This window comes from Pseudophryne corroboree, chromosome 10, assembly GCF_028390025.1.
Source record: "Pseudophryne corroboree isolate aPseCor3 chromosome 10, aPseCor3.hap2, whole genome shotgun sequence".
NCBI lineage: Eukaryota > Metazoa > Chordata > Amphibia > Anura > Myobatrachidae > Pseudophryne > Pseudophryne corroboree.
Window position 1 is genome coordinate 46674698 of NC_086453.1, and position 72089 is coordinate 46746786.

At 44.5% G+C, this 72089-nt stretch overlaps 1 long non-coding RNA gene across 1 annotated transcript; it reads right to left on the reverse strand.

The window, feature by feature from the left end:
• Window positions 1-33293: 33293 nt before the first annotated feature.
• Window positions 33294-50015, reverse strand: LOC134966994 (uncharacterized). Its single transcript, XR_010188759.1, has 5 exons — window positions 49880-50015; window positions 48859-48962; window positions 46905-47043; window positions 35880-35942; window positions 33294-33463 (listed from the first exon to the last, which is right to left on the reverse strand). It is a non-coding gene; the product is annotated as an uncharacterized LOC134966994 (long non-coding RNA).
• Window positions 50016-72089: the final 22074 nt, after the last annotated feature.

Here is a 72089-nt window from a genome sequence, read left to right on the forward strand (position 1 = left end):
TGATGTGAAAATAAAATACATCGAAACCATCGAAACGTTGCTGCTACATATGCCTGCACTATTGTGAGTTTATTGGTCCGGGTGCCGCTTGTGAAATGTTGCTATCTCTCTCTCTCTCTCTCTCTCTCTCTCTCTCTCTCTCTCTCTCTCTCTCTATATATATATATATATATATCATAAGGAGACAGGCGACACCCGGATAGTAGAAAGCTTCAAACGCAGGTAAGTGAAATCAACGTTTCGAAATTTAATTCGTCACCAGGATATACAAGAGTGCACAAAACATACCTTATAAATAGTGTTCCCCCAACACGTGTGGTCATCAGCAAACCTGGCTCAGGTGTGTAGTCGCCAAATAATGACGTCAGCACCTAATCGGTTGCCGTAGAGACCAAAACAACATACAATTATATTAAAAACCAACACCTGTAATCAGTGCCGTTTCTTGTGGCGGGCAAGCCGTGCAACCGCATGGGGCGCCCACCGCGGCACTTCTTCAGTACTAAATCCCCCCTCCCCTCTCCTCCCGAGTGCCCAGCTCGGGGGGCGGGGTTTCGCGGAATGACGCGTTTGCGTCATGATGTCACGACGCAAACGCGTCATTCTGCGAAACCCCGCCCCCCAAGCTGGGCGCTCGGGAGGAGGGAGAAGGGGGAGCTAAGCCGGCCGGCGCTGCCGCGCAGACGAGGGAGAGGCGGCTGAAGAGCGGGAAGAACCGCTACAAATGTAAGTCAGCCCCTCTCCCTCTCTCTCTCTCTCTCTCTCTCTCTCTCTCTCTCTCCCTCCCCCTCCCTCCCTCCCTCCTTACCACCTGCCATACTGTGTAAATTGGGGAAACCTGTCTTTGGAATGTGTAAATTGGGGACACTTGCCTGCCATAATATGTAAAATGGGGACGCAGTCTGCCAGAATGTGTAAATTGGGGACTCTTGCTTGCCACGATGTGTAAAATGGGGACACATGCCTGCCACAATGTTTAAAATGGGGACACTTTCCTGCCGCAATGTGTAAAATGGGGACACTTTCCTGCCGTACTGTGTAAAATGGGGACACTTTTCCTGCCGCAATGTGTAAAATGGGGACACGTGCCTGCCGCAATGTGTAAAATGGGGACACTTTTTCCTGCCGCAATGTGTAAAATGGGGACACTTTTTCCTGCCGCAATGTGTAAAATGCGGACACGTGCCTGCCGCAATGTGTAAAATGGGGACACTTTTTCCTGCCGCAATGTGTAAAATGGGGACACCTGCCTGCTGCAATGTGTAAAATGCGGACACGTGCCTGCCGCAATGTGTAAAATGGGGACACTTTTTCCTGCCGCAATGTGTAAAATGCGGACACGTGCCTGCCGTAATGTGTAAAATGGGGACACTTGCCTGCCGTGCTGTGTAAAATGGGGTCGCCTGCTTGCTGTAATGTGTAAAATGAGGCCTTTTTTTTTTTATCCTGTGGTGGCCGTGATGATGAGATATGCCCATTTAAACGAGGCCACTCCCCCTTTGCCGGGAGCACGCGCGCCTTAGGCGCGCGCATGGCTATCCTCTTTATAGCTATGGGAAGGGGGGCATTTTTTCTTATCGGTAAATATGGGGGGGGGGCGCATTTTTAAATCTCGCACTGGGAGCCAAATTGGCTAGAAACGGCCCTGCCTGTAATGGACATGGCTAAAAAAACATGCAAATAGACTTAATGAACAATAAAAGACAATGGTGTTCATTCCGAGTTGATCGCTAGCGGCTTTTGGTAGCAGCGCGGTGATCAGGCAAAAAAATCTGCGTTTTTGCGCATGGGCCGCAGTGCGCATGCGCAAAGTACTTTCACACAAAACTATGCAGTCTTACACATGGTCGAGCGGCGCTTTTCAGTCGCACTGCTGATCGGTGAGTGATTGACAGGAAAGAGGCGTTTCTGGATGGTAACTTGCCGTTTTCTGGGAGTGTGCTAAAAAATGCAGGCGTGTCAGGTAAAAACACAGGCATGCCTGGGGAAACGGGGGAGTGGCTGGCCAAACGCAGGGCTTGTTTGTGACGTCAAAGCAGGAACCAAACTGTCTGCAGTGATCGCAAGGTAGGAGTAGGTCTGGAGCTACTCAGAAACGGCATGAAATTATTTAACTGCAAAACTGCTATCTTTTAGATTGCACTTCTGCTAAGTTAAGATACACTCCCAAAGGGCGGCGGCTTAGCATTTGCATTGCTGCTAAAAGCAGCTAGCGAGCGATCAACTCGGAATGAGGGCCAATGTAGCAAACCCCATTTACTTAAGGTTGCAACATGTAGCGAAAATACCAAAGAGGTATCAGAAGTTGTGATACAATGAATCTAACCGCATGCGAGATGAATGACAAAAGTTAATAAGCAAGTCTGTATGACAAGGAGTAGGTACCTAAAGAAAGCAGTGTAAACCTGGGGATTCATTCGAGCCTCGAGGTGACAAAAGTACCCAAAGTATGTATCCACCTGGCTTCCTTCTTGAGCAGGCGCAAAGACCTATCGCCACACCTCAAAAATGCAGGTTCATTATCTATAATGATGTAACGAAGAGCTGAAATACTAAGGACAGCTTGCAAGAAGTGCCGTGCCACCAGCTGATCACTAGAGCCATTAGCCAGAGCTGCACGAATAGATGACTTATGATTAGCAATGCACTCTTTCAATGTCCTGTCGGTCTTTCCGACATAGGGGGTAATTCCAAGTTGATCGCAGCAGGATTTTTGTTAGCAATTGGGTGAAACCATGTGCACTGCAGGGGGACAGATATAACATGTGCAGATAGAGTTAGATTTGGGTGTGATGTGTTCATCTGCAATCTAATTTGCAGTGTAAAAAAAAAGCAGCCAGTATTTACCCTGCACAGAAATAAAATAACCCACCCAAATCTAACTCTTTCTGCACATGTTACATCTGCCTCCCCTGCACTGCACATGGTTTTGCCCAACTGCTAAAAAATTTCCTGCTGCGATCAACTTGGAATTACCCCCATAATGCAAGCCACAAGGGCATACCAATAAATACACAATGAACTTTGTCTTGCAAGTAACTCTGTGGTTAATGAAATAACATTTACCACTATGGGGGTGACAAAAAAAATTGCCAGTCATAAGTGACCGACAAGTTACGCATTTTAAGCCCCTAAAACAACCTTTCTCTAATGTAAGAAAATTTTGTTCACTTTGTGACGATTGTATCCCATTGATATCAGTGCGCATAACCCAGTCTTTGATGTTTTTTCCACGTGTAAAACATGGCATCAGTCTGGTCTCTAATCTAAGTAAGGATGAGTCTGATGCACTGCGCGATTTTGCCAATTATACCGTTATTGTAATACGTCCCACCGATAAGGGTGGGGCGATTGTAATTGAAGATCTTAATGCATATATAGCTGAATTGGAGCGACAGTTAAGTGACTCCCGGGTCTATCGACTCCTGAGTTTTGATCATTCTAAAGTTTTTTCTGATAAGACCCTTAACAGGTTATTGTTTGCAGTAAATTCTGGATTGATGACACAAGAACTAATGACAGCCCTAGTAGTTGAGCATCCGGTAACTCCAGTGCTGTATTCATTACCAAAGATACATAAGTCCCTTGATAGTCCACCTGGACGCCCCATTATTGCTGCCCGTAATATTTTATTACAACGTATCTCAGTATACCTTGATGCATGATTACAGCCTTATATTTGTGACCACCCACGCTATCTGCTGGACACTACAGCGTTTCTTAAAAATTTGGATAGTGTGGGTCAGTTACCTGAGAATGCATTTCTATGCAGTATAGACATTACTAGTCTTTATACTGTGAATCCCAACGAACAAGGACTGAGGGGGTCATTCTGACCCAATCGCATGCTGTGCTTCTTCGCAGCCGTGCGATCGGGTCGGAACTGCGCATGCACGGTGGACGCATTGCACAGGTGAAGAAAGCAGTCGCAGCGGCGACCGCAAGAAGATTGACAGGAGTAAGGTGGAACCGGTCGGCAACTCACCGTTTTCGGGGAGTTGTGAGTCCAATGCAGGCGTGTCCAGGTGTTTGGAGGGCGGATGCCTGACATCAATTCCAGGACCTGCATCGCTGGAACGATCGCACAGGGTAAGTAACTCTTACCCTGGTCTTCTTTTATAGGAAACTTTTTTTGCATAGCAGGGCTGCACAAGCGTTTGCAGCCCTGCTATGCAGAAATACACTCCCCCATAGGCGGCGTCTAGTTGATCGCATGGGCAGCAAAAAGTTGTATGTGCGATCATCTCGGAATGACCCCATGAATGCGGTACCTAGATTGGTAACCATGCACCCTGCTTACAATGGTCCTGATGTTGATTTTTTTATTGAATTACTGGAATTAGTCCTTACCTGTAACTATTTCCTGTTCAATGGAAAGTATTTTTTACAGACATCAGGGTGTGCGATGGGGCCGTCTGTGGCTCCATCGTATGCAAATTACTTCATGTTTATGGTTGAGCAGGAGATATTTTTTGATGAGCCACAATTTGCATACAATATTATTCTATTTGTTAGATATATAGATGACCTGTTTGTCATCTGGTCTGGCACTAGGGCACCGTTTGAGGAATTACTGACGGCCCACAATGCGTTGGAACATCCAGTGAAATTCATGCATCAGATTGATTCATTGAGTGCAAATTTTCTTGATGTGAAAGTGTCTATTGATGAAGTTATGATTGTTACCGATTTATATTGTAAACCCACTGATCGTGCAACACTGCTTCATGCGCAGAGTTTCCATCCTAAACCTATGAAATATAGGCCCTCATTCCGAGTTGATCGCTCGGTATTTTTCATCGCATCGCAGTGAAAATCCGCTTAGTACGCATGCGCAATATTCGCACTGCGACTGCGCCAAGTAATTTTACAATGAAGATAGTATTTTTACTCACGGCTTTTTCATCGCTCCGGCGATCGTAGTGTGATTGACAGGAAATGGGTGTTACTGGGCGGAAACACGGCGTTTTAGGGGCGTGTGGGAAAAAACGCTACCGTTTCCGGAAAAAACGCAGGAGTGGCCAGAGAAACGGGGGAGTGTCTGGGCGAACGCTGGGTGTGTTTGTGACGTCAAACCAGGAACGGCAAGCACTGAACTGATCGCACAGGCAGAGTAAGTGTGGAGCTACTCAGAAACTGCTAAGTAGTTTGTGATCGCAATATTGCGAATACTTCGGTCGCAATTTTAAGAAGCTAAGATACACTCCCAGTAGGCGTAGGCTTAGCGTGTGTAACTCTGCTAAATTCGCCTTGCGACCGATCAACTCGGAATGAGGGCCATAGTCTCCCTTATTCACAGTTCATTAGAGCTGTACGTACTGTATCTGTAACAATAAAAATAATACTGCTATACAGATTGATCGGGTAATTTCCAAATTTGTTTACAGGAGTTATGATTTGGCATTGTTAAATAAAGCCAAAAGTAAAGCATTGAGGGGTAGATTTATTAAGCTTGGTGAAGTGATAAATTGGAAAGTGATAAAGGACCAGCCAGTCAGCTCCTAACTGTCATTTTTCAAACCCAGCCTGTAACATGGAAGTTAGGAGCTGATTGGCTGGTGCGTTATCACCTTCCACTTTATCACTTCACCGAGCTTAATAAATCTGCCCCACAATTATATACGGGCTGATCTACTTAAGGGTACTAAGAAAACCTCTGATCTATCAAGACTTCCTTGGGTAAACCATTTCAATGAGATGAGCGGGTCAATTACTAGGTCAGCTAAACAATTGTGGCCAATTGTGACCAGTGATACTGATCTTAATTTGGATGAGACCACATTGATGCCGTGTTTAACACGCTGTCAGGAACTTGTGTAGAATCAGGAATTTGGGATCAGGTACCCAGTGGTTGACGTTACCCAGAACAGAGGCGCAGAGTCTAACACACAGGGAGGTTTTTACCAGGGAACCCCGCAAAGGGATATGGGCTTCGCGGCTCCCGCGTGCAGGTCGCGGCCCCCTGTCTGGGTCACTTGATACCTGAACTGGACTAGAGTTATGGTAGAGGTGTTGTATATGACCAACTGCAGGGATACACAGGAACAAACAGGAACTGGAGAAGGTGGCAGAGTGCACACGGCCAGATGGTACGCTGGGGCCGTTGGAGATGGAACAGCTGCAGGCACTCCAGGGGAGACACAGGAGGTAGCGGCACCCGGACGGACTGGGGTGCAGACACTTGGAGACAGGGTAACGGCAGTCGGCAGACTAAGGTCGTCAGCAAGATGTTGAAGCTGGAATTCAATACTGGAACAAGGCAATACCCACTGGACAGATGAACTGAGACCAGAGAGGAACCAGAGAGCAGAACACCACATGGAGTATCTATAACTGGCAAAGCCTCTTGGGATTGAGAGGCTTAAAAGAACAGGCTGGACCAATCAGCTGTGAGCACCAGACAGGCTCCCAGTAATTGATATAACATGCAGCTGTAGTGCAGACTGAGCAGGCTGACAAGCTGAATATTAGTTTTCAGGTAATGAGCTGTAATTACAGAATCCAGACACCTGTGTAGTAAGTTGCTGAGTGCAGGAGCTAAGGCACTGGGAGTCAATTATGCAGGAGCTAGCTGTGACCTGTAGTTCCACAAACTGAAGCAAAGGTAATTTATAACAATAACAAAAACATGAGTGCTCAGGATTGTAGCACACGCGGAAAAAACATCAAAGACTGGGTTATGCGCAATTATTTCACTGGGTTAGAATCATCACAAAGTGAACAAAATGTTCTTATATTACAGAAAGGTTGTTTTAGGAGCTTAAAATTCGTAACTTGTCGGTCACTTATGATCGGCACATTTTTTTGTTACCCCCATAGTGGTAAACGTTATTCATTAAACACAGAGTTACTTGCATGACAAAGTTCATTGTGTATTTATTGGTATGCCCTTGTGGCTTGCATTATGGCCCTCATTCCGAGTTGTTCGCTCGCAAGCTGCTTTTAGCAGCTTTGCACATGCTAAGCCGCCGCCTACTGGGAGTGAATCTTAGCTTCTTAGAATTGCCAACGACGGATTCGCAATATTGCGATTAGCACACTTCTTAGCAGTTTCTGAGTAGCTCGAGACTTACTCTGCCATTGCGATCAGTTCAGTCAGTATCGTTCCTGTTTGATGTCACAAATACGCCCAGCGTTCGCCCAGGCACTCCCCCGTTTCTCCAGCCACTCCCGCGTTTTTCCCAACTACGTCAGCGTTTTTTCACACACACCCATAAAACGGTCAGTTTCCGCCCAGAAACACCCACTTCCTGTCAATCACATTACGATCGCCAGAACGAAGAAAAATCCTCGTAAAGCCGTGAGTAAAATACCTAACTGCATAGCAAATTTACTTGGCGCAGTCGCACTGCGGACATTGCGCATGCGCGTTAGCGACTGATCGCTCCGTTGCGGAAAAAAACAACGAGCGAACAACTCGGAATGACCACCTATGTCGGGAAGACTGACAGGAAATTGAGAGAGTGCATTGCTAATCATAAGTCATCTATTCGCACAGCTGTGGCTAATGGCTCTATTGATCAGCTGGTGGCACGGCACTTCTTGCAAGCTGTCCTTAGTATTTCAGCGCTTCGTTACATCATTATAGATAATGAACCTGCATTTTTGAGGTGTGGCGATAGGTCTTTGCGCCTGCTCAAGAAGGAAGCCAGGTGGATACATACTTTGGGTACTTTTGTCACCTCGAGGCTTGAATGAATCCCCAGTATTACACTGCTTTCTTTAGGTACTTACTCCTTGTCATATAGACTTACTTATTAACTTTTATCATTCATCTTGCATGCGGTTAGATTCATTGTATCACAACTTCTGATACCTCTTTGGTATTTTCGCTACATGTTGCAACCTTAAGTAAATGGGGTTTGCTACATTGTCTTTTATTGTTCATTGAGTCTATTTGCATGTTATTTTAGCCATGTCCATTACAAGTGTTGGTTTTTATTATAATTGTATGTTGTTTTGGTCTTTACGGCAACCGGCTAGGTGCTGATGTCATTATTTGGCGACTACACACCTGAGCCAGGTTTGCTGATGACCACACGTGTTAGGGGAACACTATTTATTAGGTATGTTTTGTGTACTCTTGTATATCCTGATGACGTACTAAATTTCAAAATGTTGATTTCACTTACCTGCGTTTGAAGCTTTCTTCTATCCGAGTGCCGCCTGTCTCCCTATGCTATGTTGGACCTCGCTGAAGGTACCTAGGAGGGCACCGGAGCCATATGTACTAATCATCGTGAGTGCTGCTTATCCACTCAGTTATATATATATATATACATACTTTTTTTTTATTGGATATGACCAGGTTCGGTTCTCAGAGAACCAAACTTCCCTCGAACCTAGGGGATCCAGGGTGATCTGAGCCACAGCTTGGATCCCCCTGCCTGCCCCAGATCTCCAATTGAGACAAAACCTCAGGATCCAGCTGTCGGATCCTGAGGTTTTGCCTCCGGCGTCAGTCCCATTGTATTCAATGGGCTGACCACTGACTGGGACTGGCTGAGAGACCCGTCTGTCACGGCTCTCAGCCAATCAGCATGTCCCCATGAGTATAATGGGGCAAAATGGATGCCCCCGCCGCGGCCTGCATTGCCGACACTGCTGCCAGCACTGCTGACACCACCGCCCGCATCCCCACTTTGCCGACACCCCTACACTAAGGACACTGCCGGCACTCCTGTACTGAGGACACCTCTGGCATTGCCGACACTGCTGGCACCACCACACTGAGGACACCGCTGGCACCCCTGCACTGCCGACACTACTGCACTGAGGACACCACTGAAACCCCTGCACTGCTGACACTGCCAGCACCACAGCACTGAGGACACCGCTGACACTCTTGCACTGCCAACACTGTCGGCACCGCCACACTGAGGACACCGCTGGCACCCTTGCACTGCCAACAATGTTGTTGGCACCACTGCACTGCGGACAAAACTGACACCCCTGCACTGCCGACACTGTCGGCACCACCGCACTGAGGACACCGCTGGCACTCTTGCGCTGTCGGCACCACTGCACTGAGGACACCACTGATACCCCTGCACTGCCAAAACTGCCGACACCACTGCACTGAGGACACAGCTGAAACCCCTGCACTGCTGGCAACACCACACTGAGGACACCACTGGCACCCTGCACTGTCGACACTGTCGGCATCACCACACTGAGGACGCCGCTGGCAAACTTGCACTGCTGACACTGCCATCACCACCACACTGTTGACACCACTGGCACCCTTACACTGCAGACACTGCTAGCACCACCACACTGAGGACACTACTGGTACCCTTGCACTGCAGACACTGCCAGCACCACCTCACTGAGGACACCGCTGGCACCCCTGCATTGCTGACATTGCCGGCACCACTGCACTGAGGACACCGCTGGCACCTCTGCACTTCCGACACTACCGCTCTAAGTACACCGCTGGCACATATGCATTGCTGGCACCACCACACTGAAGACACCGCTGACAACCCCGTATTGAGGACCCTTTGTCACAGTAAGTGCACTATTGATGTAGATAACCTGCACTTTAACCTGTGCTGTATCTGACCTGCACTGTAACCTGTGCTGTATCTGACCTGCACTGAAACCCGCGCTGTATCTGACCCACACTGTATCCAACCCACACTTTATTTGACTTGCGCTGTATCCAACCCACACTGTATCCAAACTGCGGTGTATCCAACTGTTAAATATCTGAATGCATAAGGAATATAATTTATTCTTTTAATACAATATAGTCACATATTTCATAGGTACAGCATACAGCTATACCTATCATATACTGTAACTTACCCTTAATCCATTTTTTTTATAACGTGACCTTTATACAGACATTGGTTCACTTATCAGATACATGTACCTTTAACAGAGTTTAGCAGACTCATTGTGTGTAATAGAATTGGAATTAGCACCAAATAAGGCTAACCAGCTTCTAGTTAATATTTTGTCCTAATATGAGCTTAAAATTGCATTCCAAGATGCATGAAGTCAGGGGGAGTGTGATAAGAATGGGGTGTAACTGAATATTATAAAAACTAGTGCATCGCTATGTTTTTCTCTGTTGATTATTTGACCCGGGCTAAAAAAGGATGTTGCCTCTCAGTCTGTACATGGGCGGGGTCTTTTTCATAAATAATTAATTGTTTTTATAAATCTGACTTCAATTCAGTCTGTTACTTGACAACAACAACAAGATGGTTAAATTAGGATTAGACACAACCCACACTGTATTTGACCCACACTGTATCCTGCCCATAATGTATCTGACCCACAATATATACAACTCACAGTGTATGTGACCCGTAATGTGTCTGACCTGCACTGTATCTCGCACTGTATGCAGCATGCACTGTATCCAACCTGCACTGTATCCAACCCGCACTGTGACCTGCACTGTGTCCACCACAAACTGTATCCCGCACTGTATCCGACCTGCACTGTATCCGACCTGCACTGTATCTTGCACTGTATTCGACCTTGTACTGTAGACAACGCGCACTATGGGGGTCATTCCGAGTTGTTCGCTCGTTGATTTTTTTTCTCGCAACGGAGCGATCACTCGCTAACACGCATGCGCAATGTCCGCACTGCGACTGCGCCAAGTAAATTTGCTATGCAGTTAGGTATTTTACTCACGGCTTTACGAGGATTTTTCTTCGTTCTGGCGATCGTAATGTGATTGACAGGAAGTGGGTGTTTCTGGGCGGAAACTGACCGTTTTATGGGTGTGTTGGAAAAAACGCTGACGTAGTGTGGAAAAATGCGGGAGTGGCTGGAGAAACGGGGGAGTGCCTGGGCGAACGCTGGGCGTATTTGTGACGTCAAACAGGAACGATACTGACTGAACTGATCGCAATGGCAGAGTAAGTCTCGTGCAACTCAGAAACTGCTAAGAAGTGTGCTAATCGCAATATTGCGAATCCGTCGTTCGCAATGTTGAGAAGCTAAGATTCACTCCCAGTAGGCGGCGGCTTAGCGTGTACAAAGCTGCTAAAAGCAGCTAGCGAGCGAACAACTCGGAATGAGGGCCTATATCCAACCCGCACTCCAACCTGCACTGTATCCATCCTGCACTGTATCCAACCCACACTGTAACCTGCACTGTATTTGAGCCACACTGTTTCCGACCCACACTATATGTTATATGCACTATATACAATCTGCAATGAATTCCACCTGCCCTGTATCCACCTGCATTGTATCTGACCCACACTGTAACCTGGATTGTATCTGACCCGCTTTTTATCCAACCTGCACTTTAACCCCCACTGTGTCTGGCCCACAATGTATCCGACCAGCACTGTAATCTGGTCAATATTTAACTGTGTGTCCCAATGTATTTCGCACTGTACTACGCAGGTATGGAATGCTGTTTTTTCTGATTGGGGAGAATTTGGGTTGCTGCTCAACAAAATGGCTGATTGATCGGGGCTTTACATGGGCACAGAGTGCCAGTCATCAGTGACCCAGGTTCCCCAGGAGGGAGATACAGATTGGGCACTGAGAATAGGCATGTGCTGGGCGCAGGTGCACTTGTGTAGGGGGTATCAATGTCTGCTGTTGCTATTTTACACATGGTTTTTGTTTTTTTTTTCTTTGCTGTTTGGTAACTATTTTAGAGCAATGATATTGTACACACGATTCTCAGGAAATTTCTGTGTCGTATTGTTTTCTATTGATGGTACTTGTGAGTTGGTTTGATTGGTTATTGCCAATGCATTACTAATTTGTAAAACATTTTTAAACAGAAATAACTGCCGTGTGTTTGTGCCGCTACTCTGTTGCTTAGTTTAGCTAGCCAGACTTGGCCTATGTTGGTGAACAATATTGTGAGCAGTGAGGTGGTCAAAATTGACTGGAAATGAGTGGAAATGAATGTTATTGAGGTTAGTAGTACTGTAGGAACAAAAAAACAACAACAAATTCTGTGATTTTAGCTGCTTTTATGTTTTTTTCAAAAAAATACAGATCAAAAACCAAAACCTGAAAGGGTGGTTTTGGCAAAACCAATCCAGATCCAAAACACAAAAGGAAATCCAGATTCAAAACCAAACACTAAACCCAAAAAGTGTCCAGTGCACATATCTAATATATATATATATATATATATATATATATATATATATATATATTGGTCAGCATATTTAAGTAAAAGCTTGAATACCAAAATGTTGTACAGTATTTGTATTTAAAGCATCAGTGTAATTTTCTCCCGACACATCTGGTAAAATTAATCATTTAAAGCTGTGTCCAGCCTGGATGGTATTACATGCATTACAGTCTCTTTAACCTTACGGATTAGCAAGACATAGAGGATTGGATGGATGCCACTATTGAAGGTAAGCAGGTAGTACAACATTTCAAATATAGGAAATCTTTGTACTAAAGGACAAATGTGTAAAGGAAATGTACAGATAAAGAAACACACTATGACGGCAGTGATAATCCTGTGTGGACGCTGAGTTCTGTTTGGTCGTTTAACCTCTCTAAATTTAAAAAAAATGACAGAATAACACATTACAATGACAGTGAAAGGGATAACAAACAGGGTGACAAATCTGGTCATGTTCATTTCATTGTAAATACACATAGAAGAAGAATAATAAGAATAATAAGAAGAATAATAATCATTATTATAATAATAGTAGATATGAGGAAAACTTAAGATGAAACTCAACACCCAAACTATTGCAGATATGATAGAGACACATTTGTATGTTTTATGAGTTTTGGACCAAATTGGCCACATTATGGAGACACAGCGGTCAATACTCATGGTGGTTAAAAAATAGGCACTGGTAAACATGTTTATATAGCAAATAGCATTGATAAATGTAAATATACTGTTTTCAGGAATGTTTTTAAATGGTATAGTGGCACAACATATGAAGTCAGCTATGGCCAGGTTAAGGAACCACACAGCACTGACTGTTTTAAATTTGACTCCAGCCAACCAGATTACTAAACCATTACCGACAATTCCCACAACAAAACCTGTACGGTTAAAAAGTTCTAACAATCCATAAAGTATCAGCCAAAAAATGCGTAAGGAAATAAAGTCATCGTGGCGGCCATTGTACCCAGAAGTTGTTTCCCTGAAAGCAGATTAGAGCATAAACATTGTTAATATTACTTACATTCTGTGCTTTACTTAAATTTAAAAGATAATGGTGGTCATTCCGAGTTGTTCGCTCGTTATTTTTTTATCGCAACGGAGCGATTAGTCGCTAATACGCATGCGCAATGTCCGCAGTAAATTTGCTATGCAGTTAGGTATTTTACTCACGGCATTACGAGGTTTTTTCTTCGTTCTGGTGATCGTAATGTGATTGACAGGAAGTGGGTGTTTCTGGGCGGAAACTCGCAATTTTATGGGTGTGTGGGAAAAAACGCTACCGTTTCTGGGAAAAACGCGGGAGTGGCTGGAGAAACGGGGGAGTGTCTGGACGAACGCTGGGTGTGTTTGTGACGTCAAACCAGGAACGAAACTGACTGAACTGATCGCAATGGCAGAGTAAGTTTCGAGCTACTCAGAAAATGCTAAGAGAGGTCTATTTGCAATATTGCGAATCCGTCGTTCGCAATTTTGAGAAGCTAAGATTCACTCCCAGTAGGCGGCGGCTTAGCGTGTGCAAAGCTGCTAAAAGCAGCTTGCGAGCGAACAACTCGGAATGAGGGCCAATATGCTAGCAAAAGTGCTTACTTTCCATTATATCCATACTGCATATTATGTTACCCATCACTTTGCAGTGTATTACAGGCACATTTCCCTGCCACAATTGAGAAACAAACGCAATCTTCTTTTGTCCATTGCACACAGGGAAACAAGCTGGCATGTCCACAGTCACTATGCTTGACTATGCAGTGTTATTAGTAATTCTTATATAATCATCCACAACCACTGACATACTTCTATCTATTATTCTATGTATTATTTATTTTATTTTTAATTTCAGTTTCAATCTTATTTTAAAAAATAGAGAGAGGGAACAGACTGAGTAGGACTTCAAGCAGTTAGTAAGGAAATATCTGCAAGTGTAGCTTTGGGGAGAGACATCAAACCAATTTTAAATATTGTATCTTTTAAACTACCATAATAAAACAAATGAAATATGAGATTTTTATATCTCTGGGTGAATGATCCTCAATGGTACAGCACAATAGTAAGAGATGAAACTTACTGCTCAATAAACGCATATAATCCCACAACATTTAGAGGCCTTTTATGAGGGATGAGTGGGTTCGCCCCGAACTTTGAGATCCGAGCCCGGATCCAAGTCATGCTCGGTTTATCGCTCCTAACTCGGATCCGAAAATGAGTCAAAATGTCATCATCCTGCTGTCAGATCTCACAGGTTTTGGATTCTTTATACAGTATAGTCCCGGTGATCGGCGCCATCTTCACTCCGGACGTGTAAGGACGTGTATCTTCTGTGCTGTATTCTGTGCTGTATTCTGCGCTTTAATCTGATAGGCAGGTTAGGGAAGGGGGGCAGGAGAGAGCAAAGGGGTTGCGGCAAGAGAATTGAGTTAACCTAGTGTGCTGCTTGTGTAAGTGTGCTGTGACTGTCACTGTGTTAGGGCTCTGCATAGTAGACAGTGCACTGCACATAGCATACTGTGGCTGTGTATAGGACCAGTTGTTGTTCTCTGTCTATAATGGTCTGTGTACTGCCATACACTACTGCTATATATCTTCTATATGTGATCCAAAGCAAAATATATATATATATATATATATATATATATATATATATATATATATATTGGTGCATCACTTTGACTACTAGTACTGAGTCTGCCTTACACTACTGCTATATATCCTCTGTGTGTGATCCAGAGAAAAAAAAAATATTTCTATTGGTTCGTCATTCAGTGACGACTACCATTACTGCTGTACGCTACTGCTATATATCTGTGTGTAATCCACAGCAAAAAAAATATTTCTATTGGTGCGTCACTCTGACTACTAGTACAGTGGTTGCCATACACTACTGCTATATATCCTTTGTGTGTGATCCAAAGCAAAAAAATATTTATATTGGTGCATCACTCTGACTACTAGTACAGCAGCTGCCATACACTACTGCTATATATCCTCTGTGTGTGATTCAGAGCAAAAAAAATATTTCTATTAGTGTGTCACTCAGTGATGACTACCAGTACTGTCGTACACTACTGCTATATATCTGTTTGTGATCCAGAGCAAAAAAATATATTTCTATTGGTGAGTCACTCAGTGAAGACTACTAGTACTGCCATACACTACTGCAATATATCCTCTGTGTGTGATCCAAAGCAAAAAAAAAATCTATTGGTGCATCACTCTGACTACTAGTACAGCAGCTGACGTATGCTACTGCTATATATCCTGTGCATGATCCACAACAAAAACTGTATTCCTATTGGTGCGTCACTCAGTGACAACTACGAGTACTGCCATACATTACTGCTATATATCCTCTAGCACCTTCTGGAAGATAATAGCTAGAATCTGATTGGTTGTTTTGGCAACATCTCCAGTTGTAATAACCCGCTATTTAGTAAATATACCCTTAATAATGGAGACTGAACAAAGGCACATTTACATACTGTACATAATGCAACAAATGCACTTACAGAGATACATAAACCACTAATGGAATAATACTCATTCGTTACATGCAGAAGTCTAACAGTCTAAATTGGTGAATGTGTCTTCATGTTAGATAAGCTGAAGGCTGCATAAGCCTGAAGCCATATAAGAGTCCAATTTTTGTGATTGGTTGTTGGTGACTAAGCAGTTGCTAGGCAGATCAGTGTGTTCTTGGGTATTTTCCTATAGGATTATAGGGCTGTCCATCAAGGGTGTAGGGGTTGGTCTGGGAAGAATATATAAGCCATGATCATGTGAATCAGACTTCTTCTTGCCATATTGGAATGGCCCAGGAAGGCTGAGTACCCATTACATTTATTACTCTTGTTGTTTCAGCTTTTGGTATTCTGTTTCACTGTGAGTTGTGCTTGCCCCCCCCCCCTCCTCACCTTCCCACCGGCTTTAGCCTTTTCATTACCCCGTGCTCTCGTTCCCCATGCTGCTGTGCAGGCGGTCTGCTCCCCCCCCCTTGCCTCTTCGCGGGGTCTTGAGCTTCCGGGGCTCTCGTGCCCGGAGCTCGTCCTCCCCATGTCCCTGTCCCGGCGCCTGGCGTGGCGGGGCAAGCCGCTTCGGCCCGCGCTTCTCCCCCTGCTCGAGTTTGGTCGGGGGTCGTGTGCAGCCGCGGTCGCGGGGGTCACCCCCGGCGGCCGTGGGGCTGCGGGCGGCGCGGTCATTTTGGCCTGGCTTCTCTGGGCGCTCCCCCGTCATCCTCCCCATCACGTCCCAGCTAGATCTCAGGTGCCTGTGTCCCGGGGCGGACGGTGTGGGGGCGGGCCTGGGTAGTCCGGGACTGCAGCTGTTCCGGCGTGCCCACGGCTTCTGGTACGTGAGTGCTGTCCGGGTGCCCCCGCCCCCTCGTGGGGGGGACTGGTGTTTCATGATTTTTACTTTTCATTTTATTCATTTACATTTTTCAATTTTGGGGGTGGGGTACCTCACTGGGTGCGGGATAGTCCGTTGGCCGTGGCACCCTGGATTTTTCGGGCGGGTTCCGGCTGTTACCGCGGGTTCACAGGGCAGTCCCCCTTGCCGGCCCCGGCCGCTGGGCTCGCCGGTGTTTTTCCTGCGTGTTGCCCCCCCCCCGTTTCTCAGGTCAGGCTGTTCTGGCCCCCGCCCTCCCTGTTTCCCGGCTGGCAGGGACCCCCGTATGTAAAGGTTAGTACGGTGCGGGTGGTGCCGGCGCATGGTCCCCGGCGGCATCGTTCCACCATCTGGCCCCCTCCCACTGTTCCTCCTATGTTTTTTCCTGGGTGCGGGTTATAACCCCTCCCCATGGCCTTCGTCCTACACGATGGGGGACGCCCCATTGGTCATGGCTGCCCTCCTGCCACTATTTCCTCCATGCTGGGTGGGGGGTCCCATGCCTCGTCCCGCTGTCCCGCTTTCCTCCGGTTTGCGGCGTGCCACTTGCCCCCACCCCTCCCTTCCCCTCCCGACTGTGCCTCCTGTTGCGTGGCCGAAGCGTGGGCGTTTATGGCGCTTGTTGTCCCCTCTGTTTTGTCTGCGCAGGTGTCGACGGGTCCGTGGGAGTCAGGGTTTCGGCGTGGAGGATCCGGAAGACGAGGTGGGATGCAGCGGAAGACGCACTGTCGTGGTCGGTAGCGGTGGAGGCGGCTGATGGTGTTCCAGGTCCTTCAGGCATCGGTGAGCATGCGGTTGTTTTCCTTATTGTTATAGTATTCCTATTAACCTCTGTAGTGTTCCTCTGGTTCTCCTTGGCGCTCGCGTTGGTGGGCTCAGCTCATTGCGTGGCGCGGGGTGTTAGGCGTCTCAGAATGGGAAGGCGCCGATGGCTACTGTTCCCTCCGTCCCCCCCACCCCCCTGCACGTAGCGGAGAGGGCGGGGCATTTATGGTCTTTGGACTTTACGGCTGGTTGCACCGGGTCGCAACCTGCCAAATATCCCCGCATGGTGCAGTATTTGTGTCAGCGCACGCACTTTAAATCCGAGGTTTGCGCTTAGGGTGATTACGACGGGATGTCCATTGTGTCGGGGTGTAAAGTCAATTTCTTGGTGAATTGAATTTTTTAAAGGGTTGTGTTTACGGGTCACCCGGCAGGCTGTACCGCACAGTGGGGTTCCAGACCGCAGGCCGCTCGCAGTTGGCGTTCCTGTTTTGCGCTCCTTCGAAAAGGGGGGGGGGGTTTCGCTTATGGCAGGGGCCAGTACACCATAGGTCCACTCCCGTTTTCATCACTCCTGCAAATTTGGGAGGCCTGCCTCCCGTTAAGTGACGGTGCCCCAGCCACGAGCGGGTGTTGTAAGTCCGCTCACGCTTTCGCGCATCAGGTCCGGCGGAGGGTGGTCGCAGAACTGGTTTGGGGCCAGGATGGGCCCGGTGCCAATTTCTCTTCCCGGCTTGTGCCTTTTCCCAGTGGGGTTGGTGCCAGGGAACCCAGGCTAGTGCCGCCTTAGCCTACATTGTCGTATCTTTATGGGGATTTTCTTTTCATGCTCCATTTCCGAGACTGCGTGCGGGGTGAGTATCAGTCTTTTAGAGACTCTGCTTTTTGTCTCGTGAATATGGGCCGGGTACCTCCTTTTTGGTTAACTTATACGTTAGGTCGTGTTTTCGCCGCTTCCCCTGCGTCCCTATTACCTTCAATTTTTCGGGCCTCGATTAGGGACCTGTTTTATGCTGATGGGTTGGTGCCCCTGGGTTTTTTCTGGCTTTCAGTTTTCAATCCCATTATTCCATTGTCATTACCATTGCCGTTACCATTTCCATTTCCATTGCATTCGTTTGTTTTACTTTCTGCTGCATTATTATCTGGACTTTCTGTTATAATAAAACTACATTGTGCTCATGCGCAGAAATCCAATACTGCCTCCTCACTTCATTCCTCCTACCTCCACTGACCCACTAGCGCCCCCTCCGGGGACACAAACAAAACCGTCTCTGACAGTAAGTTCAGGACCGATGGACTCGGACGGTGGTCAGAGTGTGGGGTCAGGGGCCTTACAAAATCTGGTCTCCCGTTTGGATGGACAAGAGGTTGTGCAGCAGCAGATATTCCAGTTTCTGCAAGGGATGTCCTCCCGGATTGATACGTTACAACAATCTCTGCTAAGTGCGCCTGCACCTTCAGTTCCTGTTACCCCTGCACATGCCAGTGTTGGGGGTTCTTCTTCTTCTCCGGCTTCTTCTCCTGTATCTCATTTGCACTTGCCTGTGCCTAGCAGGTATGATGGCAGTCCGAAGTTATGCCGTGGGTTCCTCAACCAGTGTGAAGTCCAGTTTGAACTTTTACCTCACAATTTTCCCACGCCAAGGTCCAAGGTTGCTTATATCATCTCACTGCTCTCTGGATCAGCCCTGAGCTGGGTGTCTCCTCTGTGGGAACGTGCCGACCCGTTGATGAACAACTATGCCGAGTTTGTTTCCATCTTCAGACGCATCTTCGATGAACCGGGTCGTGCAACATCAGCCTCCGCAGATCTTCTCCAGCTCCGTCAAGGGACTCGCAGTATGGGCCAATACGTCATCCAGTTCCAGACGCTAGCCGCGGAGATCCAGTGGAATAACCAAGCCTTGGTAGCAGCCTTCTGGCATGGACTCTCGGAGAGGATAAAAGATGAACTGGCAACTCGTGATATTCCTGAGCAATTACCCGAGCTAATCTCCCTATGTATCAAGTTGGACTCTCGCATCCGCGAACGCAACAATGAGCGTGCTCGTGCTGAGTGTCGCAAACCAAGAATGGTACCTCCTGTACAGTTGCAGCCTCCACCTTCTGATGAGCCTATGCAAATTAATAGGTCCCGCTTAACTGCTGAGGAGCGGTCAAGGAGACTCCGTGAGAGACTGTGTCTTTACTGTGCGGCAGTAGGCCACCAAATAAGTTCTTGTCCAGTGCGTTCGGGAAACGCCAGATCCTGACTTGTAAGGGAGGAGTCAAGTTGGGATCTTTCAAGCAAGCTCATTCAACCCAAGATCTCATTCTTCCTGTGACCTTAGAGACGGCGGCTGGACTCCAATCTGCAACTGCGTTGGTAGACTGTGGTGCAGCGGGGAATTTCATCACTCAAGCTGCGGTAGACAAGTTTTATCTGCCGGTCTGTGAACTTTCATGTCCCGTCTACATTACGGCAGTAGATGGTAGCCGTATCTCTAAGGGGTATATCACTCAACAAACCAGGCCAGTGATACTGGGGGTTGGGTTCCTGCATTCTGAGTTAATAAAGTTTTTAGTTATTCCACGGGCAACTCAGGAGATTGTGTTAGGTATGCCCTGGCTCCAGCTACATAACCCACAGATTGACTGGTCTACATTACAACTAACTGCTTGGGGGTCACATTGCCGTCAGTCTTGTTTAGCCCAAGTTGTTCCTGTCAAAACCTCTGAAATCAAGACCCCGTCTACTCTTCCAATGGCCTACCAAGACTTCGCTGACGTCTTCAGCGAAAAGGCCGCTGATGTTCTACCGCCCCATAGAGAGTGGGATTGCCCCATCGACCTTGTTCCTGGCAAAAAACCACCTAGGGGGCGCACCTACCCGTTATCTGTTCCTGAAACCGAAGCGATGAGTAAATACATCCAAGAAAATCTACAGAAAGGATTCATCCGTCCCTCATCATCACCTGCTGGGGCAGGTTTCTTTTTTGTTAAAAAGAAAGATGGAGGACTACATCCATGTATTGACTACCGGGGACTTAATGACATTACCATTAAGAACAGCTACCCGTTACCTCTTATTACCGAGTTATTTGATAGGGTCAAAGGAGTCCGCATCTTCACCAAGTTAGATCTCCGCGGTGCCTATAATCTCATCAGAATCCGCAGCGGTGATGAATGGAAGACGGCTTTCAATACTCGGGATGGCCATTACGAGTACCTGGTAATGCCATTCGGGTTGAGCAATGCTCCAGCAGTGTTCCAGCACTTTGTTAATGAAATCTTCCGTGACGTTCTGTACAAATATCTCGTAGTTTACCTGGACGATAACCTCATCTTCTCTCAAGACCTCTCCTCTCATCGTCTCCAAGTCCGTGAAGTTCTCCGACGTCTTCGTGAGAATCGTCTCTACGGCAAGTTGTCCAAGTGCACCTTCGAAGTTGCCTCCATACCCTTCCTGGGGTATATAATTTCTGGATCGGATCTTCAGATGGACCCGGCAAAATTGGAAGCCATTGCCAATTGGTCCATTCCGAATACTCTCAAGTCAATTCAACGATTCCTGGGCTTCGCCAATTATTATAGGAAATTCATCCGAGGCTTTTCAACTCTCATTGCTCCTATTACCAGCTTAACTCGAAAAGGGGCAGATCATTCCAACTGGTCAGAAGATGCCCTGGCTGCGTTTCAGAAAATCAAGATGGCTTTTATGACCGCACCAGTCTTGCTACAACCTGATGTTAATAAGCCATTCGAGTTGGAGGTGGATGCTTCCACAGTAGGAGTGGGAGCTGTTCTCTCTCAGATAGGAGCTGACGAGAAGATCCATCCCTGTGGATTCTTTTCCCGCAAATTTCTTCCTGCTGAAGTTAATTATTCCATCGGAGATCAAGAGCTTCTGGCGATTAAACTGGCCCTTGAGGAATGGAGGTATCTCCTGGAAGGGGCGAAGTTTCCATTTAACATCTATACGGATCATAAAAACCTGCTCTATTTGAAGGCAGCTCAGTGCCTTAATCCTCGCCAGTCCCGATGGGCTATGTTCTTCTCCCGTTTTAATTTTAAGCTCCATTTCCGCCCAGGTTCTCAGAATACTAAAGCAGATGCCCTGTCTCGATCCATGGAATCCGAGGACGAGATGTCCGATCCAGTACCACGCTCCATCCTGGATCCTGTGGCATTTGCTCCATCACAAGTTTCTCCAGCTCCGCCTCCTGGTAAGATTTTTGTTGCTCCTGAACTCCGTTCTAAGTTGCTGTCTTGGGCCCATCAGTCTAAATTTACTGGGCATCCTGGTGTCCTAAAAACTTTTAAATTTCTCTCCGGGACATACTGGTGGCCGAAGATGAAAGTTGACATTAAAGACTTTGTAGCTTCTTGTCCTAAATGTGTGCAGCACAAGACTCCTCGTCAGTCTCCAGCAGGTCAGTTACAGCCATTATCCATTCCCAGCCGTCCTTGGTCACATCTGTCGATGGATTTCATCTCTGACCTTCCCTCCTCCCAAGGATTCAATACCATCTGGGTAGTGGTCGACAGATTTACCAAAATGGCTCATTTTGTTCCACTCCAAGGACTTCCTTCAGCTCCAACTGGCTCAAATCTTCCTGCGGGAGATTTTCCGTTTACATGGACTACCCACTGAAATAATATCTGATCGTGGAGTTCAGTTTGTGGCAAGGTTTTGGAGAGCTCTCTGTTCTGCCATGCAGGTCCATCTCAAGTTCTCGTCAGCATATCATCCTCAGACGAATGGGCAGACAGAGAGGGTAAACCAGGAGTTGGAAACTTTCCTGAGACTGTACGTATCATCTTCCCAAGATGACTGGGTGGATTTGCTCCCGTGGGCTGAATTCGCTCACAATTTCAGCTACCACACAGCTACTGAAACTACTCCGTTCTTCGCTGTTTATGGGCAACATCCACGTGTTCCTGACTTTCAAGATCTTCCTAGCATCGATGTTCCTGCTGCCACTACTGTCCTTAGTCAGTTTTCGACAATTTGGAGGAGGATTCATACTTCCCTCAAAAAGGCATCTGCCCGATACAAGTTCTTTGCCGACCGCAAGAGACGTGCAGTTCCCAGCTTGAAACCAGGGGATAAAGTCTGGCTGTCCACTCGGAATCTCCATCTTAAAGTGCCTTCGATGAAGTTTGCACCACGCTTCATCGGTCCTTTCTCCATCGAAAGAGTTCTTAACCCTGTGGCTTACAAGCTCAAGTTACCCTCTTCATTACGAATTCCTAATGCTTTCCATGTCTCTCTCCTCAGACCATTAGTCCTGAATCGCTTCCAAAGAGCTCTTCCAGCTGGCCCCAGCATTCCAACTCAGCGGGGCATAGAGTTCGAGATAGAGAAGATCCTGGACTCCCGTCACCGGTATGGTCGTTTGCAATATCTCATCGACTGGGCCGGCTGTGGTCCTGAGGAGAGGAGTTGGGTGAATTCTGCTGATGTCCACGCTCCCAGGTTGGTCCATGTTTTCCACAGGTCTCATCCTTCCAAGCCACGTGGGTGTTCGGTGCCCACCCATAAAGGAGGGGGTACTGTCAGGAATCGACTCACCTCTGTTATGTCGGTCCGCCGGAGCGGACTCCGTCCGGGGTCACTACATGTTGCTGTCACCTGTCGCCCTGTTCGTGGATGCACCCTTAGGCCTGGAAGCGCCCCTGGAGTCAACGGGCGTGTGAGCGTGCCGCATTCCTGCCGGGCCGCGGCATGGGCGCCGCCATGATAGTATTCCCCAGTGTAAGTGCGGCGGCCAATCCGGAGCTTGGCCGCACCCCCTTGTCTCACTCCAGCCAATGCCTGCCGGTCAGGGGGTATATCAGGAGCTGCTGGGTGAGTCAGAGGTTGTCCTGAACTTTGTGTCACTCCTGCGACCCGTGTGTTTGGACCTGTTATCCTGTTCCTCCGTGTTCCTGGATATTCTCCTGATACTCCGTGCTCCTGGATATTCTCCTGTTCCCCCGTGTTCTGGATATTCTCCTGTACCTGTTACTCCGTGGAACTACAAGCACCAGCATCACAGCAATACCTCTCTGGCTTCACACCTTCAACACCTGCAGTGTGCTCCAGTCTTCAGCAGTAGAGACTCCCTGTCCAGGTGCATTCTAACAACTCACCTGTGATTCAGCCTGCAAGCTGATTATGCTTCTCCACCAGCACAGTGAACATTAAATCCAAGTCTCCTGCATTTCTACCAGGTTTGCTACCATTATTCCACCTCTGCTGGCTCCACGTTTTAATTATTCTGGATTCATTTTTGTATTACAAACTTTGCCATAGACTTTCAGTTTTCAATCCCATTATTCCATTGTCATTACCATTGCCGTTACCATTTCCATTTCCATTGCATTCATTTGTTTTACTTTCTGCTGCATTATTATCTGGACTTTCTGTTATAATAAAACTACATTGTGCTCATGCGCAGAAATCCAATACTGCCTCCTCACTTCATTCCTCCTACCTCCACTGACCCACTAGCGCCCCCTCCGGGGACACAAACAAAACCGTCTCTGACAGACTTCACACGTCTGGACATCACATCCCACCAGACCAGCAATCAGCCACCACCCATCCCTTACCACACCTCTTCTTCCCTCTCACCAACTCTGACATCTGTCTCCCATGCATCTAGTGAGGAAGTCATGGCCCTCATCCGTTCCCCCCATCACCTCCCCAATTGACCCTATCCCTTCCCACCTTCTCCGCTACCTCTCTCCTTCTGCCTGTTCCTATCTTGACCACCTTCTCAATCTCTTCATCTTATCAGGCACTGTCCCCTCTGCCTTCAAGCATGCTCTTGTCTCCCCTATTTTTAAAAAAACTTACCCTTTATCCAAACACCCTCTCCAACTACCGACCCATCTCTCTCCTCCCTTTTGCCTCCAAACTCCTTGAACGTATTGTCTATAACTGCCTCACTGCCTATCTTTTCTCCCACTCACTGCTTGTCCCATTCCAGTCTGGTTTCCATTTTCTCCACTCCACTGAAACTGCCCTCACAAAAGTCTGCAATGACCTCTATGGGCCACTACTCTCTGCTTATTCTTCTTGACCTCTCTGTTGCTTTTGACACTGTGAACCACCCTCTCCTTCTGCAAATCCTTCACTCTTTTGGTCTGCGTGATAGTGCCCTCTCCTGGCTGTCCTCCTACCTCTCTAAATAATTTCCTTCTCTGTCTTCTCTCATGACGTTACTTCCCCCCCACTTCCACTAACTGTTGGTGTCCCCCAAGGTTCTGTTCTTGGTCCTCTCCTTTTCTCTCTCTGTATGTCCTCTTTAGGTGAACTCATTAGTTCTTTTAACTTCCAATATCACCTCTATGCTGATGACATTCAAATCTACATTTCCTCCCTTGATCTCTCCCCGTCTCTCCTCACTTGTACCTCCAACTGTCTCTCTGCTATCTCTTCCTGGATGTCCCAGCACTTTCTTAAACTCAACATGTCCAAGACTGAGCTGATCATCTTCCCACCCTCCCGCATAACCTCACCTCCCACAATCTCATTTTCTATTGATGGCACGACTATCTCCTCTAGCCCCCAAGTACGCTGTCTTTGGGTAATCCTAGACTCCTCCCTCTCCTTCAAACCACACATTCAGCACCTCTCACAAACCTATCATTTTCATCTCAAAAATATTTCCAGGATTAGACCCTTTCTCACCCAGGATGCCACCAAGACCATTATCCACTCACTGATCATTTCCAGACTGGACTACTGCAATCTCCTCCTACTGGCATCCCTGACAATTACCTCTCTCCACTATAATCTATCATCAATGCTGCAGCCCGACTCATCTTCCTCACCAAATGCACTATGTCCACCTTCCCTCTCCTACAAGCCCTTCACTGACTTCCCTTCCCTTTCAGAATCCAATTCAAACTTCTCACACTCACTTACAAAGCACTCACCCACTCCTCTCCCATTTAAATCTTTGACCTTATCTCCCTTTACACTCCCACCCGTCCTCTTCGCTCTGCTAATGTACGCCGACTCTCCTGTCTTCTGATTACTTCCTCCTACTCCTATCTCCAAAATTTTTCACATGCTGCTCCCTTACTCTGGAATTCTCTACCTGTCCCCTCAGACTCTCTATCTCTCTACAGAACTTCAAACTGGCTCTTAAGACCCACTTCTTTACCAAACCCTGACAAATCTCATCCTAACCCTCTGTTCCACGCTCGGTCTACCCCATCTGTGTCACCCCTGTCTGTCTGCCCCTCCCCTTTAGAATGTAAGCTCCCATGAGTAGGGCCGTCTTCCCTCATGTGCTTATCCTTTTCTTACTTTAATAATCCTCAACTGCCCCAAATCCTGCAGTTTTCGGACACCCTGATACTTATCTCAGTGTCATCTGCTGATGTAGTTATGTTTAGTTGCCCTGTACTTGTCCTATATTGTCTTCAACTGTAAGTAACTGTTTTCCTGTTTGATTATTTGCTTATGTACTCTGAAATTGGGTGCTGCAGAATCCTTGTGGCACCATATAAATAAAGGATAATAATAATAATTGCGCTGCTATGTTCAATGGATCAGGATGCATTTTTGAGGGACCTCTGTAATTATAAAGATGTAATTTTCTGCCAGGCGAATAAAGGAGGAGGCTTAGTAATTCAGGACGTAAAGGACTATCGGGAAGAGATCTACAGACAACTGGGGGACACACAAACATATGCACTATTGGATGTTGACCCTACTAACCAGTACAAACAAGAATTGGATGGGCCCTAGAGGAGGCCAAACATGAGGGTAAAATTTCTCCCAATATGCATGAAGCACTTATACAAAAGTTCCTAGTGATACCGGTCCTTTTTACCAGCCCTAAAATCCATAAGGACAGTACTAAGCCCCCCGGAAGACCGATCATTTCGGCAAGGGACTCACTGTTCCAGCCGATTTCACAATACCTGGACAGTGTGCTATAACCTCTGGTGGTACAGCAACCCACGTTTATTAAGGACACCACAGATTTTCTGGTCAGCCTTAACAGCATAGGGGTAATCCCGCAAGGCACACAAATGTGTGTGATGGATGTTTGCAGCCTTTACACTAGCATACCCCATAGTGAGGGCCTACAGACGACCAGAGAATTTCTGTTAGAAGAGAATATGAGTGCTGTGGATGTGGACCTTTTTATGCATCTCTTATATCTGACCCTGCATAGGAACTACTTCCTATTTGACGTAAAGTATTTCCTACAGTGAAACGGCTGTGCGATGGGCAGTAGTGTTGCGCCGGCGTATGCAAACATTTTTATGTTCAAGGAAGAAAGAAGCTTGTTCTTCGATGACAGAGATATAGCCCAACACATATTACTATACTGCCGCTTCATAGACGACATGTTTATGCTGTGAACAGGGGGAGCAGAATCATTCAGGAGAATGATGGATGACAACAACTTAAAAGCTACATGCATCAAGTTTACATACCAGAACGACCCAGAAACTATGAATTATCTTGATGTTACGGTGAGAATTACGAACAACCTCATTTCTACCACCCTCTACACGAAACCAACAGATAAAAATACATTATTGAGGGCAGATAGCCACCATCCGAAACCTTTAATTAGGGGTCTCCCTAGGTCACAACTAATGAGAGTAGCAAGAATCCATAGTAAGCATGACACTTTGGAAGCAGAATTGAATAAAGTAGAAGGCAGGTTTGAAGCACGGGGTTATGCACCATTAATGCTACAGGAGCAAAAACGAGAAGTCCTCAACCTAGAGAGGAAAACATTGTTGTCTAAAGCCGAGAAGAATTCGAAGGATGTGATAACATGGATGAGTAAGTTCAGCACTTCAAGCCCGGTAGTCCAAAGAGCTACCAAAGCACTGTGGCCCACAGTGGCTAGCGATGATAAACTCAGATGTTTTAAATCAAAAAGGCCCATGTGCTTTTTCTCTAGGGGAAGAAACATCAAGGACAATTTAGTACATTCAGACATCACAGGATTTGGGGCTGAGACACAGACAAACTTCCTTACTAGAGCACCAGGATGTTATAAGTGCCTGGGATGCTCCACCTGCAAGTCCATGCTGACAGGGACTACATTTAAGCATCCTAATAAATACCAAACCATCAGCATCCGTTACACCCTGACCTGTACCACATCCCACGTTGTGTATCTCATCTTATGCCCGTGCGGGCTTGGCTATGTGGGTAAAACCCTCAGAAATATGCGACAAAGAATGGCACTATCGCTCTGCTATATCTGCGGCAATTAAAAGTGGAAAGTCAGAACAACCAGTGGCCCAACACTTTGTGGACAAACACCATCCATTAAGTTCACTTAGACATATGGTCATAGACCATGGTGGTCATTCCGAGTTGTTCGCTCGTTGCCGATTTTTGTTATTTTGCGATTTACCGCTTACTGCGCATGCGCAATGTCCGCAGTGCGACTGCGCCAAGTAAATTTGCTATGCAGTTAGGTATTTTACTCGCGGCATTTCTTCATTCTGGTGTTCGTAATGTGATTTACAGGAAGTGGGTGTTACTGGGCAGAAACTGAGCGTTTTATGGGTGTGTGTGAAAAAACGCTGACGTATTTTGGAAAAACGCGGGAGTGCCTGGATAAATGGGGGAGTGCCTGGGCGAACGCTGGGCGTATTTGTGACGTCAAACAGGTACGATACTAACTGAACTGATCGCAATGGCAGAGTAAGTCTCGAGCTACTCAGAAACTGCTAAGAAGTGTGCTAATCGCAATATTGCAAATCCGTCATTCGCAATTTTGAGAAACTAAGATTCACTCCCAGTAGGCGGCGGCTTAGCGTGTGCAAAGCTGCTAAAAGCAGCTTGCGAGCGAACAACTCGGAATGAGGGCCCATGTCCCCAATAGTTTGAGAGGAGGCGATAGAAATGGAAAACTATTAAAAATGGAGGCGAGATGGATGTTCAAATTGGAGACAATACAGCTGAATGGTCTCAACGAACAGATCCTGTGGAACTTATTGGGCAGGAATTGAGCCCAGAGAAGAAATTGAACTCTGCAGTCCTTTGGCCCTTAAGGAAATATGCGACACGTGGTGGCATATTAGAGAAGTAATTGGTGAAGGGTAGATCTACATCTCTGTTTCTACATCCCTTATGCCAGTTGAGGTGATGGAGTTTGTTTACCACACGCCATAGGCATCATCCTGATATTAGTCACTTAAGGACTGCATTGGTCCTGGTGCCCCGAGGGTCACACTTTGGGACATGGGCTGGTACCCTGGCCAAGCCCCCCCCCCCCTTTATTCGTATTTTTTTAGATGCAATGTTAGCTATATTTATTTAGCTTCAATAGGCATAGGATTGATTAATGTATCTGGCAGCAGGATTTTATAGATTTATATTTCACACAGTCACTTTAATATTTCACTGTTCTACTTTGCAGACCCCGGTGCGCAAGCGCATTGGAAAGTGGCTGGGTTGCCATGGCAACCACGCAGGGGACCAATCGTGATGTCATGGCAACGGGAGACCGGAAGTGGTAAGGCGGCGCGGGTGCAGCGTCACACGCACAGTGCCGGAAACCCCCAGTTCCCAGAGCGACGGACAGCACGGGGAAAGCTCCTCCTTGCACGTGGTGGCCACCAGCTTAAAAGGTAAGGGGTTTTGCACATACACTTATTCACACCTTGACAAAGGGCTGTGGGCCCCGAAACGTTGGAATTGTGATTTGCCTAATACACTTTGCTATTTTGCACTAATCAAGTCCTGGAGTGACGCTGTACTTGTTTGCTATACCCATATTGGAATGGAGGGCACCCAGACAATAGAATTCACAGGACCAGGAGTGCCGGGCAGTACACATATTTTATATATATATATATATATATATATATATATAGAGTTGATATAGTCCCCTGGGTGTAGCTAAATGCATCCACTCACCCTCCAGGAACCAGGCGGCACTCCACGGATTTTTGAAGAATAGCTTTTATAAATTCAGCAAAAAGTTCAATACATAGTGCAAAATCAAACCGACGTTTCAACGCCTCACAGGCGTTTTTTTCAAGGTGCACAGTGCAAACAAAAATAAAGAAAAACAACAAACAACAAAACCCACAAGTGTACTCACCTAAATAGGCACCAGTGTATGATCTCCCCTCGTTCTGCTTCCGGACGCCAGCGGCGAGTCGCATCCGCGCTCCGGGGCTGGGCCAGCGGCGCCCGTCAGTGACGTCATTCCGTTGCCAAGCAACCAGACGCGATGCGTGTTACCACCGCCGCTCCGGGAAGCTAAACAGAGGGAGAAGGCAATTACACTCTTATTAATTAGAAAAGTGCATGCGTGTAAGAAACCAATTAAAACCGTTAAAAACAGAGACAAAGGAGAATGTATATTAGGCATGCAGCAATGGACATAGACACTGTAAAAACCATAAGAGGACTTAAAAAGATATCATTACCATAAAAGATAATAGAATCAGACACCATCACCATCAAAGGCATAAACAGATAACAAAATAGAATATACAGACTACATATTATAGATGGAAAGATCACAATATAAGATGAAGAACTATTATTCATAAAAAGACATTCCATGGCATTTGTTCATTGAGGCCGTGTGGAGTTAAGGATTTAAGAACAAAGATCCACCTGGCTTCTTTTTGTGCCAGTATTTTTGCTCTGTCCCCCCCACGTGTCAATGCCGGTACATGGTCCAGAATTTTATATTTTAGATCAGACAATTTATGATTCGCCATTTTAAAATGGCGAGCGACAGGTTGGTCACTTTTCTTCCCTTCTAGAGCCCCCCTAATCGCTGAACGATGTAGGGCCATACGCTCCCTAAATGTCCTTATAGTCTGACCTACATACACAAGCCCACAAGGACAAAAAATAACATAGATCACAAATTGAGTTGTGCAGGTCACATAGTGTTGTATCCGATGGGATTGTAGGGTACCAGGATGTACAAAGGTGGGCCCTGATTCCATATAGCAGCAAGTCTCACATGATAGACATTTAAAACACCCTTTAGTATTGATGGATGTTCGTTTAGGGGTCACATCAGTCTTTACCAACAGGTCCCGAAGGTTCCTACCCCTCTTATAACTTGGCATCACAGTCTTATTCTTAAAGCACGGTAAATCCCTATCAGATGTAACAATGGGCCATAGGGCCCTAGTAGCTCTAGGAAGCACCCCACTGGCAGTGGTGTATTCAGTCACAAACGGGATCTTATTAGATGTTTGTTTAATACCTGGATTCAACAATTGATCCCTAGGGATCCCCATCACTTCATTTTTAAGCTTAATTAAGTTCTTTCTATCATATCCTCGTACCAAGAATTTTTGTACTACCTCATCTAAGGCCGGCTCCAATTTAGATCTGTCATTGGTAATACGTGCTGCTCTTATGAGTTGTGATTTAGGGAGGCCCCTTTTTAAAGCGGGTGGATGAAAGCTATTATGTATTAACAGAGTATTACGGTCTGTTGACTTGTAAAATACTCCCGTAGTGATACCATTGTGCCCCTTCTCAATCACCACATCCAAGTAATTAATACTAATGGAACTATGACAAGCTGTTAATTTGACAGGTGTGTCACTCTCGTTAATAGACGCAATTAAAGATTCCAATGCGTCTTGCGTCCCTCCCCAGAATAGGATCAGATCATCGATGTAGCGTCGATACAGAATAATATTAGATGTTATCACAGGAGAGGAAAAAAAGAAAGACTGTTCTTGTGAAAACATATATACATTGGCATACATGGGGGCCACAGGTGACCCCATCGCACACCCAGTGAGCTGTAAGTAATAATCACCATTGTGAATAAAATAATTGTGAGTTAAAACAAATTCCAACAGTTGTATGAATAGAGGAATGTCCATTTGATCGAAATGATTAATATGCAAAAAATCATTAACTGCCCTTAACCCTGCTTGATGTGGAATAATAGTGTAAAGACTTTTTACGTCCATAGTGCACATAATCATATCTGCTGGTACATGTGTCAACCCATCCAATAAATTAAGTAAATGTGTGGTGTCTTTTAAAAAAGTGTCCTGTGACATAACCAATGGTTTCAATAATCTATCCAAATATTGTGAAACCGGTTGAGTTAGTGATCCTCTGGCCGAAATAATCGGCCTACCCGGGGGTGATACAGGGTCTTTATGCACTTTCGGTAAAGTATATAACACAGGGGTAACCGGAGCCGCCTGTGTTAATGCAGTTCTTAGGTTTGTGTCAATAAGACCATTCTTTTCAGCTGTCATCAACATGGTGTCCAGTTGTTTCTTATATCTGTCAGTGGGATTGTTATGCAGTTTTGTATATGTCACAGCATCTGATAACTGTTTGTCGATCTCAGCAATATATTCAGCCTTATTCTGAATTACAATAGCTCCGCCCTTGTCAGCCGGGCGGATCGTTATATCTGAATAGGATTGTAAATCCCTAATGGCTTGAATTTCTTGCTCAGTGACATTCTTGTAAACATTGGGTTGTGCTGCCGCATATTTCGTCACAGAGTCGTCAAGAAGTCTAGAAAAGGTTTTTAATGCCGGATTAGTGGAGGTGGGATCAAATTTCGATTTTCTTTTAACTGGACTAAGCCCAGTAATGGATATTTCAGGTTTATGTTGGAAATATTCTTTTAATCGAAGATTTCTCATAAATTTATATTCATCCACCTGCCACTTAAATTGATCATGCTGGTTGGTGGGGATAAAGGACAGTCCCTTATTTAGAACTTGTACCTCAGTTTCTGACAGTGTTCTGTCAGATAAATTAAAGATCAATTCTTCTTCTTGTCCTTTTGATTTATTGGAGGCCTTCCAGAGCCTTTCGTTTTGACCTCCGCGTCTTGTTTGCTTGATCCTGGGCTGTCCAGCCGGGCCCGTGTTGTAACCCCTAAAGGGGCTGAACCAGGGGTTCGTGGTTCATCGGAGTCATTCACGTAAAAATCGCTGTCACTATTTGAAGAATTAGGATTCTTTTGAAATCTACCCCGTCTGTCTCTCCAGGTTGGTCGTTTCCTATTATTTCGCGGAGGATCTGCTTCCATGCCTTGGAGCCACCGATAGACTCTGTGATCTTCATAATCCATATTAACTGTATGGAGTTTGGCCTTTTTGAAGTTAATCAGGTCCTGTTTATATTTATTGACCTGTATCTCTAATTTCTCCCATGTTGGGAGAAACTTAACATCCTCCAACATCTCTTTATTTTCCAAAGTGACAGATGCAATTTTAGTGCGGTATTTTTTTAATTCTTTTCCAGCTTCTTCAGTGACCAATAAAATCAAGTCCATACTACATTTATTTAAAATAGAAATCCATCGATAGCAGAACTCCGGATTGTTCCGTCCAATCGTGGGGATGTTCCTGATACGAAACCCCCTTGGTATTCTCTTTGCTCTATAATAATCTGATAACGATGTCCCATGTAACAGATAATCGATCTCCTTCTTTTTTAATCTGAGCAGATTGTGATATACTTCATCTGTAGTGACGCTGGCCTTACCACTGAGTAAGTCATCATGAAATAAAATCTCAGCTGCTTGTGCCTCTGTGTAACAAAAGGTGTCGTTCATTGCTGCTGTAACATCCAAGGTCATAGCATATTTGGGGATCGCCCCCGTGTTGTTAGACGTCATTCTCCTCGTGGTAAAGTGTTTGTTATTGTTGATATAGAAATACTGAGCAATTAAATCATTGATCCAACAAATGAATGAGGTGCCACACTTCTATGGACTTCTATTGCAGAAAAGTCCGATACATAACAAGAAGTAATAGCCGGCACTCTCAGTATAGTCAATTACCGGGGTGCCTTCCAATGCAGGGAATAGAGTTGATATAGTCCCCTGGGTGTAGCTAAATGCATCCACTCACCCTCCAGGAACCAGGCGGCACTCCACGGATTTTTGAAGAATAGCTTTTATAAATTCAGCAAAAAGTTCAATACATAGTGCAAAATCAAACCGACGTTTCAACGCCTCACAGGCGTTTTTTTCAAGGTGCACAGTGCAAACAAAAATAAAGAAAAACAACAAACAACAAAACCCACAAGTGTACTCACCTAAATAGGCACCAGTGTATGATCTCCCCTCGTTCTGCTTCCGGACGCCAGCGGCGAGTCGCATCCGCGCTCCGGGGCTGGGCCAGCGGCGCCCGTCAGTGACGTCATTCCGTTGCCAAGCAACCAGACGCGATGCGTGTTACCACCGCCGCTCCGGGAAGCTAAACAGAGGGAGAAGGCAATTACACTCTTATTAATTAGAAAAGTGCATGCGTGTAAGAAACCAATTAAAACCGTTAAAAACAGAGACAAAGGAGAATGTATATTAGGCATGCAGCAATGGACATAGACACTGTAAAAACCATAAGAGGACTTAAAAAGATATCATTACCATAAAAGATAATAGAATCAGACACCATCACCATCAAAGGCATAAACAGATAACAAAATAGAATATACAGACTACATATTATAGATGGAAAGATCACAATATAAGATGAAGAACTATTATTCATAAAAAGACATTCCATGGCATTTGTTCATTGAGGCCGTGTGGAGTTAAGGATTTAAGAACAAAGATCCACCTGGCTTCTTTTTGTGCCAGTATTTTTGCTCTGTCCCCCCCACGTGTCAATGCCGGTACATGGTCCAGAATTTTATATTTTAGATCAGACAATTTATGATTCGCCATTTTAAAATGGCGAGCGACAGGTTGGTCACTTTTCTTCCCTTCTAGAGCCCCCCTAATCGCTGAACGATGTAGGGCCATACGCTCCCTAAATGTCCTTATAGTCTGACCTACATACACAAGCCCACAAGGACAAAAAATAACATAGATCACAAATTGAGTTGTGCAGGTCACATAGTGTTGTATCCGATGGGATTGTAGGGTACCAGGATGTACAAAGGTGGGCCCTGATTCCATATAGCAGCAAGTCTCACATGATAGACATTTAAAACACCCTTTAGTATTGATGGATGTTCGTTTAGGGGTCACATCAGTCTGATCAGACTGATGTGACCCCTAAACGAACATCCATCAATACTAAAGGGTGTTTTAAATGTCTATCATGTGAGACTTGCTGCTATATGGAATCAGGGCCCACCTTTGTACATCCTGGTACCCTACAATCCCATCGGATACAACACTATGTGACCTGCACAACTCAATTTGTGATCTATGTTATTTTTTGTCCTTGTGGGCTTGTGTATGTAGGTCAGACTATAAGGACATTTAGGGAGCGTATGGCCCTACATCGTTCAGCGATTAGGGGGGCTCTAGAAGGGAAGAAAAGTGACCAACCTGTCGCTCGCCATTTTAAAATGGCGAATCATAAATTGTCTGATCTAAAATATAAAATTCTGGACCATGTACCGGCATTGACACGTGGGGGGGACAGAGCAAAAATACTGGCACAAAAAGAAGCCAGGTGGATCTTTGTTCTTAAATCCTTAACTCCACACGGCCTCAATGAACAAATGCCATGGAATGTCTTTTTATGAATAATAGTTCTTCATCTTATATTGTGATCTTTCCATCTATAATATGTAGTCTGTATATTCTATTTTGTTATCTGTTTATGCCTTTGATGGTGATGGTGTCTGATTCTATTATCTTTTATGGTAATGATATCTTTTTAAGTCCTCTTATGGTTTTTACAGTGTCTATGTCCATTGCTGCATGCCTAATATACATTCTCCTTTGTCTCTGTTTTTAACGGTTTTAATTGGTTTCTTACACGCATGCACTTTTCTAATTAATAAGAGTGTAATTGCCTTCTCCCTCTGTTTAGCTTCCCGGAGCGGCGGTGGTAACACGCATCGCGTCTGGTTGCTTGGCAACGGAATGACGTCACTGACGGGCGCCGCTGGCCCAGCCCCGGAGCGCGGATGCGACTCGCCGCTGGCGTCCGGAAGCAGAACGAGGGGAGATCATACACTGGTGCCTATTTAGGTGAGTACACTTGTGGGTTTTGTTGTTTGTTGTTTTTCTTTATTTTTGTTTGCACTGTGCACCTTGAAAAAAACGCCTGTGAGGCGTTGAAACGTCGGTTTGATTTTGCACTATGTATTGAACTTTTTGCTGAATTTATAAAAGCTATTCTTCAAAAATCCGTGGAGTGCCGCCTGGTTCCTGGAGGGTGAGTGGATGCATTTAGCTACACCCAGGGGACTATATCAACTCTATTCCCTGCATTGGAAGGCACCCCGGTAATTGACTATACTGAGAGTGCCGGCTATTACTTCTTGTTATATATATATATATATATACTTGGTTAAGTCCACACTCCAGGCTTAATAGAACCAGCGATGCGGTACTCCACAAAGACATTCGGATCGTCTATATGTCTTTGTGAGTTATCATTAAAAAATACCTGTTGGAATTTATTGGTGAGTGCCTGCATTTCCAATTTCTATATATTATATATATATACATAATTTGGAGAAAAGTGCTTTGTAAATAAAATGATGATGATATTGATGATTATTATATGCTACTTGAATTATTAGCTAACCCTTTAGCTGTATAGTGTTGTATCCTTTCTTTTTTCGATTACTTAGAGGTGATACAGCAATATTATTATTTGTAAAAGCAAAAACATTATTTTATAAATACATATAAATGAAATAGCTTACTCATAGTCATAAGATTCATTGAATGTCTGATTTGAATCTGGAAACTTCATGTTGGCTTTTCCCCTACAAAGACATACATACATATATGTACTTTATTGAAAGCAGATTGACATTTGCAAAATAATCATGCTGTTCATTTACATTTTCTTTAAAAAATATAGTAAATGTAATTTATTTTAACTAAGAGAGACAAAGTAAAATATCAAAAACAATCAGTTACCGTTTATTTTATACATGTAATGTGGTATGAGTGACCCTGTCTCTAGTTTATTTCAGTAGGAAAGTACATTTAAATAAACAAATTATTTTAAATGTAAAGTATTTCTATTACAAGAACGCTTCAGTAAACATTTCATTATAGTGCATTTATTACCTAATAACTGTACAATATATGTATAAAACAAAATAAAAAAATTGTATGTAGGGCATGTGGCCTAACACAGACGTGCCAGGGATTGATCCTTCACCTGGGCTTTGGAGCGAGCTTCAACCCTTTTTCCCAGGATGGCGGTAGTGCAGGAGATGCCATTTCTGCTATTCCTGGGTCTCCCTGCATCCTGCTCTGACCACGGCTAGCAGCAGTCTACAAAGTCAGGCACCGCAACCTCTCCTCCCCCCTGCTCCCGCTTACTTGAATAGTTGCGTTCCAGTCATGAGGATCCAGCTGTGATCCACTGCAGACACCTCACCACTGTCTGTAGATCCATGGCTGAACCTGGATCTTCTTCAAAGGTAGTTCCTGCTATCCCCTGCTAGATGCCAGTTAACCAGAGGCAGCAGCCATTTTCTTGTACCCTTCCCTGGACTGCAGGAGCTGCTGGGACCTGGTACCATACTGCTGCTCTCCCTATCCCTAAAGGCTACGTTATTGCAGCCTTCATCTTCTAGGTAATAAATCCAGACCACAACTATATCAGTGAGGTGATTCCTGCTTATTTCTATCTCTTGTCTCCGGTGTTTGTCTCTGCCCTAGGGAATAAAACTTCCACCCATGCATTTTATTGATGGCTAACTGAACTAACACTAAAGGCCGGATGTAATAGCATCCGAGATTGCTGAAGGTGCTGGATGCCGGCCGATCTTGGATGTTTTTTTAAAGCAGAAGTCATTTACAAGGCATGGCTTTGGTTAAGATTAAGTGTCCCATATACAGAATCATTGGGACAAGGAGCATTCCAGATGTCAATTTTCTTTTTTTGGATAACAAAATACCCAGACATGTCCCGGGGATGTGGGGATGGTCTGGAGCATCAGCAGGGTGGATCCAGATGGTCAGTGGGAGGGTCCAGAGTGTCAGCGCGGGGGGGGGGGGGGGGAGGGGAGTCTGAAGGGCTGGCGGCTGGTCCTTAGAGTAGTGACGGTGAAGAAATGGCTGCAAAGCCACTCCCCAACCTGTCTGTAATTGGCTGATGCCGGCCACACCTTGACATCACTACAGGGCCAAAATATTCCGGTTAATGGGTATCTGTATAACTGATACCTGACCTGTAAATGACTGCTGCTTTAAAAAACAAGTCAGAGATTGTCCGGCATCCCATACCTCTGGCAATCTTGGATGCTATTACATCTCGCCATGGAAGATAGCTGCTCTGCTTGTTTTCTATTTATTTATTTATTTTTATTATTTTTTCTCTGGCAGGGTCCACAGGTTATCCACAGGATAACAATGGGATATGATGAAGCAACAGCAGATTTGCACCAATCAGTCAAAGCTTTCCGGCCTCCCAGCATTCAATGGGCCCGTCCATATATCCCCGCCTCCTGGCTCAGTCAAATCAGTTTTTTGTTTGGTGCGGCAGGAGCTGGACTATGGTCAGAGGGCCGCTGGTTTTTAGCAGCCCTAAGCTTTCTTATTTTATTTTTATAGTATTACTATTTTTCTGAGCAATCTTTTAAAACAGCGTCTTATACGTACCTTAGAAAGAGCCGCTCCAACAACTCTCCGCCGGGTCGCGACAATGCTTACCCACGAGTACAGTGCTTTTTTGGCAGGCGTCTGTATCGGCTATACTAGCAGGTCCAGCAGACGTTACCAGGCTGTGGCCAGAGCACGGGGAGAAGGTAAGGCATCGGTTCCGCTTAGAAGGGGAATACAGACACAGCTGCACTGTTTTGGGAGGAGACTACCAAACAGTTGCTGACGCGACTGCCACCTCGGGTGCACCAGCGTTAGGCCTTAGAGATCATAGGCTACAGGAATAGTATGAGGCTGCGATCCCTAGGGTTGATGTTAGCAGTGGGGAGTCAGACGATCTCCTGGTTGCCCTTCCCCCCGGTTCATGACCAGTTTCCTCCGAGTCTCCCACCATGAACTGTTTCCCGCTTCCGTCTCAGATGCTGTACATGAAGGGAACCCAGTCGCAGCATAGGCGGCTGTGTGACTGGTGCGTCTGTGTTCACTGAGCGTCTGTATTCACTATAGGTTCATGGAGCGGCAGTGTACACTAGTAGCGTCTGGATCCACTCAGCGTTCGCTAATGTATTGATCTGTCCTGGAAGCGAGGTGAGTCTCCCTGTATCCCACACTACTGAGTACGGTAAATACATTACTAAGTCTCTATCTACCTCTTCGAGTATGAATAGTTAGATAAGTGCCTATTGCATATGAGTCTGTATACATTTACTGTTGTTTCTTTCGCAATGCATCTGAATACGGTAGATCTGATTAAACATGATTCAGTAATATGTTCTCCTACATACTTCAAATGTAGTTGTGGTTGATGATGGGCTCATATTGCTTATTATACTACTGTATAACATGTGACTGATAGTGTGATTGCTGACTTTAATATATTCTGTAAGTTTTGTTTTATTCTGATCCTCAATGCTGGTGCATGGGTAGGGTCGGATTGTATGTCACTTTAAAAAGATTAAAGTGGTTATAGTCACAAATTGTGTAGTACACTGTGGAAGTTTTGATTATTTATCATGTCTAAGAGCTGCAAAGGTGAGAAAGATACACTCACAGCAACACCATCACTCATATCATGTTTGTCTTGCAAAGCTGTTTTATCCTCTCAGGATCTGGTTCAGGATGGTTTGTGTGCAAATTGTTTTAGCTTTCACCAGGGGTTCTTGAAAAATGAAAGACAATTCAGTTGCGGGTTGATCCACCTTGGGCTATGTTTGCACATACTTTATCCAGTATAGCTGGAAGGATAATTCCTCCAACTCCTGTACTGGGGATAGGTTACACGATTAACCCTTATGAGCAGCTTCCCACCTGTGGTGTATCACTTCCAGCAGCTGCCTCTCAAAAGAAACAGGCTGATAAGCCGGTGGTAAGTAAATCTTCATCCTTTATGGCTACACATGGTTCAGATGAGGATTCATCAGAGGATGAAAGCTCAATTAATTCTTCTTTGGCATACGAAGAGGAGGAGGAAGGTCTCAGCTCAGTGGATATAGCTTAGTTAATTAAAGCAATGAAAGCCATTCTATCCTTAGAGGATTCAGTAGAGCCTGTGTTGAAAAAACCAAGGCACCTGTGTTTAAACATCCCAAAACAGTTAAGACTGAGTTTCCAGGCTCAGATCAGCTGACAGAAATCATGGAAGAGGCTTGGGCTACGCCTAATAAGAAGTTTAGAATTCCTAAGAAATGGAATTCCAATAATCCTCTTCCAGCTGGGGATTGTTTAAAAAGGGAGGTGGCTCCTAAAGTAGATATGCGTGTGATTCGATTAGTGTGAAACTCTACATAACCTTTGCCTTCAACATCATTAAAAGATGTCATGGATAGGAGAGTGGATGGTTTTTCTAAAAAACATTTTTTCCCTGTCTGGGGCAGTCATAAGGCCAGCCGTGGCTTCAGCTTGGATGGCAAAGGCAGTGGCTGCCTGGGCTGATGTATTGGAGGGGGATTTTTCAATAGCATCTAGAGAGAATAAATCCCATATAGCACATATAAAACAGGCTGCAATGTTCTTGGAAGAAGCAGCATTGGATATGGGTACTATTGCCTCCAGGGCTTCAGCTTCAACAATAGCTGCTCATAGAGCAGTTTGGCTATGTACATGGAAAGCTGATTCAGAATCTAAGAAGGTTTTGGAATCTTTGCCCTTTTCTGGAGATATTCTTTTTGGTAAAGAATTGACAAATATTTTGGAGTCAGAAGCAGACTTCAAGAAAGTAAAGTTTCCTTGCACATACAATTTCAAACCTAAAGTTCCGGCTTTTCAGCCCTTTCGCTCTGAAGGAAAAGCTAAAGGTAAAAGTGATAGCAGGCAGTCCCAATACAACAAGTCTGGTAAGACTAGAAAGCATTGGGCTACCAGAGGACCGGTTGGTAAGACAGATACTCCATCAGCCTGATGGTGCGGGCCACCACCTGGGGGATCCCAGGGTGGGGGGGACAACTGCTTCAGTTTGCACAGATCTGGCAGCAGTCTACAACAGATGCCTGGGTGCAGGAAGTGGTATCTCTAGATTAAGCTTTTCCCTTCAAGAAGCACCCTCCTCAAAGGTTTTTTTGTACCAGCCCGTCTTGGGTAGAGACGAAGGCCAGGGCTTTGCAAGAGGCAGTTCAGAAATTGCTTCAGTCAGGAGTAGTTATTCCATTTCCTCATGCACAACGAGGACAGGGGTTTTACTCCAACCTGTTTTTAGTTCAGAAGCCAAATTAGTCATTTCAGCCCATTCTCAATCTCAAAGTGCTGAACAAATACATTTGGGTACCTCAGTTTCACATGGAGACTTTGCATTCCATCATTTTGGACATGGAGCCAGGGGTTTATATGGTATCCCTTGATATACAGGATGCTTACCTACATGTTCCTATAGCACTGTCCCATCAGTGCTATCTCAGGTTCGCTATCCTCCAACAGCATTTTCAGTTACAGGCCCTACCTTTTGGGTTAGCCACAGCCCCCAGAGTATTTACCAAGATTATGGTGGTAATGGTAGTTTATCACTGCCAGCAGGGGAATTCCATACCTCAACGATCTTTTAATCCTGGCTCAGTTGCAGGAATTGCTCCTATGTCATCTGCAATAGACAATAACGTGTCTGCAGAAGCACGGGTGGCTCATAAATTGTGCAAAATCATCTCTGGTTCCATCACAGCGGATGAATCACTTGGGGGCTGTACTGAATTCAAGTCTTCAGAGAGTAATATTATCTCTGAACAAGATGTCCAAGGTTGCCAAATGGAATGGGTTGCATCAGACGATAAAAACACAGACTATGGTTCTTACGATAGTAGTAAGAAGGTCATTAGCCAGGTGGCTACAAACATCTCATCTAGACAAGGGGAGACCCTTTTGGATATTAGATTGAGAAATTCTGATGACAGAAGCCAGTCTCCAGGGCTGGGGAGCAGTGTAAGGAAGGTTGTGTTTCCAGGGGCAATGGACCAAGGAAGATGGTTCCCTGCCAATAAATATATTGGAACTTCGGGCCATATACATGGCACTGATTCAGGCAAAGGACGTTCTTCGGGGAAAACCAGTCCAGGTTCGCTTGGACAATGTGACTGCAGTAGTGTACCTCAACCAGGAAGGAACTCGCAGCCAAAAAGCGATGATGGAGGTAAGTCACATATTAAAGTGGGCAGAACTTCATCATCCAATCTTGTCCGCAGTGTTTGTCCCGGGAGTCCTAAACTGGGAAGCGGACTTTCTCAATCGACACGCCATTCAGGCAAGTGAATGGGCTCTACACTCAGAGGTCTTCCAGACTCTAGTAGTTAAGTTTTATTTATAGAAAATTTATAAAATGTGATAGTATTAGGAATGTTAGGGACCCATGTGATGAAGTCACCTGGCCGCGGTACATGGGCCCGCATATTTGCACAAATGTGTGCTAAGAACTTCAATTATACTCCATGTTAACTGTGATTGTTTATTGAAATTATTTTTACTATCAGTGTTCTTAGTGCTAAGAGTGTGCATCTGCATCTCTCTTCCTCCAACATAGTATTAGAAGCCTCAGCATGAATGATAGCACCTCTTGATATCTTTAGTAATAGGATGTGCAATCCAGGTTACCCCCTCTTTTCTAGTAGTTAAGTTGCCCCATTTAAACCACTTAATAAAGTGGATCTTAAATGGTTGACAGCTAAAGTTCTCTTTCTACTGGCTATGGCGTCAGCTAGAAGAGTATCATATTTAGGGGCATTATCATGTCGTTCCCCATTTCTGATTTTTTTATCCAGATAAAGCAGTTCTCAGAACTAGATCTGGGTATCTTCCAAAGGTGGTGTATAAATTCCACCTTAATGAAGAAATTGTAATCTCGGCTTTCCAGGTATCGGGCCTTTCTGCGGGAGATGCATTGCTGGTCGTGGTCTGTGCATTAAGGATCTACGTGGATCGTACCAGTGCCATCAGAAAGACAGATTCTCTCTTCATTCTCTACGGATTTCACAAGAGAGGATGGCCTGCTGATGAGCAGACACTGGCAAGATGGCTTCGGATGATGATTTCAGAAGCATATTCTCAAGCTGATCTCCCTGTTCCGGCTAATGTCTCTGCTCACTCTACTCGTAAGGTAGGTCCATCATGGGCAGCACAACATGGTGCTTCAGCAGAACAGATATGTAAGGCAGCCACATGGTCTTCCATTAACACATTCATTAGACATTATGCCATGGATACCTTTGCCTCTCATTATGCTGAATTCGGGCGAAGGATTCTCCTGTCTAATCAGGAGCGTCCCCACCACTAAATTGCTTTGGGAAATCCCATTGTTATCCTGTGGATAACCTGTGGACCCTGCCGGAGAAATATACATTATGGTAAGAACTTACCATTGATAATGGTATGTCTCCTATGTTCACAGGATCCACAGGGATCCCACCCTGACGCACCTGAATTGAGGATCCTTTTACTCACTAACCTCTTCCTTCTTGTACGGAAGGGTGTGCATGTGTGTTCTTATCGCCTGATTAGGGCTCTCTATGATGCTCCTGCCTTGAAGCTTTGGAATACAACTGATGTGCCTGAGCCAGGAGTCGGGGATATATGGACAGGCTGCTGGGAGGCATGCTGGGAGGCAAATCCGCTGTTGCTTAATCATATCCCACTGTTATCCTGTGGATCCTGTAGACTTAGGAGAAATACCATTATCAACGGTAAGTTCTTACCATAACGTATATTTTGCATCAGATACTGGTTTTGTTTGACCTATATTGCCATATATTATACTATTCACTATAGACCTCCTTATAGCCATGTCGGCATATTTTATTGGATAGTTATAATAAGGCCTCGTTTTATAGGTTAAATGCCACAAAATCAGATGCATCGTCTATTCCTCCCGAAGTCCACTATTATTAAGCTTCATACCAGGCTTCAGTACTATTGGCAGTCAACCTTCCTTTTATATTAAGGTATCCAGATCCTTTCATCTGTCTCTATGGTAGTTGATGTTAATCTCCCACCCCTTAACCACTAGTTGTTATCCTTTCCAACATCCTGGATCTCTTATGAAATCTCAAGGCTAGGTTGGCTGGCTGCATTTAAGATGGTGTTACTTCTCAAACCTAAGTATCTATTTCAAACTATTCCCTATGTTTTACCTAAAAAATATTTAAATAAATGTCAGACTCTATTGATCTTTTATGTTTGGAACAATAAATGCCCAAAAATTGCCCGCTCTTTAATGATTACAAAAAAATGGGGGATTTGCATTTTTCAGACCTTATTTACTATCAAGAGCCTTGTCATCTTACCAAACTTTGTTCTCCTGCTGTTAAATGCCTTGTGGCATCGGAAGCAGTGGCTTGCCCAAGTTACCCACTGGCAGATCTTTTATAGACATCTCAATGCCATCATACAACTCCTTCTTCTATAAAAGCTTTGTTTCAAGTCTTGGAAAAGTTTATTTCCCTGAATGTAGATTTTTTCTTCTTCCCACTGCTACCCTCTCTATTTTAGCAATCTCTAAATGAATCCCTGACTTGCACTTGTTACTCTATCAATATAGTGACATTGTCATCCTGTATGATCTCCTTGTTGATAAGTCTCTCCATTCTTTTACCTTTCTGCAACACCAGTATACCCTATCTCCCATGATATACATATTTATATAATTTCAGATAAGATATTAGATTGCCAGAACTGGGGTTGATTCATGCTCCACCTATATACTTATACTTTTGCCTTAATTTGAGCAATAGGAAAATTACATATACTGTTATGGAAATATACTTCAGTAATGTCCTTTCATAAAATCACCATCTCACTTCTGTTGGAAATCAGATTTGGGCAATCCTCTTACTGATACTCAATGGGAATTGATTTATATCACATCATATTATATATATTGTGGTGTTTAATCACTCTGAGATGCACATTAAATTGTTGTACAGCATAGACTATACTGTACCTCACTTTGGATCAGTTACATATTATGTGACCTGACCAAGCGTAGAATTGATGGAGGTATTATAGAGAGGTGGGCAAGGCTAACTATGTGTTTTGGTCTTGCTCCCTGCTTCACTGCTATTGCCCAGGATTGGAAAGATCCTCTTTCCCATTCTCCTTAATGTTTTTCTTAAGGTGCAATATCATTTTTATAGGTAAACCGCCTTTGTAACCTTATACATATCAGTTCCCTTAACTATTTTGAACTAGTTTGCTTGACATGAATATGGTGAAAGTGCCTTGCTACTTCATAAATCCCATTTATTTTATCTGCATCAATTCAGCGAAAATGAAAGTAATTCTTCTTAGTCTATGTGTGCTTTTTTTATTGTTCTCTTTTGTGTTTTTTTCCCCCGCATGCTGGTCCATAGTTCTATTTTTAGAATGTTGCTTTATGTTGCAATACTGGTTTTCCCATGTATTCATTTTTCCCCATCCATTTTTCTTTTCTGTACCCCTTAAAATTTGATGATTTCTTTAAAAAAAAATTGATTATAAAAAAAATTGCATGTAGCTTACACGATTATGTGAAATCTTGCACATTGAGATGTTTAATAGTTTAAAAGTAAAAAAAAAAGTCCCATGCACAGTTCTCTTTTTATTATTAAACTGTATAAAACTAGAGTGCTAAATCATCCCCCTTGTTTGCTACAAGAAGTGCAGCCAGCAACAAGAGGTGGGCATTCCTGGGGATGACACAGCACTGCTGACTGCTGGAGGGAGGGGTGGGTCTGCAGTGTAGGGATGGACATTGGTGGGTTATGCATCGATGGTATAAAACTATCTGCTAGGGATCCATTGATGGTTTCACCCATCGATGGTTATCCATGCTTTACTATGAAGTGGACTGTGGGCCATTCAGCTATGGGGCTTTGTGGGTGTCAAGGGGCGGAGCTATGCTTCGTGTACAGACACATTGTAAAGTGGGAAAGAAAAACTCTTATTTGGTTGGCCTTTACCATCGATGGCAGGAAACCATATGGTTCTCCACCATCGATGGCTAAATAATTGACATCGGCCATAAACCATCCATGATTTTGACTCATCGATGGGCGATGGCCATCACTACTGCAGAGAACCCAGATTTTCTTCCAACAGCTGCAGTCAGGATGAAAGACTTTGGGAATGCTTCGGGAATAGAGGGTTTGGCCATGTGTGCAGTGATGGGTGAGTGCAAGAAGATTACTTTCCATCATCTGCCGTTGGGCTTTTCTGATAGTTGCATCAGATGCAACTGTGTCAGAAAAGCCCAGCTTGCATAATCCCATATAAAGTGACCGCACTAAACAACTGTCTAAAAAAGGGCTCACCATTTTAGATACAAACTTTGTTATGTTATTTTTTTTCACATATGAAAAGAAAAAAGGCAGAGTCCCACTTTGCTGTTTGAAGTCACAAGATGAATACACAGCATAAGATACCTCTATAGCTACTTGGTGTTTTTGATTTGAAGTGCATACGTGTGCAAAGTTTTTGTTCAGTTCTTCAAAATATATATATATCCCACTCACTGTGCCTCTTAGCGGTTATTGCCCTTTGCACAATTTTTTTCAAGTATCTATAAATAAACAATTGTCAAAAATGCCCGTATTTTGGCCCTCATTCCGAGTTGTTCGCTCGCAAGGCGATTTTAGCAGAGTTGCTCACGCTAAGCCGCCACCTACTGGGAGTGTATCTTAGCATCTTAAAATTGCGAACGATGTATTCGCAATATTGCGATTACACACCTCGTAGCAGTTTCAGAGTAGCTTCACACTTACTCGGCATCTGCGATCAGTTCAGTGCTTGTCGTTCCTGGTTTGACGTCACAAACACACCCAGCGTTCGCCCAGACACTCCCCCGTTTCTCCGGCCACTCCTGCGTTTTTTCCGGAAACGGTAGCGTTTTTTCCCACACGCCCATAAAACGGCCTGTTTCCGCCCAGTAACACCCATTTCCTGTCAATCACATTACGATCACCAGAACGATGAAAAGGCCGTGAGTAAAAATACTACCTTCATAGCAAATTTACTTGGCGCAGTCGCAGTGCGTACATTGCGCATGCGCACTAAGTGGAAAATCGCTGTGATGCGATGAAAATTACCGAACGAAGGACTCGGAATGAGGGCCTTTGTCCTATCCTAAAGATTCAAGTCATAGTGAGTTGTTGTAGAAATACTTAAAAACGATCTCCCCTTCATTTTTCCAGAGAAAACTGTAATCAGACATTAGAGCGGATTAGGATAACATTCCAGCAAATATTACCTGCTAGAAGTACAGTAACTGGGAATGCTGCTTCCTGTTGCCAATTTGTACAGAACTTTTACTGCGCTATCATATTTACTTTAGTGTTCATGTTCCATGTTTTGTACTAGCTTGAAACACAATTTTACAATTCTATTTTTATGACACTAATATTATAGTAATTTACATTACAGCTCATGTATATTGTACATATAACATTCAGTAATAGCTGATATTGTACAGTACTTTGTTCAATTAAATTGTTTTTAAAGTATATAATGATGTTAATAGAGTTTTATGTGTGGTATAAGTTGTCAAAACATATACAGAAGTAATCTTGCATTTTGACATCACTCGCTCTTTTAACATGTTCATATAAAACTACAATAACAAATGTAAATATTTATCACTCATCTTTTTAGTTATGATCTCTAACCTTAGAATGGTGAGTCCACAGATTTTATCAGTATACAGTAGACGTGAACCAAAGTGTCTGATGTCACTTTATCCAATACGTTTAACTTTACAAGTTGCCTTATTTTTTGTCACAGCACTGATTTAGCTGGTACAGAGCACTGAAAAAAGGAAGATAAAACAAACACAAATACAGAAAGATATATCAAAATACAGTTACTGTAGGCATTTATAGAATGATGTGTTGGCTAATACTGAGGTGAACTAGACGAGGTTTGCAATCTGAAATATTTTGATCAAAATATGAAATAATTGCCTCATACTTTCTAGAAATATATATAGGAGATTGGCGATAGTAAAAGTAGGTACACACTAGGCGACATCACCTAGTGTGTTCCCCTCCTAGGTTGGCCCGCTCGACGTGGGCATACACACTGAGCGATATCACACAGGAACGTCTTGCCGCTGATGTCCGGTGCATGCAGCTTTGGTCGATGAGTCTAAATTGAGCTGCATGCATGGCCGAGACCGAGGGTCATTAATAACCTGCGGGACCGTGCATTGCTTGTCTGAGGCAGCATACACACTTGGCGATATAGTTAATGATGTCGCTCAGGAAGGATCAGATTGAGCGACATTGTTTACTATATCGACTAGTGTGTAAGGGCCTTAAGAATAATTGCTTACTGTACTGTACTTTGCTTTTTTATATTTATAAGATTGAATAAACTACTCTGTTATATTTACAAGATTTGATTAACAACTTTGTTACATTTTCGTTTAATATATACACCCATCTGCTTTTGTCACCAATGTTAAGCAATAGAATAGAGAGAAATGATTTGTCTGACATTGAAATTTCTTATACTGTTTTTAGATTGATTTGCACCTAATAACTCTAATAAATTAGATCAATCACTGTATAGTGAAAAGGACTAAATCACAATATATCCACCAATTTATCAAAAGAAGTCCCCAAAATTGTTTCAAAGTGGATCTACTGTATGTTAAAAAAAATTGCAGTTTCAGTAACTCTGAAACTTTAGATATCTAAGCTCATTTAAGGCAAAAAGGTCTAAATATATACAGAATAAAACAAAAGCAAAATTGTGCTTTGTGTGCTAATGTTAGGGCTTAGTAAATATCATAAGAAAGATATTAGCCCTGCATAGCAAAATTACTAGAATCAAGTCAATAAAGATATATACATGGAGCCAGGTCAGCGTGAACCAGAGGCAAGAGCTTAGAGACCGTGTCTTAAATAGCAAAATGTAAGTGAAACAGAGGAATAAAAGAATACCGTGAGTCTTTCCAAAGTCCCCAGCCCTTATCATATTTCCATGAAAATTTACGTTTGGTGCACATAAAACACTTGTGAGATAGTGTGGTGTTAACCAACGCTATCCGGGCGGCAAGGGAGGGAGGGTCATGGCCCATGAAGATGCGGGCTATACAAACCGGGGACAGAGTAAGGAGAGTATTAACATATATTTGGAGATGGATGGGGAGAGATTCTTCCAGATCTAGCCCGAAGATACAAATATGAAGATTCATGTGAGGGATCAGAACACCTGTATTACAAATACTTTGAGACAGTCTACTCGGGGTCCAATAGAAATGAAATCTGGCATAGGCCATAGCGAACCCCTCGAGAAGCCAAGAACATAGTCCCAGTCTTCATCTTTCAGCGCACCCAGGTCAATCACCCATTTCATTTGGAGGGCACCCAAACCATCAGACCCAGAGAAGGAGAGGAGAGAGGAAAATAGAGCCAAAACCTTTTTACATTGGGGCATGTTTCGAACTAGCACATGAACAAGGGATTCAGAGAGTGGCGGAACAAGGAAAAATGTGCAGCTAAGGCATGGCAGAGTTGTAGGTATCGAGAATAATAATGTCTAGGAATGGCATACATAGGGGACAAATAATTAAATGTGTGGAGAATGTGTTCATTTTTGTTCTCAATTTAAACTTACATTTTCGTCACAAAATGCATCCAATTTGCCCTTAGCCTCTAAACATACAGTATAGCACACTGGGGCACAGGCAGTCTTTGAGAACCCACTTCAACTGTATTGCTCTATTAAAAACAAGTACATTATGCAAGGTTTGATTTTTAACATTTGTTTCAAAGAATATATGTGTAAGAGAATTTGCTAATACAAAATAAAAGGAATAAAAAAAGTTAAACAATAAGAAATCCATGTGCTACTATTCTGTACAAGAAAAAAATAAATATTATTTACAGTAACTATTTGAATGTTAATACAACCTTAATGAGACAATAAATAAATAAATACAAAAAACTGCTTTCAATTACAAAATATGGACATGTGATAATAAGTCTACTGAAAAGCAACAACGAAACCAAAGAAATGAATGGAATTGCACTAATATTATAAACGAATAATGATATGTCAGTGGATCCAACAGAAATCAAGACTGTTTGTCTTAATTTAAAATATAAGACTTTGGTAAAGCCTCCTTTCTTATAGGTAATACAGTGTTAAGCTCAACTGGGGCAGGGACTGATGTGAATGGTCTAATATTCTCTGTAAAGCGATGCGGAATGTGTGTGCGCTATATAAATAACTGATGATAAATAAATAAATATATGTCAGCATGTGCATTGGATGCAGGTGTGTGTGTGTGTGTGTGTGTGTGTGTGTGTGTGTGTGTGTGTGTGTGTGTGTGTGTTATATATATATATATATATATATATATATTTGTGAGATTTACTTAGGCAATACTGTTTTTTTTTTATTTTTCACTATATTAAATTATATGCTTATTTTTAAAAATAACAAATGTGTATTGATTTGTATTGGATCTTCTGCCTTATCATTTAGTTATATATTTTTAGTGCAGTTCTATTTATTTATTTCAGAATTTGTTTATAGCCAATTTTGTTTAGATAATTTCAGCCTAAATTTGTGAAATGTATTTTCAATATATTTCTCTACAAATGCTAATCAATGGAATATTGTGGTCTCTTACCTTAGATTATAGTTGCAGCGGCAGTTTGTATCCTTATGCAAGAAATTACTGTACCACATTAAACTTCCTTCAGTGTTCTTTGTGTTTGCTAAATATCATATATCTAAGTTGGTTAAGAGCAAGTTTATATTGAAGATCCTTGTCATGAAAAAACCACTAATCACATGGGTGTGTAATCTTCATCTGATATATGTTGACGTGACTCAGCGAGTGATTAGATTTGAAGATTATTCATTCCATGAATTTGTTGTGTTGGTTTCAAAGCAAAACCAAATACATTGTGAATTTATAAAAATGAAACATGTTGTAACAGCGTTTTATGCTATAAATGGGTTAGAGCAGTGGTTCCCAAACGTGGTTCACAAGGCACCCCAACAGTCCTGGTTTTAAGGATATCTATGCTTTGGCACAGGTGCCTTAATTAGTAACTCAGTCAGTTTGATTATACCATCTGTGCACAAGCAGGGATATACCTAAAACCTGGACTGTTGGGGTGCCTTGAGGAATGCGTTTGGGAAACACTGGTTTAGAATTTGATACTAAATGCAAGGTCACAACAGAATTTTTTTTACATTTTTTTTTGTAGCTACTAGATAAAATCCACGTAGGTAGCATGTAATTAAATCAATCAATCAATCAATCAATCTATCAATCAGTCATAAACATAATGTATAAATATTAAAAACACACAATTTTATTTACAATAATCATAAAGTCACAATTCATTCGCTGGTCAAAAAAGAAAGACTCTGCACCAAAAAGCAATGATAAATCCCTTTTAGTGTGTGATATAATTTTTTTAACCACAATTGAACAGTCTCCAGGGAGTGCCAATGGTAGGGTCCTCAATAGGGAAAGGTCCATATTTCAATGGTCTGTGCCTTTCAATTTTAAACCTGCTTAGCTTTTTCTCTCTGCTGTGTGTCAGGGGAGAGCGCCTGCCGAATATATTGAGCGCTATGCTCGACCCTTCACAAGAATATTAGGAGACTAAGGAGCATCTTGTGGCATGCCAAGGGAGGGAGAGCACCGGGTGTGTGCTATTGGAACCGGCGCTATGCTCGATTTTCCACAATGCCACTTGGTGGCTTAGTTACTGTTTAAAAGGGAGGAAGCTGTATCTTACCCAGCCATCTGGCAGTGGCTCTGTCTGCTCGTCTCCTGCAATCAATGCATCAGTCGGCTGTGGTTATTGCGCCGTACTGGGTGTTTAGTGGCATTGGTAAGTGGTAGGTACAGAGACAATATTTTCATGGAAATAACCAGATTTTGAAACCGCTGAAAACATATTTGGCTTAGCTTATGTAAATGCTGGTCCAGACGACTTCCCTTGTATACATTAATTTGGATGTACAAATGTATCTAATCTTACCCATGAACGGGTCACGGATAAGATTTTGCCGCAATTGCGATTTTTCACGGCAAGGTACATATAGTCGCACCTGCGACTACTCAATGCATTTCCTGTGGATCGTGAGTGTGACCGCAAATGTGTACATGCACCACAAAAAATTAGTTGCACCCGTGAGTAGCCGCATGTAGTATGAGAAAGGACACATCTGTGTGTGTAAAGTCTGAGATGACAAATTTTAGTGCCTTTGCACACTGTAATACCGATTGGCCATCATCAGTTGCTTCATCAAAACTAGCATCAGCCCTATAGCATGTTCACCAGCCCCAAGGCAGGTTTGGATAACTATATTGGGGGGAATGTAATAGAGAGCAAGTACCAGGAAGTGAGGGACTTCGTCAGTGTTCTCACATAATTTTAAAGCGGCAATCAGTTACCCGGCAAAACAAGGTTGGTTTTGCTTTGTAACTAATAGTGATGAGCGGGTTCGGTTTCTCGGAAATCGAACCCCCCCGAACTGCAGCCTTTTTACACGGGTCCGAGCCATACTCGGATTCTCCCGTATGGCTCGGCTAACCCGAGCGCGCCCGAACATCATCATCCCTCTGTCGGATTCTCGCGAGATTTGGATTCTATATAAGCAGCCGAGCGTTGCCGCCATTTTCACACGTGCATTGAGATTGATAGGGAGAGGACGTGGCTGGCGTCCTCTCCGTTTATAATTATAGATTAGAAGAGAGTGACATTTGATTTTATTACCAATTGTGGGGAGGATTGGGGAGCAGCTGTTAGGAGTACAGTGCAGAGTTTTGCTGATAGTGACCACCAGTTTTTAACCCATTCTCTGCCTGTAAAAAACGCTCCATACCATATCTGTGCTCAGTGTGCTGCATGATATATCTGCGCTGATTGCTCACACTGTCTAATTGTGGGGACTGGGGAGCAGTTATAGCAGGAGTACAGTGCAGTTTTGCTGACAGTGACCACCAGTCCAGTATACGTTTGTCTGCCTGAAAAACACTCCTGTGGTGGCTTTTTTTCTTTATACTAGTTTAGCAGTCTGCTGACAGTGTCCACCAGGTCCATTATTATACCGTATTTAAATATAGCAGTACGGTAGGCCACTGCTGTACCTACCTCTGTGTCGTCACTCGTTGTCCATAAGTATACTATATCCATCCATCTACATTGTATACCTGTGGTGGCTTTTTTTCTTTATACTAGTTTAGCAATCTGCTGACAGTGTAAACCAGGTCCATTATTATACTGTATAAATATAGCAGTACGGTAGGCCACTGCTGTACCTACCTCTGTGTCGTCACTCGTCGTCCATAAGTATACTATCCATCCATCTACATTGTATACCTGTGGTGACCTTTTTTCTTTATACTAGTTTAGCAGACTGCTGACAGTGTCCACCAGGTCCATTTATTATACTGTATATATAGCAGTACGGTAGGCCACTGCTGTACCTACCTCTGTGTCGTCACTCGTCGACCATAAGTATACTATCCATCCATCTACATTGTATACCTGTGGTGGCTTTTTTTCTTTATACTAGTTTAGCAGTCTGCTGACAGTGTCCACCAGGTCCATTTATTATACTGTATATATAGCAGTACGGTAGGCCACTGCTGTACCTACCTCTGTGTCGTCACTCGTCGTCCATAAGTATACTATCCATCCATCTACATTGTATACCTGTGGTGGCTTTTTTTCTTTATACTAGTTTAGCAGTCTGCTGACAGTGTCCACCAGGTCCATTATTATACTGTATATAAATATAGCAGTATGGTAGGCCACTGCTGTACCTACCTCTGTGTCGTCACTCGTCGTCCATAGGTATACTATTTCCATCCATCTACATTGTATACCTGTGGTGGCTTTTTTTCTTTATACTAGTTTAGCAGTCTGCTGACAGTGTCCACCAGGTCCATTATTATACTGTATATACATATAGCAGTACGGTAGGCCACTGCTGTACCTACCTCTGTGTCGTCACTCGTCGTCCATAAGTATACTATCCATCTATCTACATTGTATACCTGTGGTGGCTTTTTTTCTTTATACTAGTTTAACAGTCTGCTGACAGTGTCCACCAGGTCCATTATTATACTGTATATAAATATAGCAGTACGGTAGGCCACTGCTGTACCTACCTCTGTGTCGTCACTCGTCGTCCATAAGTATACTATCCATCCATCTACATTGTATACCTGTGGTGGCTTTTTTTCTTTATACTAGTTTAGCAGTCTGCTGACAGTGTCCACCAGGTCCATTATAATACTGTATATAAATATAGCAGTACGGTAGGCCACTGCTGTACCTACCTCTGTGTCGTCACTCGTCGTCCATAAGTATACTATATCCATCCTTCTACATTGTATACCTGTGGTGGATTTTTTTCTTTATACTAGTTTAGCAGTCTGCTGACAGTGTCCACCAGGTCCATTTATCATACTGTATATATAGCAGTACGGTAGGCCACTGCTGTACCTACCTCTGTGTCGTCACTCGTCGTCCATAAGTATACTATCCATCCATCTACATTGTATACCTGTGGTGGCTTTTAGTTGTGCGCATTAAAAATATGGAGAACATATGGAGAACATAAGTATACTATCCATCCATCTACATTGTATACTTGTGGTGGCTTTTTTTTCTTTATACTAGTTTAGCAGTCTGCTGACAGTATCCACCAGTTCCATTTTTATAATGTATATAAATATAGCAGTACGGTAGGCCACTGCTGTACCTACCTCTGTGTCGTCACTCGTCGTCCATAAGTATACTATATCCATCCATCTACATTGTATACCTGTGGTGGCTTTTTTTCTTTATACTAGTTTAGCAGTCTGCTGACAGTGTCCACCAGGTCCATTATTATACTGTATATAAATATAGCAGTTCGGTAGGCCACTGCTGTACCTACCTCTGTGTCGTCACTTGTCGTCCATAAGTATACTATATCCATCCATCTACATTGTATACCTGTGGTGGCTTTTTTTCTTTATACTAGTTTAGCAGTCTGCTGACAGTGTCTACCAGGTCCATTATTATACTGTATATAAATATAGCAGTACGGTAGGCCACTGCTGTACCTACCTCTGTGTCGTCACTCGTCGTCCATAAGTATACTATCCATCCATCAACATTGTATACCTGTGGTGGCTTTTTTTCTTTATACTAGTTTAGCAGTCTGCTGACAGTGTCCACCAGGTCCATTTATCATACTGTATATATAGCAGTACGGTAGGCCACTGCTGTACCTACCTCTGTGTCATCACTCGTCGTCCATAAGTATACTATCCATCTACATTGTATACCTATGGTGGCTTTTAGTTGTGCGCATTAAAAATATGGAGAACAAAAATGTGGAGGTTAAAAAAATAGGGAAAGATCAAGATCCACTTCCACCTCGTGCTGAAGCTGCTGCCACTAGTCATGGCCGAGACGATGAAATGCCATCAACGTCGTCTGCCAAGGCCGATGCCCAATGTCATAGTACAGAGCATGTAAAATCCAAAACACAAAAGATCAGTAAAAAGACCCAAAAATCAAAATTAAAAGCGTCTGAGGAGAAGCGTAAACTTGCCAATATGCCCTTTACGACACGGAGTGGCAAGGAACGGCTGAGGCCCTGGCCTATATTCATGGCTAGTGGTTCACCTTCAAATGAGGATGGAAGCACTCATCCTTTCGCTAGAAAAAAGAAAAGACTTAAGCTGGCAAAAGCACAGCAAAGAACTGTGCGTTCTTCGAAATCACAAATCCCCAAGGAGAGTCCAATTGTGTCGGTTGCGATGCCTGACCTTCCCAACACTGGACGGGAAGAGCTTGCGCCTTCCACCATTTGCATGCCCCCTGCAAGTGCTGGAAGTAGCACCCGCAGTCCAGTTTCTGATAGTCAAATTGAAGATGTCAGTGTTGAAGTACACCAGGATGAGGATATGGGTGTTGCTGGCGCTGGGGAGGAAATTGACAAGGAGGATTCTGATGGTGAGGTTGTTTGTTTAAGTCAGGCACACGGGGAGACGCCTGTTGTCCGTGGGAGGAATATGGCCATTGACATGCCTGGTCAAAATACAAAAAAAATCAGCTCTTCGATGTGGAATTATTTCAACAGAAATGCGGACAACAGATGTCAAGCCGTGTGTTGCCTTTGTCAAGCTGTAATAAGTAGGGGTAAGGACGTTAACCACCTCGGAACATCCTCCCTTATACGTCACCTGCAGCGCATTCATCATAAGTCAGTGACAAGTTCAAAGACTTTGGGCGACAGCGGAAGCAGTCCACTGACCACTAAATCCCTTCCTCTTGTAACCAAGCTCCTGCAAACCACACCACCACCAACTCCCTCAGTGTTAATTTCCTCCTTAGACATGAGAGCCAATAGTCCTGCAGGCCATGTCACTGTCAAGTATGACGAGTCCTCTCCTGCCTGGGATTCCTCCGATGCATCCTTGAGTGTAACGTCTACTGCTGCTGGCGCTGCTTTTGTTGCTGTTGGGAGTCGATCGTAATCCCAGAGGGGAAGTCGGAAGACCACTTGTACTACTTCCACTAAGCAATTGACTGTATAACAGTCCTTTGCGAGGAAGATGAAATATCACAGCAGTCATCCTGCTGCAATGCGAATAACTGAGGCCTTGGCAGCCTGGGCGGTGAGAAACGTGGTTCCGGTATCCATTGTTAATTCAGAGCCAACTAGAGACTTGATTGAGGTACTGTGTCCCCGGTACCAAATACCATCTAGGTTCCATTTCTCTAGGCAGGCGATACCGAAAATGTACGCAGACCTCAGAAAAAGACTCACCAGTGTACTAAAAAATGCAGTTGTACCCAATGTCCACTTAACCACGGACATGTGGACAAGTGGAGTAGGGCAGACTCAGGACTATATGACTGTGAAAGCCCATTGGGTAGATGTATTGCCTCCCGCTGCAAGAACAGCAGCGGCGGCACCATTAGCAGCATCTCGCAAATGCCAACTCGTTCCTAGGCAGGATACGCTTTGTATCACCGCTTTCTAGAATACGCACACAGCTGAAAACCTCTTACGGCAACTGAGGAAGATCATCGCAGAATGGCTTACCCCAATTGGACTCTCCTGGGGATTTGTGACATCGGACAATGCCAGCAATATTGTGCGTGCATTACATCTGGGCAAATTCCTGCACGTCCCATGTTTTGCACATACCTTGAATTTGGTGGTGCAGAATTATTTAAAAAAACGACAGGGCTGTGCAAGAGATGCTGTCGGTGGCCCGAAGAATTGCGGGCCACTTTCGGCGTTCAGGCACCACGTACAGAAGACTGGAGCACCACCAAAAATACCTGAACCTGCCCTGCCATCACCTGAAGCAGGAGGTGGTAACGAGGTGGAATTCAAACCTCTATATGCTTCAGTGGATGGAGGAGCAGCAAAAGGCCATTCAAGCCTATACATCTGGCCACGATATAGGCAAAGGAGGTGGAATGCACCTGTCTCTAGCGAAGTGGAGAATGATTTCAACGTTATGCAAGGTTCTGCAACCCTTTTAACTTGCCACACGTGAAATCAGTTCAGACACTGCCAGCCTGAATCAGGTCATTCCCCTCATCAGGCTTTTGCAGAAGAAGCTGGAGAAATTGAAGGAGGAGCTAAAACAGAGCGATTCCGCTAGGCATGTGGGACTTAAACAGGATTCACGGGTGGTCAATCTGTTAAAATCAGAGCACTACATTTTGGCCACCGTGCTCGATCCTAGATTTAAAACCTACGTTGTATCTCTCTTTCCAGTAGACACAAGTCTGCAGCGGTTCAAAGACCTGCTGGTGAAAAAATTGTCAAGTCAAGCGGAACGTGTCCCATCAACAGCTCCTCCTTCACATTCTCCCGCAACTGGGGGTGCGAGGAAAAGGCTAAGAATTCCGAGCCCACCCGCTGGCGGTGATGCAGGGCAGTCTGGAGCGAGTGCTGACATCTGGTCCGGACTGAAGGACCTGCCAACGATTACTGACATGTCGTCTACTGTCACTGCATATGATTCTCTCACCATTGAAAGAATGGTGGAGGATTATATGAGTGACCGCATCCAAGTAGGCACATCAGACAGCCCGTACGTATACTGGGAGGAAAAAGAGGCAATTTGGAGGCCCTTGCAGTAACTGGCTTTATTCTACCTAAGTTGCCCTCCCTCCAGTGTGTACTCCGAAAGAGTGTTTAGTGCTGCCGCTCACCTTGTCAGCAATCGGCGTACGAGGTTACATCCAGAAAATGTGGAGAAGATGATGTTCATTAAAATGAATTATAATCAATTCCTCCGTGGAGACATTCACCAGCAGCAATTGCCTCCAGAAAGTACACAGGGACCTGAGATGGTGGATTCCAGTGGGGACGAATTAATAATCTGTGAGGAGGGGGATGTACACAGTGAAAGGGGTGATGAATCAGAGGATGAAGAGGAGGTGGACATCTTGCCTCTGTAGAGCCAGTTTGTGCAAGGAGAGATTGATTGCTTCTTTTTTGGTGGGGGCCCAAACCAACCAGCCATTTCAGTCACTGTCGTGTGGCAGACCCTGTCACTGAAATGATGGGTTCGTTAAAGTGTGCATGTCCTGTTTATACAACATAAGGGTGGGTGGGAGGGCCCAAGGACAATTCCATCTTGCACCTCTTTTATCTTTAATTTTTCTTTGCATCATGTGCTGTTTGGGGAGTATTTTTTTTAAGAGCCATCCTGCGTGGCACTGCAGTGCCACTCCTAGATGGGCCAGGTGTTTGTGTCGGCCACTTGGGTCGCTTATCTTAGTCACACAGCTACCTCATTGCGCCTCTTTTTTTCTTTGCGTCATGTGCTGTTTGGGGAGTATTTTTTTGAAGGGCCATCCTGCGTGACACTGCAGTGCCACTCCTAGATGGGCCAGGTGTTTGTGTCAGCCACTTGGGTCGCTTATCTTAGTCACACAGCTACCTCATTGCGCCACTTTTTTTCTTTGCGTCATGTGCTGTTTGGGGAGTATTTTTTTGAAGGGCCATCCTGCGTGACACTGTAGTGCCACTCCTAGATGGGCCAGGTGTTTGTGTCGGCCACTTGGGTCGCTTATCTTAGTCACACAGCTACCTCATTGCGCCTCTTTTTTCTTTGCGTCATGTGCTGTTTGGGGAGTATTTTTTTGAAGGGCCATCCTGCGTGACACTGCAGTGCCACTCCTAGATGGGCCAGGTGTTTGTGTCGGCCACTTGGGTCGCTTATCTTAGTCACACAGCTACCTCATTGCACCTCTTTTTTTCTTTGCATCATGTGCTGTTTGGGGAGTATTTTTTTGAAGGGCCATCCTGCGTGACACTGCAGTGCCACTCCTAGATGGGCCAGGTGTTTGTGTCGGCCACTTGGGTCGCTTATCTTAGTCACACAGCTACCTCATTGCGCCTCTTTTTTTCTTTGCGTCATGTGCTGTTTGGGGAGTATTTTTAGAAGGGCCATCCTGCGTGACACTGCAGTGCCACTCCTAGATGGGCCAGGTGTTTGTGTCGACCACTTGGGTCGCTTATCTTAGTCACACAGCTACCTCATTGCGCCTCTTTATTTCTTTGCGTCATGTGCTGTTTAAGGAGTATTTTTTTGAAGGGCCATCCTGCGTGACACTGCAGTGCCACTCCTAGATGGGCCAGGTGTTTGTGTCGGCCACTTGGGTCGCTTATCTTAGTCACACAGCTACCTCATTGCACCTCTTTTTTTCTTTGCATCATGTGCTGTTTGGGGAGTATTTTTTTGAAGGGCCATCCTGCGTGACACTGCAGTGCCACTCCTAGATGGGCCAGGTGTTTGTGTCGGCCACTTGGGTCGCTTATCTTAGTCACACAGCTACCTCATTGCGCCTCTTTTTTTCTTTGCGTCATGTGCTGTTTGGGGAGTATTTTTAGAAGGGCCATCCTGCGTGACACTGCAGTGCCACTCCTAGATGGGCGAGGTTTTTGTGTCGGCCACTTGGGTCGCTTATCTTAGTCACACATCTACCTCATTGCGCCTCTTTTTTTCTTTGCGTCATGTGCTGTTTGGGGAGTATTTTTTTGAAGGGCCATCCTGCGTGACACTGCAGTGCCACTCCTAGATGGGCCAGGTGTTTGTGTCGGCCACTTGGGTCGCTTATCTTAGTCACACATCTACCTCATTGCGCCTCTTTTTTTCTTTGCGTCATGTGCTGTTTGGGGAGTATTTTTTTGAAGGGCCATCCTGCGTGACACTGCAGTGCCACTCCTAGATGGGCCAGGTGTTTGTGTCGGCCACTTGGGTCGCTTATCTTAGTCACACAGCTACCTCATTGCACCTCTTTTTTTCTTTGCATCATGTGCTGTTTGGGGAGTATTTTTTTGAAGGGCCATCCTGCGTGACACTGCAGTGCCACTCCTAGATTGGCCAGGTGTTTGTGTCGGCCACTTGGGTCGCTTATCTTAGTCACACAGCTTCCTCATTGCGCCTCTTTTTTTCTTTGCGTCATGTGCTGTTTGGGGAGTATTTTTAGAAGGGCCATCCTGCGTGACACTGCAGTGCCACTCCTAGATGGGCCAGGTGTTTGTGTCGGCCACTTGGGTCGCTTATCTTAGTCACACATCTACCTCATTGCGTCTCTTTTTTTCTTTGCATCATGTGCTGTTTGGGGAGTATTTTTTTGAAGGGCCATCCTGCGTGACACTGCAGTGCCACTCCTAGATGGGCCAGGTGTTTGTGTCGGCCACTTGGGTCGCTTATCTTAGTCACACATCTACCTCATTGCGCCTCTTTTTTTCTTTGCGTCATGTGCTGTTTGGGGAGTATTTTTTTGAAGGGCCATCCTGCGTGACACTGCAGTGCCACTCCTAGATGGGCCAGGTGTTTGTGTCGGCCACTTGGGTCGCTTATCTTAGTCACACATCTACCTCATTGCGCCTCTTTTTTTCTTTGCTTCATGTGCTGTTTGGGGAGTATTTTTTTGAAGGGCCATCCTGCGTGACACTGCAGTGCCACTCCTAGATGGGCCAGGTGTTTGTGTCGGCCACTTGGGTCGCTTATCTTAGTCACACAGCTACCTCATTATGTCTCTTTTTTTCTTTGCGTCATGTGCTGTTTGGGGAGTATTTTTAGAAGGGCCATCCTGCGTGACACTGCAGTGCCACTCCAAGATGGGCCAGGTGTTTGTGTCGACCACTTTGGTCGCTTATCTTAGTCACACATCTACCTCATTGCGCCTCTTTTTTTCTTTGCGTCATGTGCTGTTTGGGGAGTATTGTTTTGAAGGGCCATCCTGCGTGACACTGCAGTGCCACTCCTAGATGGGCCAGGTGTTTGTTTCGGCCACTTGGGCTGCTTATCTTAGTCACACATCTACCTCATTGCGCCTCTTTTTTTCTTTGCGTCATGTGCTGTTTGGGGAGTATTTTTTTGAAGGGCCATCCTGCGTGACACTGCAGTGCCACTCCTAGATGGGCCAGGTGTTTGTGTCGGCCACTTGGGTCGCTTATCTTAGTCACACAGCTACCTCATTGCGTCTCTTTTTTTCTTTGCGTCATGTGCTGTTTGGGGAGTATTTTTAGAAGGGCCATCCTGCGTGACACTGCAGTGACACTCCTAGATGGGCCAGGTGTTTGTGTCGACCACTTGGGTCGCTTATCTTAGTCACACATCTACCTCATTGCGCCTCTTTTTTTCTTTGCGTCATGTGCTGTTTGGGGAGTATTTTTTTGAAGGGCCATCCTGCGTGACACTGCAGTGCCACTCCTAGATGGGCCAGGTGTTTGTGTCGGCCACTTGGGTCGCTTATCTTAGTCACACAGCTACCTCATTGCACCTCTTTTTTTCTTTGCATTATGTGCTGTTTGGGGAGTATTTTTTTGAAGGGCCATCCTGCGTGACACTGCAGTGCCACTCCTAGATGGGCCAGGTGTTTGTGTCGGCCACTTGGGTCGCTTATCTTAGTCACACAGCTACCTCATTGCGCCTCTTTTTTTCTTTGCGTCATGTGCTGTTTGGGGAGTATTTTTAGAAGGGCCATCCTGCGTGACACTGCAGTGCCACTCCTAGATGGGCCAGGTGTTTGTGTCGGCCACTTGGGTCGCTTATCTTAGTCACACAGCTACCTCATTGCGCCTCTTTTTTTCTTTGCATCATGTGCTGTTTGGGGAGTATTTTTTTGAAGGGCCATCCTGCGTGACACTGTAGTGCCACTCCTAGATGGGCCAGGTGTTTGTGTCGGCCACTTGGGTCGCTTATCTTAGTCACACAGCTACCTCATTGCGCCTCTTTTTTCTTTGCGTCATGTGCTGTTTGGGGAGTATTTTTTTGAAGGGCCATCCTGCGTGACACTGCAGTGCCACTCCTAGATGGGCCAGGTGTTTGTGTCGGCCACTTGGGTCGCTTATCTTAGTCACACAGCTACCTCATTGCGCCTCTTTTTTCTTTGCGTCATGTGCTGTTTGGGGAGTATTTTTTTGAAGGGCCATCCTGCGTGACACTGCAGTGCCACTCCTAGATGGGCCAGGTGTTTGTGTCGGCCACTTGGGTCGCTTATCTTAGTCACACAGCTACCTCATTGCACCTCTTTTTTTCATTGCATCATGTGCTGTTTGGGGAGTATTTTTTTGAAGGGCCATCCTGCGTGACACTGCAGTGCCACTCCTAGATGGGCCAGGTGTTTGTGTCGGCCACTTGGGTCGCTTATCTTAGTCACACAGCTACCTCATTGCGCCTCTTTTTTTCTTTGCGTCATGTGCTGTTTGGGGAGTATTTTTAGAAGGGCCATCCTGCGTGACACTGCAGTGCCACTCCTAGATGGGCCAGGTGTTTGTGTCGACCACTTGGGTCGCTTATCTTAGTCACACAGCTACCTCATTGCGCCTCTTTATTTCTTTGCGTCATGTGCTGTTTAAGGAGTATTTTTTTGAAGGGCCATCCTGCGTGACACTGCAGTGCCACTCCTAGATGGGCCAGGTGTTTGTGTCGGCCACTTGGGTCGCTTATCTTAGTCACACAGCTACCTCATTGCACCTCTTTTTTTCTTTGCATCATGTGCTGTTTGGGGAGTATTTTTTTGAAGGGCCATCCTGCGTGACACTGCAGTGCCACTCCTAGATGGGCCAGGTGTTTGTGTCGGCCACTTGGGTCGCTTATCTTAGTCACACAGCTACCTCATTGCGCCTCTTTTTTTCTTTGCGTCATGTGCTGTTTGGGGAGTATTTTTAGAAGGGCCATCCTGCGTGACACTGCAGTGCCACTCCTAGATGGGCCAGGTTTTTGTGTCGGCCACTTGGGTCGCTTATCTTAGTCACACATCTACCTCATTGCGCCTCTTTTTTTCTTTGCGTCATGTGCTGTTTGGGGAGTATTTTTTTGAAGGGCCATCCTGCGTGACACTGCAGTGCCACTCCTAGATGGGCCAGGTGTTTGTGTCGGCCACTTGGGTCGCTTATCTTAGTCACACATCTACCTCATTGCGCCTCTTTTTTTCTTTGCGTCATGTGCTGTTTGGGGAGTATTTTTTTGAAGGGCCATCCTGCGTGACACTGCAGTGCCACTCCTAGATGGGCCAGGTGTTTGTGTCGGCCACTTGGGTCGCTTATCTTAGTCACACAGCTACCTCATTGCACCTCTTTTTTTCTTTGCATCATGTGCTGTTTGGGGAGTATTTTTTTGAAGGGCCATCCTGCGTGACACTGCAGTGCCACTCCTAGATTGGCCAGGTGTTTGTGTCGGCCACTTGGGTCGCTTATCTTAGTCACACAGCTTCCTCATTGCGCCTCTTTTTTTCTTTGCGTCATGTGCTGTTTGGGGAGTATTTTTAGAAGGGCCATCCTGCGTGACACTGCAGTGCCACTCCTAGATGGGCCAGGTGTTTGTGTCGGCCACTTGGGTCGCTTATCTTAGTCACACATCTACCTCATTGCGCCTCTTTTTTTCTTTGCATCATGTGCTGTTTGGGGAGTATTTTTTTGAAGGGCCATCCTGCGTGACACTGCAGTGCCACTCCTAGATGGGCCAGGTGTTTGTGTCGGCCACTTGGGTCGCTTATCTTAGTCACACATCTACCTCATTGCGCCTCTTTTTTTCTTTGCGTCATGTGCTGTTTGGGGAGTATTTTTTTGAAGGGCCATCCTGCGTGACACTGCAGTGCCACTCCTAGATGGGCCAGGTGTTTGTGTCGGCCACTTGGGTCGCTTATCTTAGTCACACATCTACCTCATTGCGCCTCTTTTTTTCTTTGCTTCATGTGCTGTTTGGGGAGTATTTTTTTGAAGGGCCATCCTGCGTGACACTGCAGTGACACTCCTAGATGGGCCAGGTGTTTGTGTCGGCCACTTGGGTCGCTTATCTTAGTCACACAGCTACCTCATTACGTCTCTTTTTTTCTTTGCGTCATGTGCTGTTTGGGGAGTATTTTTTGAAGGGCCATCCTGCGTGACACTGCAGTGCCACTCCAAGATGGGCCAGGTGTTTGTGTCGACCACTTTGGTCGCTTATCTTAGTCACACATCTACCTCATTGCGCCTCTTTTTTTCTTTGCGTCATGTGCTGTTTGGGGAGTATTGTTTTGAAGGGCCATCCTGCGTGACACTGCAGTGCCACTCCTAGATGGGCCAGGTGTTTGTTTCGGCCACTTGGGCTGCTTATCTTAGTCACACATCTACCTCATTGCGCCTCTTTTTTTCTTTGCGTCATGTGCTGTTTGGGGAGTATTTTTTTGAAGGGCCATCCTGCGTGACACTGCAGTGCCACTCCTAGATGGGCCAGGTGTTTGTGTCGGCCACTTGGGTCGCTTATCTTAGTCACACAGCTACCTCATTGCGTCTCTTTTTTTCTTTGCGTCATGTGCTGTTTGGGGAGTATTTTTAGAAGGGCCATCCTGCGTGACACTGCAGTGACACTCCTAGATGGGCCAGGTGTTTGTGTCGACCACTTGGGTCGCTTATCTTAGTCACACATCTACCTCATTGCGCCTCTTTTTTTCTTTGCGTCATGTGCTGTTTGGGGAGTATTTTTTTGAAGGGCCATCCTGCGTGACACTGCAGTGCCACTCCTAGATGGGCCAGGTGTTTGTGTCGGCCACTTGGGTCGCTTATCTTAGTCACACAGCTACCTCATTGCACCTCTTTTTTTCTTTGCATTATGTGCTGTTTGGGGAGTATTTTTTTGAAGGGCCATCCTGCGTGACACTGCAGTGCCACTCCTAGATGGGCCAGGTGTTTGTGTCGGCCACTTGGGTCGCTTATCTTAGTCACACAGCTACCTCATTGCGCCTCTTTTTTTCTTTGCGTCATGTGCTGTTTGGGGAGTATTTTTAGAAGGGCCATCCTGCGTGACACTGCAGTGCCACTCCTAGATGGGCCAGGTGTTTGTGTCGGCCACTTGGGTCGCTTATCTTGGTCACACATCTACCTCATTGCGCCTCTTTTTTTCTTTGCATCATGTGCTGTTTGGGGAGTATTTTTTTGAAGGGCCATCCTGCGTGACACTGCAGTGCCACTCCTAGATGGGCCAGGTGTTTGTGTCGGCCACTTGGGTCGCTTATCTTAGTCACACATCTACCTCATTGCGCCTCTTTTTTTCTTTGCGTCATGTGCTGTTTGGGGAGTATTTTTTTGAAGGGCCATCCTGCGTGACACTGCAGTGCCACTCCTAGATGGGCCAGGTGTTTGTGTCGGCCACTTGGGTCGCTTATCTTAGTCACACATCTACCTCATTGCGCCTCTTTTTTTCTTTGCGTCATGTGCTGTTTGGGGAGTATTTTTTTAAAGGGCCATCCTGCGTGACACTGCAGTGCCACTCCTAGATGGGCCAGGTGTTTGTGTCGGCCACTTGGGTCGCTTATCTTAGTCACACAGCTACCTCATTGCGTCTCTTTTTTTCTTTGCGTCATGTGCTGTTTGGGGAGTATTTTTAGAAGGGCCATCCTGCGTGACACTGCAGTGCCACTCCTAGATGGGCCAGGTGTTTGTGTCGACCACTTGGGTCGCTTATCTTAGTCACACATCTACCTCATTGCGCCTCTTTTTTTCTTTGCGTCATGTGCTGTTTGGGGAGTATTTTTTTGAAGGGCCATCCTGCGTGACACTGCAGTGCCACTCCTAGATGGGCCAGGTGTTTGTGTCGGCCACTTGGGTCGCTTATCTTAGTCACACAGCTACCTCATTGCACCTCTTTTTTTCTTTGCATCATGTGCTGTTTGGGGAGTATTTTTTTGAAGGGCCATCCTGCGTGACACTGCAGTGCCACTCCTAGATGGGCCAGGTGTTTGTGTCGGCCACTTGGGTCGCTTATCTTAGTCACACAGCTACCTCATTGCGCCTCTTTTTTTCTTTGCGTCATGTGCTGTTTGGGGAGTATTTTTAGAAGGGCCATCCTGCGTGACACTGCAGTGCCACTCCTAGATGGGCCAGGTGTTTGTGTCGGCCACTTGGGTCGCTTATCTTAGTCACACATCTACCTCATTGCGCCTCTTTTTTTCTTTGCGTCATGTGCTGTTTGGGGAGTATTTTTTTGAAGGGCCATCCTGCGTGACACTGCAGTGCCACTCCTAGATGGGCCAGGTGTTTGTGTCGGCCACTTGGGTCGCTTATCTTAGTCACACATCTACCTCATTGCGCCTCTTTTTTTCTTTGCGTCATGTGCTGTTCGGGGAGTATTTTTTTGAAGGGCCATCCTGCGTGACACTGCAGTGCCACTCCTAGATGGGCCAGGTGTTTGTGTCGGCCACTTGGGTCGCTTATCTTAGTCACACATCTACCTCATTGCGCCTCTTTTTTTCTTTGCGTCATGTGCTGTTTGGGGAGTATTTTTTTAAAGGGCCATCCTGCGTGACACTGCAGTGCCACTCCTAGATGGGCCAGGTGTTTGTGTCGGCCACTTGGGTCGCTTATCTTAGTCACACAGCTACCTCATTGCGTCTCTTTTTTTCTTTGCGTCATGTGCTGTTTGGGGAGTATTTTTAGAAGGGCCATCCTGCGTGACACTGCAGTGCCACTCCTAGATGGGCCAGGTGTTTGTGTCGACCACTTGGGTCGCTTATCTTAGTCACACATCTACCTCATTGCGCCTCTTTTTTTCTTTGCGTCATGTGCTGTTTGGGGAGTATTTTTTTGAAGGGCCATCCCGCGTGACACTGCAGTGCCACTCCTAGATGGGCCAGGTGTTTGTGTCGGCCACTTGGGTCGCTAATCTTAGTCACACAGCTACCTCATTGCACCTCTTTTTTTCTTTGCATCATGTGCTGTTTGGGGAGTATTTTTTGAAGGGCCATCCTGCGTGACACTGCAGTGCCACTCCTAGATGGGCCAGGTGTTTGTGTCGGCCACTTGGGTCGCTTATCTTAGTCACACAGCTACCTCATTGCGCCTATTTTTTTCTTTGCGTCATGTGCTGTTTGGGGAGTATTTTTAGAAGGGCCATCCTGCGTGACACTGCAGTGCCACTCCTAGATGGGCCAGGTGTTTGTGTCGGCCACTTGGGTCGCTTATCTTAGTCACACATCTACCTCATTGCGCCTCTTTTTTTCTTTGCGTCATGTGCTGTTTGGGGAGTATTTTTTTGAAGGGCCATCCTGCGTGACACTGCAGTGCCACTCCTAGATGGGCCAGGTGTTTGTGTCGGCCACTTGGGTCACTTAACTTAGTCACACAGCTACCTCAGTGCAAATTTTAGGAATAAAAATAATATTGTGAGGTGTGAGGTGTTCAGAATAGACTGAAAATGATTGGAAATTATTGTTATTGAGGTTAATAATACTATGGGATCAAAATTACCCCCAAATTCTATGATTTAAGCTGTTTTTTAGGTTTTTTTGAAAAAAACACCCGAATCCAAAACACACCCGAATCCGACAAAAAAAATTTGGTGAGGTTTTGCCAAAACGCGTTTGAACCCAAAACATGGCCGCAGAACCGAACCCAAAACCAAAACACAAAACCCGAAAAATTTCCAGTGCACATCACTAGTAACTAACCGATTGCCCCTTTAAAAATATTGGAGAACTTGGATGAAGTCCTGCACTTCCTGGTTCTCAAACTGTATTACATTTCCCACTTTTACTTTGGTCTCCTATGCCTCTCAGTGTGCATCTGTGAATGCGGCTGCTTGCATTGACACTCCTGCAACACTCCCAATGAATGGACCGTTTTGGCATACACTACTAACCACCTTCCAATCACTGCCCTGAAATGGCCATCACTGTTCTGATACTGTCTGCCCCAATCCTAACAGCACCTTTGTGTATACACTCTGTGGAAAGCATGCACTATTGGAGCTTTCATAATTTTTTGTGCATGCCCAACTACAGGAACATTGGCATTGCGTGCAGATTGTGTGCGACTCTAAATCAAACTCATTGCCTTATATTTTCTAAACAACTGTTCTACAAATGATATGTAATCATTACAGTATATTGAGTATCACAATGTTGAAAAGTCAAAAGGTCAAAACCCTAATGTCAACTGTAATAATGTCGAAACGGTTAAGATGTTGACACCTTCAAAATGTCAACACAGTCAAAATGTCGACATGTAAAATTATGAAACAGTCAAAGGACAGGGGTCCGAATTAAGGTAAGGGATAAGGCTTGTGGTTAGCATTATGGATACGGATAAGAGGTTAGGGTTAAGGAATAGGCTTAAACTGAAAATTGGGTGCCAAAAATTATGTACCTGACATTTTGAACATGTCAACATTTTGTCTGTAGACATTTTCTACTCATTGACACTATGGTGTCTAGATTAATGGAAACATTATAAATTAATTGTTTAACCACAGCAACACCTAACTACACACCTGATGCAGGTGAAGTTTATTCCACTGACCACCACTAATGAGAGCAATAGTCCAGACTACAGACCCATATGTTAGAAGTAGGGAGGGCTTGGACTGCACACCCTATAAGAGATGCTCCCATGCAGGAACTTGGAGCACCATGCAGGATAATTAAAATGCAGGTGCACACGCATTTTCTTTTCTTTTTTTTTTGCAATGATTCATATGCTGTCAGCAACAGCTAAATTCATTCAGCTTTTTATCTAAACACTTCATCTCATATCAGCAGACATTCATTTCAGAAGGCCATGAGTATTTTATTTGAAGTGATTCTATGTGGGTGATATCTGATTTATTCTAATTAAACATGAGTGCAGACCTTTATGTTGGGTTTTAGTTTTGGCAAAACCACCCTCAATTGTTTCTGTTGTGGATTTTGTTAATAAAAAAATAGCTAAATTTATGGAAATTGGTCCTGTTTTTTGTTCCTAAAATATGATTGATGAACATTAATGACATTTATTTCTAGTCATTTTCAGAATATTGAATATAGAATATTGTTTTCATAATATTGGCTGAACGGTACAGTTATGGTAGCTGCAGGACTGTCTTAATAGCATTGTAGGCCCTGAGCAAAGCACTGGGTTCCCATCACACCCACTCATGGGAATAAATAAAAAAAAAATCATAAATTACCACTCCTGTTGTCCTGCGCTGTCTCTCTGCATGCTTCTATATAGTGAATGGCTCTCAGCACTCGGGTTAGTGGATAATTCCAACCACCCACAAATGCTGACAGTCATTCACTGATTGGCTCCAGGCTGGGAGGGAGGTAATTCACATTCAAAGAGGCTGGGCAGTATTCTCTACCTACCTCCCAAGAAGCTCAGGAGGCACAAGCCTGCCCTGCTCAAAGACCCCTAGAATTATGGGGCCGTGGGCAGCTGCTCAATGTGGCTATACATTTAGATGGCCCAGAATGGCAGCACAATCACATGGCAAAACATAGCACATCTATTAAACATAGTGGCAAAGCAGTTGCAGAAAGTATGGTCGTTTAATAAACTATATGACCTGCATACTACAGTGTCTGCTGCAGTGCATACCAGCCCCTGTTCCTGGGAATCCATACTGAGGGCCGCAACCTCTGTGTCAGTTGCAGTAAAGTATAAACCTTCTTGCAATGTTTTGCTGGTGAATACCACCAGCACATTCGACTCCTTGCCTCAGTACTGGGTATCCCCCATTCCCATGGTATGGGTCTGCATTCAGAATCCCGCTATGACCCCTTAGGCCAGTACAATAGAGCTGTAGCAACAGTCTCATAGTTTCTACAACAATACAGCAAGGTGGGCAATGCCCATAATAAAAAGAGGTGCATGATAAAAAGGATATGCACAGTTTAACAAACCAAGCACTTCAGCAACCAGGACTGCCACTTTTGTACATGAAGTGCTTGTTTTTTTGGGACCTCACAAAAGAAAACATTTTGCTTGCTTGGATAAAAACAGGTCAGAGGCAAATTAAAGTGGTAAGAGTGCAATGGACAGACTGGTTCAAGCTAATAGGAAGGCAACAGTACAGTAAGTCAAATAACCATGCATTACTGTATAACGGTATGCAGAAGAACATAATACCCCAAACCTTGAAGTGGATGGGCTACATCTTAAAACAGGAAAATGGGTTACTGTGGACACAGGTTCACCAAAACTTGACAGTTGAAGATTGGAAAAAACATAAGCTATCACACATTGTTGGTCATTGTAATAATTTTAACAAAAAAAGCTTGTCCAAACTACCTTAAATATGTAAGGAGAACCAATGCTATAAGCTTGTTTCCACCAAAAAAGTGAACAAAAATGTGGTCCATACAGTACCTGTTAAAGTGGAAATCACAATAGTATAGGCAGGTTGGGCCAGGGGTGCAGGGTGGCATCCAGCAGCGGCTCCTACTTACTTTAAGAAGGGGGAATTTCTGAGTCAAAAGCTGCTCAACAAGTCAGAAGAAGTTTAGCGGGAAGCATCCCAGGCTATTTAGTACTTATGATATCTTTATTTTTACAAATTATTTTTTTTTAAATGTAATATCATTAACACATAAAGGCATAATTTTATGCATGCACTAAAATATGCCACATGAAAGTTCTTCAAGAACTTGCAACTCCAAATAGGAAACATTTTAAAGAGAAGTGAGCAAATTGTACACTACCTGCATGTGAATACCCAAGTCTCCATCAAGTATATATTGGGAATGGGAATCTGAGTCTTGCGGGAACACCCAAGCCTCGGCTTGTGTGGGACGTGGATCCCAATGTGGAATCCGAACTGCTCATCTCTAATATTTATATATATATATATATATATATATATATTCAAACCAAACGTGATGACACCTGGCGCTACTGTGACAAAATTACACCTCTTAATTGATATTGAAGAGATGCTCACACATAATATTCAATATAGATGGATCATGACTTTCTTTCATCAGTACATACAAACTCAACACCCAATTATTCCGGTTTTTTATTACCTTCCAAAAATGCACAAGGACACACAAAATCCACCAGGTAGACCAATTATATCGGGGATAGGTTCCTTGACATCTCAGTTATCAGAATATTTGGACACATTCTTGCAATCCTATGTGCAGAAACAAAGATCCTATCTACGAGACACCACTCATATACTTAAGAAATTACAAGGAATAGAGTGGAAAGAAGACATGTGGCTAGTCACTTCTGATGTCACATCATTATATTCAATAATTGACCACGACCAGGGGACGGAAAGTATTAAATACCATCTAGATCAAGACACAGGTCTGACAGAGGTACAACGACAATTTATCATCGACAGTATTATCTACATCCTTAAACATAATTATGTGTGGTTTGGAGGCACCTTTTACCTCCAGACCACGGGGACAGCGATGGGCACGAGATTCGCCCCGAGTTACGCCAACCTCTTCATGAGCTGGTGGGAGGACCGGTTCGTGTGGGGGGGGCGGGGCTTGGGGCGAGTCTCGTGCTCTGGACCAGATTCATAGATGACATTTTTTTCATATGGCAAGGAGAGGAGGACACACTGAATGGATTTATAGAGTATATGAATAGGAACAGCAACAACCTTAAATTTACCACTACCTACAGTAAGACCAATGTCAGTTTCCTAGATTTAAACATTTTTGTAGAGGGAGGCAATATACATACAAAAACCTTCAAGAAAAACGTGGATGTAAATAGCTACATCTTATCAACAAGCGGACACCATCCCAGTTGGTTAGAGTCAATTCCAAAAGGACAATTTACCAGACTCAGGAGAAATTGTTCTAAGAAATCAGATTATACAATTCAAGGAGAAGAATTAATTACAGAATTCAGAGAAAGAAAGTATAAGGAGGACAGTATACAACAGGCATACCAACAGGTGGGGGAAATAGATAGAGGACAGTTACTCGAGTATAGAGATAAGAAAGACAAAAAACATTTGCAGGAAGTTATATTCATCACGGAATACACACAACAAGCCAAATCTATACAGCACATACTCAAGAAACACTGGCCACTTCTCATGGAGGATGAAATTCTGAACGACATTTTAGACACAAAACCAAAAGTCATCTTTAGAAAAGCACCAGATCTAAAGAAGAAACTGGTACATAGTCATCTACAACCAACTACATTGATACAAACACACATCAATCAATCCAAACCCAGAAACCTGTTGTTTGGGATGCAGAAATGGAGGACCGCAGAGCACCAAACCAGTAAACAGCTTCAGTTCCACCAACACACATAAAGTATATAATATCAAGGACAGACTGACATGCAATAGCAAAGGGGTTATTTACATATTAGAATGTGGATGCAAAAAACAATACATAGGACGAACCACGCACCCATTGAAAACCAGAATTAGTGAACATATTCGTAATATCAAAAGGGGACTGGAGGAACACAATTTATCAAAACACTTTAAAGATCACCATGAGAGTAACTCAAAGTCATTAAAATTCGTAGGGATACAGGAGGTTCACCCTAACTGGAGGGGAGGTGACTTTATTGAAAAAATCAATAAAATAGAACTAAGGTGGATGTATGAA